Source organism: Coptis chinensis, chromosome 4, assembly GCF_015680905.1.
Source record: "Coptis chinensis isolate HL-2020 chromosome 4, ASM1568090v1, whole genome shotgun sequence".
NCBI classification, from domain to species: domain Eukaryota; kingdom Viridiplantae; phylum Streptophyta; class Magnoliopsida; order Ranunculales; family Ranunculaceae; genus Coptis; species Coptis chinensis.
In genome coordinates, this window is record NC_141459.1 from 37,934,534 (window position 1) to 38,006,622 (window position 72,089).

General features: G+C 37.2%; 1 protein-coding gene, 1 long non-coding RNA gene and 1 other non-coding gene across 3 annotated transcripts; 1 reads left to right on the forward strand and 2 right to left on the reverse strand.

The window, feature by feature from the left end:
* The first annotated feature begins 2,010 nt into the window (after positions 1-2,010).
* On the forward strand, positions 2,011-2,415 carry LOC147503421 (uncharacterized). Its single transcript, XM_086604830.1, has one exon. It carries the CDS (start codon positions 2,011-2,013, stop codon positions 2,413-2,415), a length of 405 nt encoding a protein of 134 aa, XP_086460956.1.
* A 10,277-nt stretch (positions 2,416-12,692) lies between these two features.
* On the reverse strand, positions 12,693-12,796 carry LOC147503422 (small nucleolar RNA R71). Its single transcript, XR_015194068.1, has one exon. It is a non-coding gene; the product is annotated as a small nucleolar RNA R71 (small nucleolar RNA).
* An 11,054-nt stretch (positions 12,797-23,850) lies between these two features.
* LOC147503423 (uncharacterized) lies at positions 23,851-25,409 on the reverse strand. The gene is made up of 3 exons (XR_015220188.1): positions 24,925-25,409; positions 24,436-24,559; positions 23,851-23,935 (listed from the first exon to the last, which is right to left on the reverse strand). It is a non-coding gene; the product is annotated as an uncharacterized LOC147503423 (long non-coding RNA).
* Between the last annotated feature and the right edge of the window lie 46,680 nt (positions 25,410-72,089).

Here is a 72,089-nt window from a genome sequence, read left to right on the forward strand (position 1 = left end):
TCGGAGAAGGAAGTCAGAGGATTCTTAGGGCGACTTCAGTATATCAGCAGATTCATTGCACAGCTCACGCCCATCTGTGAGCCTATCTTCAAGTTGTTAAGGAAAGATCAACCTAAGGAATGGGACGAGGAGTGTTAACGGGCCTTCGACAAGATTAAATAATATTTGTTGAAGCTGCTGGTACTTGTTCCCCCTACCCCTGGCAAAACCATTGTTACTTTACATCTCTGTCACAGAAACTTCTATGGGAGCAGTGCTTGGACAACATGACGGGACAGGTAGAGTTGAAATTTAGCTATTTATTATTTGAGCAAGTGTCTTCACAAGTCTGAAAAAACTACACTCCTATTGAGAAGACATGTCCGCACTAGTCCGGGCAACACAACGCGTCTTAGACACTACATGCTTGCATATTCGGTGTTGTTATTATCAAGGATAGATCCGCTTCAAGTACGATGGATGGAGAAGCTTTATGATCACCGGGCGAACCTCATGTTGGCGGTTGCTTTTGGCAGAGTTCGAGATTACTTATGTCACACGAAATCTATCAAGGAAAGGCATTGGCAGATCACCTAGCAAAGACACCCTTTGCCGATTATCACCGCTCAGACCGAAGTTCCCAGATGAGTATATTCTTCCAGTCGAGCCAGACACGGAGTTGGTAGAATCACAGTGGACTCTATATTTTGATGGTGCTATGAATCAATCTAGAAATGGAGTAGGGGCAGTTCTTATTTCCCCCGAAAGAGTACGCACGCCTGTTTCTATCAGACTCGAGTTTGAGTGCACCAATAATATGGTAGAGTATGAGGCTTGTATTGCTGGACTCCGAGCTACACTACAACTCCAGATAAAGGAGATTGATGTTTTTGGAGACTCCTTGCTAATTATCAGCCAAATCACTGAAGAATGGAAAGTTAAGCATGCCAACCTCCTTCCTTATCACAAGTGCTTGAGAGAACTGGTTAGCGAGTTCGACCGTATTACTTTCACTCACCTTCGGCAGAAAGGCAATAGCTTTGCCAATGCTTTGGCTACTTTAGCCTCTATGCTCAAGATTTCGAAAGGTGAAACGTTTAGGCCAATCGAGATTGTATCACAAAGTGAGCCAGCTTATTGCTTCGCTATTGATATAGTGGCTAAGTCCTCTGATGGAGAGCCATGGTACCACGACATTCGCGAGTATCTTCAGCATCAACGACTCCCTAATGGTCTGACTAAAAGAGAACGATGATCACTTCGGCTTTTAGCTTGCCAGTTTATCATATGTGGGGATGTTCTATACAAGAGGTCGTACGATGGGATATTTTACTCAGATGCTTGAATGAGAATGAAGCTCGGACAGTTATGACTGAAATACATGAAGAAATTTGTGGCCCTCACATGAGTGGGCACATGTTAGCTAAGAAGATAATGAGACTAGGATACTATTGGACAACTATGAAGACAGACTGTTGCAGGTACGTTAGAAAGTGTCATAAGTGTCAGATTCACGGGAATTTGATACGCGCACCGCTTGCCAAGTTAAACCCATTTTCTGTGCCTTGGCCCTTCTCTGTTTGGGGGCTTGATGTCATTGGCAAGTTAAATCCTTCAGCATCCAACGGACACGACATTGTCCTTGTTACCATTGATTACTTCACTAAATGGGTCGAAGCTATATCTTTGAATAGTGTTACGACATTGAATGTGGCGAAGTTCTTGCGCACCAACATTATTTTCCGATATGGGGTACCACATGAGGTTATCACTGATAATGGTACATGCTTCAAGGGGAAGGAGTTTAATGCTATACTGCAGCAGTTTAAAATTCGACGACATCTGTCTTCACCCTACAGACCTCAGACTAATGGGGCAGTTGAAGCGACAAACAAGACACTTGTCAGGATTGTAGAGAAGATGACTGAGACATACAAAGACTAGCACGAGAAGTAACCATATGCACTATGGGCTTATCGAACTTCGGTTCATACAGCCACAAGGTCTACTCCCTATGCACTAGTCTATGGAATGGAGGCCATTTTGCTAGCAGAAGTAGAAATGCCTACTCTACGCATTTTGCAGGAGGATGCCAGTTCAGAAGAGGAATGGATCCAAGCCAGAGTGGAATCTTTGAACCTAATCATAGAAAAACGACTTAAGGCTATAGCTCATGCACGAGCTTATCAGCAGAGAATCGCCCGAGCATTTAATAAGAAAGTTCGTTCGAAAGATTTGAAGGAAGGGTATTTGGTTCTGAAAGAAATTAGGCCTAAACATTTGCCAGACCCACGAGGGAAGTTCAGACCTAATTGGGAGGGCCCCTTCATTATTAAGAAGATTCTACCTGGGAAAGTTGTGATCCTCATTGATCTTGATGGTGAGGAGTTCTCAAATCCTACCAATGCTGACCAGTTAAAGAGGTACTTTTCGTGACCCAACCTTGTTTATTTTAAGACAAAGAGTATAATGGAAATTTTAGAGAGATGATATGACAGGCCATTTTTACCCGATATATTAGCCTAACAAGCCCACCTAATGTCGTATGTTTCCTCTAGAAGCCATTTTGAGCCTTAGCCTATTCTTTCATCCCCACAATTTGACCTATGTCCTTTAGAAAACAAGATTTACCTTAAGCCTACCCATAGATACCCCAATCCCATTTTATAGAATTTGTCATGATTAGGAAAATCATCTTCATCATCAATTATTGATCGTTAAGTATCTACTATGGTCCCAATCTACAATATACTATCATTATATGGTGTTACCCCCAAGATAAGTTGCAAAAAAAAAAAAAAAAAAATCCATGCAAGGAGCAGAAAAAAAATCCATGCAAGGGGCAGAACAAATCAATTCAAGGGGCAGTTCATATGAAGTTTAGGATGTTGTATCATTTATTTTTTCGTGACAAGTTCTACCCTAACCTTCCTCTCTTAACCCACTACCCAAGCCTACATTACAGTCCCATGAAAGTCCACTCTTGATCTTTAGATCCACTATGTCTCCTAGTTGAGAAATGTTCAAGGTAAAAAGGGTTGGCATTGGAGGATACACCGATACAGTATGTGTTCCATTCAGAGGTTATCGAGGCTAGAAGGAATGTTTTCAGAAGTGTCTCTAAGAAGTTGTCATATGCTTACTTTATGATCATTTTGAGTGGTGGAAGGGATTTATGTTTGGTTTTCAGCATATAATGGAGGTCATGCAATCAGATAGGGAAAAGGGTGGTGTCTACTTACTACTTCTTGATGACCTGATGTATCGTGGTTAGCCCAGTGTAGTCAAGGCATTAAAGCGCACCTAAGGCGCAATACCCTCTCTGTGCCTTAGGCGTAAGGCGCGAGGTGTGGCACGCGCCTGATTGAAGTGAGGCGCGTAGTAATAATAATAAAAATATATCAAATAAAATATAAAATAAATAATAAATATGACATAAATTATCATTGATTTGCTTAGCTAAACTTTAAAATTAATTTTATGTGATTGTAAACATGAAACCATTGTAGTCATTTAAAAGGAAAATCTTAAGCAATAAGTAAAGAGCAAAATAAAATTCGTATCACTCAATACAATCTAGCTCAACTTCAATAAACTAAAATAATGAATCAATCGAATTGAGCCAAATGAGTTTTTCATGAAATATAACACGTGATTCAAATTTTAGAATCCTGTAAAACTTCATTTAATTCATCTTTGAGTTTTCTCTCAATCCATACAACTTAACAAAAACTAGTCAAAATTAAGTTTAGAGTGTACTCCAAAATGAAACTTACTAAATTTGTAAAATTTCTTGTACAATACAACAATTGGATTGAGTGTAAATGTGTCACGATTAGCAAAAATTGTAAAAAAAAAAAATGAAAAAACTGTAAAAGTTAATAAGGTGCACGCCTTGTGTGCCTTGCGCCTCAACTAAAAGCGCACAAAAGCGTGAAAAGGGCACGCCTCATATTAGTATCTACGCCTGGGCTAAGGCGAGGCACAAAAAAATGCCTCTCCGCGCCTTGCACCTTAGGCGCGCGCTTCCTTGCGCCTTGACTACACTAGTTAGCACCTTCTCTCTTCTTGGACGTCGGCTAAGGTACGCCTCTCTATCTTCATTCGTCTGTTTATATAGAGTTTGTGTGCTTGATCAATTGGAAAGTACATGGGTCGGTGGTTTTGTTTACAAAAAGGGAACTGTGTACAAAAAAAAAAAATTTGGTTTATTTTGAGAAAAGGACAAAATAGTTTGACTGTTCAAAGATTCCTTCCTTTTAAACGAAAAACTGTTTTGAAAAACTGATTCAGTGCAAGCACAAACAAAATGAAAGTTCAGTACCCCTTACCTGTTTGTGAAAAAACTCACCGGGGAGAGAAAAAAGATCCACTGGGGATAGGAGATTCTAAAAAAGATGGACAAAGACACAGACAAACACTGCTGGGGAAGATAAGAGATGTGCTGGAGATGAAAGATGGATATTGGGGATGATGATATTCAAGTTCAATCAATCAATCAATCAATTACATTCAAGTACTCGGATTGGAAAAGACTGTCACTATGAGTTTAGGCTGATCCATCCGTGAGGCTGTCAGTTTGCTCCAAGTTTGCCCGGTTGGTTGAGTCTGATTCGGTTTTCACCAGTTTGACTGTTGACCAAGTGAAAAAATTCCAAAAAAAAAAAAAAAAAAAAAAAAAATAAAAGAAAAAAAAAAAACTTTTCAAAAATAAAAAAAATGAATATTAGTACCATGGGGTTCTTACCCTCCCGTATGAGAAACTATTCATCAAGTTTTCGTTTTCTACCGTACTATTGGCAACCTTTTGATTATTAATATCATTTCGGTAATCAAATTGTGCATCATTAAAATTGTTCGTGAGAATAATGTCAGTTTTACTGACAGCCTCACGGATGGATCAGCCTGAACTCATAGTGGCAGTCTTTTCCAATTCGAGTACTTGAATGTAATTGATTGATTGATTGATTGAACTTGAATATCATCATCCCCGGTATCCATCTTTCATCTCCAGCACATCTCTTATCTTCCCCAGCAGTGTTTGTTTGTGTCTTCATCCATCTTCTTTAGAATCTCCTATCCCCAGTGGATCTTCTTTCTCTCCCCGGTGAGTTTTTCCTTCCGTCAGTGTTTGATTATCACCATTATATGAGAATCTTTAATCTAAGTCAAAATCATGAATGAATTGATCTATCCAGTTGATTTCACTAGTTTTCTAAAATGAATTTGAAAAATATCAGATTTCAAAAAAATTATCCTTATCCATCACCATTTTTTGGCCTGAGTGTCATTATCCTAGTACACACTGATGTAATGTAAGACGTAAAATACACGCATTAGAAGGTGTGATACTTTGGTTGAGTATTGAAAAAGTGTAAGACGTAAAACACACATTTGTAAGGTATGATACCATCCTATCTTGAGTAACAACCATTTTCAACTGTGATTTCACAAACAACATGAAAAAAAATTGAGGATTTCAAATATTCAGGGAAATACCCTCTTTCAAAAATATTTTTCAAATGAATTTTCAAAAATTGCATGAGATCTTTTGGCTGGATATTGCCAAAAATGGTGTGTCTCCATGGCTTTGCCGTTCCGTTGTAAGCAACCTCCGCTAAAGAGGGGCAACTGTAGACACCCCATTTTGCATCCTAGGCATAATTCATTCACAATTTTGCCTTGAATTAAATTTGATCATATAAGGTGATTTGCTTTCTAGAGTCTTCATTTCTACATAAAACTTCTTTCTTTTCATCTTCTTTTTGTGTCTTTAGACTCTCCTCATCATGTTCTAGCTATGGCTGAAGTTTCGTTGCTTTATGAGTTTTGAGCTGAAAATGACCAAAATGCCCCTGTAACCCCTTGGAGCCCAAATCTCATTTTTTCCACTTTTTCTTTGGATGAGATTATTTAATATTTGAATTCCCCTTAAAAAATCCTACGAAATGAGTACAAGCTTGCCTAGATTCCTTTTAGATTTCAGAAACCCTAATCTTACCCTATTTCGTTCCAGCTCGTTGTGTGCGTTGTTCAGTGCAATATATTATTGGAGTAAGATTTCGACCCAAGGGTATTTTTAACAGTTCATGGACTTTTCTAATGGATTCATGAACAACTTTTGTGAAGAAGAGTTTGCCTAATTTTGACCCGGTCAAAGGGAATTTGCAGTATTGAAAATATGGTCAAAATATGCCTTTTTGTGGATTTTGGACCCATGCTCGTGGGCTGTGGATCCATCTCGTGTCAAACCTTTTCATTAGGGTTTCTAGACCAATCTCAAGCCTCCAAAAACCTAGAGAAATTTCCTTATTTGTTTGATTTGATCCCAAAAATCAAGAATATTCTAGAGAATATGCCATTTTGGAGTCATGTTTGGAAACCCTGGATTATGGGCTCATTGAGGACATGTTAGGGTTTGATTTTTTGCCCTAATCCATCTAAAAGATCCAAAAACCAAAGGCCAAGATCACACCCCTTATCCTACTTCTTGAATTAAGGGCCAGATTTAGGAGGTACAACCAAAAAGATATCAAGCCATTGGATTTTTCTTAATCAATACTCAGCCATTGGATCAAACTCAATACCATATTTGAAATCCATCCCAAAAAGCTATAAATATGGGTCTCATTCACCCACAAAAAGACATCTGGCGCTAGTGTTTCGGAGTTAATAATTTGGAACTAGTTATTCAGAGCTAATAGCCTAGTAGTCTTCTTTTCTTGAGTGTTTTTCTCTTTTCTTTTCTAGTTCATCATTTTAGGGTATAATTTCTTTAGTTTAATCTTGAGTTGAAGGTAAAATTTCGACTTTGAGGTTTTTCTAGTGAAGTTCTTGCACTAACACCTCAACACCCATGGCACAGTCATCAAATGATGATCTGAGTTCAATTAAGAACACAGAATTAATAGACGATGATCTCGACACACAGGACAAGATGAATAAATGGACGATTCCTAATATGGATCCCAAGACCATATATAGATATGGTAGATGGATTGAAAAATTGACCAGTAAAATTGCTGTAAAGACTAAGGAACAAACTATTAGTTTACATTCCATGAGTAATAATTTGCATCTTCTAAGTCCTCGTGATTTATATCCTTATGTGAAAAATTATAAATTTATTCATGTAGGATTAATATAGGTTGCTTTTAGACCTTTGACCCTTTTGGGAATGAATACTTGTATTCAAGCAACTCTTAGAGATGCTAGGTGTCTCGACTATTTAATTACCATCCCTTATAGGAGCAGTAGAGACTAGTCTTTGTCATGGACCAGTCTATTTTAATGTCTATCATAATTTAAGTTTATCTTTATCGGATAGAAATCTTTATGATTCTTTATGATTACAAATTTAGGCTAACGGTTATAACTTTCTACTTGGATATGAGGTGATTTGAATTACCTACAGAATTCACTATAAAGTGTTACAAACTTTAACTTATAATGCAAGGAATAAATCTATACTAGGTAAAACTGTGTTAATTGTATATATATATACAGCCTGGCTCCTAAAAGGACCTTAAATAAGTACCAAATCTAAAACATCCCATAACTTTACCTACAAAATGATTTAAAACCTAATCGTTTGTGCATATGATCTACTAACCATAAAGAACATCTCTACAAAAATTCAACTTGTTTTATATCCTCTAACTTAGATAAAAATTATTATCCACTTTTGAAAAAATATCTAATGGTCCAGAAATGTTGAGTTTTTGCAATCATTTTTTGCCAATGTTAAAAATTGTCAAACAAGTTGAATTTTTGTAGAGATGATCTTTATGGTTAGTAGATCATATCTACAAAAAATTAGGTTTTAAATAATTTTGTAGGTGGAGTTGTGGGTTGTTTTAGATTTGGTACGTAGTTTGGTACTTATTTAAGGTCATATAGGTATGCCACAACCTGTTTTGTGGTAGGCACCCCAATTCTCTCTCCCGCTCTCTCTAATATAAATCATGCAATCACTTCCAACACCAATTTACAAAAGAAATCATCTCTAATACTAAATGTGAGGGACTAATATACACAACCAATGTATATCATACTGGTGTCCAGCACGAACTAACACCATAAAGAGAACACTCCCCCCTCATAACAACTCGCTTCATAGCGAACCAAACTGTCTCTCCATCACAAACTGACACCATCAGAAGACACCTCCCCCGACGAACTCCTGACAAATCGTTTCACAGGGAACCAACTAACTCACTTCACCTAACGACCTCATACACTCACCCTACGACCTCACTCCAAAGTGACTCGAGTCGAATGGACGACCTTGTCCTGAAGCGACCTCCATAGTGCTCGCTCACCCCGTTCCATAATGGCTAGTAACGTACACTTTCACTAATGCATTCAAGGCCGCAGCTTTAGTCGCTCACCTCATCAATCGCCATAACTCGCCATCATGACCTAAGACCAGGATCTGACTCAACGCTAAAGAAGAGGAAAGACCGCCAAGGTTTTCTATATAAAGGGGACAGGAACTACATCTGACCTGATTCAAGTCTCCCCCCCAGAGAGAGAAAGCTTGATACGTAGGCAGTTCGTCCACACGAACTCTGTCAAATCCAATCAATCAACCCTTTCTCCCCTAAATTGCCTACGTCTGTAAGGTTAAACGAATCCGACCTAACCTTTAAATTGGCACCGTCTGTGGGTCGATTTCCTAGAGAAAACAACACGATCAACTCGTTATTCTCAAGCCCAAAAAGCATGGAAATCCTCATGGATTCAGTCAAGCAACTTGTCTCTGTCTTGAGTACAATGCAACAAGCAATATCAAATTTAGAAGAAGACAACCGAAACCTGAGGAGAACTTCACTCCTAACCGGACGCCTTGCATCTGGCATCAACGCCCTCAACACCAATGAACATATCGACGAACCACTCTAGCTAGAAGATTACTCAGAAGACCAAACAAGCGCAACCACAAGGAATACGTCATACGTTCTAGTTCCATACGAACCAGAGAATCATCGCATCCATGACAACAGGTATAACATGAGGAAAGCAATACCTAAGCCTGAAGCAACTTTAAACCACCAGAAGAAAAGAAAACAACGAGGGAGAAGACAGTTCTCCTCGCCATCCAAACCAATGGAAGAAATCCTTGAGGAAATCAAATGCACTCCATTTTTTCAACCCCCCCCCTGATATCGGACAAGCTCCCCAAGATACCAGGCAATCGCTTCTGCCATTATCACCAACTCTGCAACCACCACATCAATGAATGTCAGCACTTGAAACGCCACATTCAAGACCTTCTCGATAAAGATTACCTATATGAGTACCTAGCGAATCTAGAAATCGAACTAGTTACCCCCCATGTCACAACTCAATCTGCGAAACTCTCCAGATCGTTAAGCCACATTTTCAACAGCATTAGAAACACTCCATTTTTCAACCGGACATCAAACCAATACCAAACGTTACTGGTTGGTCGTTCTGTCAATCCCACCAAGTTCATTCCCATCACACCAACAAGTGTAAGTGCTTGAGAAATTACATACAATACCTGATCAACAAAGGACTCTTGAAGGAATTTGTTGACAACGAACTACAACAATCTAGCAGAGGTCCCGAACAAAGGGACTACGTCCATCAGTACGCCAACAGTGGCAAACCACAAAAACAAAAGAAAGGTCGAACTACTGGGACTTTTACTCAAACACACGTCCCAACAATCAAGACCATATCAGAACATGACTCCCCCCATTCCGCACTCCCAATTCGCAAATGGATCCACCCATATCGTCTAGATTAACAGACCTACAGCTAGGTCGCTTACCACAATGACGATGTATGGCAGCGCACATCAGCCAATCCAGCACGGTACATACAGTTCGCAAAGAACCGTCATCATCTGAGCAAAGGAGTATCTATGCTTTCACAAAGGTTAATTCAACATGTTGTCTTTATTTTGTCAATGTCTTACCTCTCTGTTCATCAATAAAGTTATCCCTCTTTCATGGGACATGTTTTTCTTCGTACTTGCAATTAAGTGTAGAAAAATACCTAGTTCACAATGTCAAACTAGTTCACTTCCACACACATGTTAGAACGACTAACGAACTGTGATAACCACAAAGTCACACTTCGACTCCCCCATAACAAGGGAGACGAATATTACACTAGGACGATGCACCCAAGAAACTTCGTCCATACGAAAAACATAGTGACCAACTCAAAACTCACCCTTACTCAAGAGAGACATCTGATAAGAGCCCAAAACTATAGTTTTAACCCTGTAACAGTCATACTTTTAGACCAATTATGTGAGTAATAATTAAGAGTTAATACTAATTACGTGTTTTTATGCGTTTCAGGCTTCAAAGTCAATTATGTGCAGAAATGTGCCACTTTGATGAGATAAAAGAGCAATGGTTGGTTGCTAAGGAGTTCTGTGATTAAAGGCCAAGATTCAAGAAGACAAAGCCTTTCTAAAGCCCGGTCAAAGCTGAAAAGTCAAAATCAACGCGGGCAGAAACATCACACAAAGTCATCAGAACTTCCGAAGGACGTATCTTTGGACTCAGACCTCTGAATTGGGTCTACCTTATGTCAAAACGACCGGCTCGGAAAGAGATTTCAATGGTCCAAGCCTTGGCCCAATCAGAGGAGAAAAAGTGGACGAAAATTCTGTCGAAGCCAACTGCAGCTGAAGAGGCCTTTTTGGACTGAAAGAATTGGGTTTTGGGCCTGATTCTCTGGCCCAAAACATGGCTCCAAGCCTATGCACGATTTTTGGATCTGAAACATATAAAAATAAAAGCTTAGCTCTTTATTAATGGTAGCTAGTTAGACCTAAAACTATAGATAATTCTAGATCTAGTTTTCATTAAATAAAATTAAGTTTAGTTCATTTCAATTCTTGTTTTAGATTAATCTTTAGAATCATTGTTCTTCATTAGTTTGATAAATAAAATAGCTAGGTTGTCAATTTCGATTTTGTCATTTCAATTTATAGATCTAATTTTAATTCTTGTTGAGTATCATTTCTGAGTTGTTAAATTAGATTGAAGTATTGTTAGTTAAATTAGCCAAGTTAGAATTTTGGTATGATGTTTAGTTATAATTCAATGAGAAATAATGATTTGATGAATCAAGGCTAAAACCTCCTTTAGAGGGGTTGATGAAGCCTTGATGAAAACTTAGTTGTATAGTGTAGAGTCGTTGTAGAGTCTATTCCATTCTAGAAGGTCGTGTTTCGCCATGAGAATGGGTGGACGACCTCATATGCTAGTTACAATTGGTAGAAATGCCATGCTAATTAGGGATTAGAACGAGCAATTCTTAACATAAGAACGTAAGAATTAGATTACAACAGTCTATGCTAGGTGATTAAGTTGGATTCGAGGTGGATTCACTTTCCCTCTAATTTTTTATCTAGATTCACATTTCCGTATTCCGTAGCATTCCATTATTCGTAACTTGTCAATTGAATCCACCCCGTAGTATAGAATTCCCCTCGTAAATCTCTCACTAGACTTAAGACCGATTAGTTAACTATGAAATCATTCCATGCTAAAGAACTAGGAGTAGAACGAATTTGTTACTCCACTCTATTTCGACAGAATTGAGAGTAGAAAACTTGATAAATTAGGCTCGTAATAAGTTTTAGTTTATTTACGTTTTGAGTTTTATCGTTCATTTCGTAGGTAAACTATCATTTTTATGTTTATCAAATGGTGCCGCTGCCATCTTAGTTACCTTTAACATTGTTTTCATAGTATAATTAGTCATTTTTAAGTCCCATTAAACCCACCCACCTTTGTTTGATTCATACTGTGGTTGTCCATTTCAGCATTGAAAAGTTCTTCGAAAAATTACACGGAGCGCACCTACACCCAAACGCTGAACCCCGAAATGACGACTGCGCTTCAAACCGAAGCGACCGGCTCTCAAACATCTGAAACTTGAAGTTACACGGAGCGACTCTAGCGCTTCAAAGTGGCGACCCGCCTCTAAGCTGAATTTTGTCGGATTTCCACAGGTTTGTTTCGAACTTCGATTTTTTAAGTTTTTCAGTGTTCTAACTTGTTATATACACTGAACACGCCAAAACAAGACGCTATTCATAAGCCGAAGCAAGGACGCTTGTCAGGTATTCCTTTCTTCCATACCTCGTGATCTCCGGTTAGAGGTTTATACTAATATATCAAGATTGTTTGGAGTGTTGTCGTGTTCAGACTTAGACTTGCATGAGATTAAGGTCTGGTCGGAGAAAAACACCAAACGTAATTAACCATCAACGTCAACAAACAAGCCTATCGAGTATACCAATCACTACGCCTCTAGCTATTATCCCACCCACCATACCTGACATAATGGCTGAAGAAAGAGAGACTCCTCTCTCCGACTTTTACAAAGCCTTGAGCGATAGCCCTAAATCTTGCATCGTTCTAGCGGACCGGTAGGGGGATTTTTCGAATCCCCTAAACATATTTAATTTGTTACCCGTTTTTCATGGTTTAGACCATGAAAACCTTATCGGCATTACGCGTAGGATTGAACAAGTCCTTACAACATTTCATTATCCTACGGTTGGTGCGGAACAAATTAAACCGAGGGTATTTCCTTCACCTTAGCCGATACTGGCGTCTTGGTTAAGGTTAACTCGCCCAAAATTAATTCTGGACTCGTGGGCTAAACTTATTCAGCTGTTTATGGAACATTTTTACCCACCCCTAAAGATGGATGAGATGCTTTCTAAGATTCATTTCTTTCGACAAAATCCTCATGAATCATTTTCAGAGGCTTGGAATCGTTTCACCGATCTCCTTATAGAATGTCCACATCATAACCTAGCGAAAGACACATTAGTTCGTGCCTTTTTCAAAGGACTTCTACACCACCATAAAGAAGTCTTTGACATAATGAATGGGGGTAGTTTCCTAAGTAAAGGAGCCTCAGAGGCTTACAAATTTTAGAAGATCAAACTAAGCGCCAATAATAATTGGGGTAGTGATGATATCCCCGCTCGCTAGTTCTTCTTCAACGATTAAGGCGCCCGGTATGTTTGAGATGAAACCCGATCCGGAACTTAAAAATTTAATCAATTCTTTAACAAAAAGGTAGAGGCTATTTCTGTTCAACAAAAGCCTATCCCCGTCATGAATGTCAACTCCAACCCATGTAATTTCTGTTTGAGTCCTGAGCACCCTGACTCCTATTGTCCTCTCGCCTATGAACAACAACAATTAGAGCAAGATAATGTTTGCTCCATTAATAGCTATCCTATTCCTAATGCCCCATGGAGACAACATCCCAACTTTAGTTGGCGAAACAATCAACAAGTTACACCTCCAGGGTATAATAACCAAAATGTTAGGCAAGCAAACAACTATAACCAAGCTCCACCTAGACAATGACAAGGTGATAAGAGCCCAAAACTGTAGTTTTAACCCTGTAATAGGCATACTTTTAGACCAATTATGTGAGTAATAATTAAGAGTTAACACCGACACGTTTTTATGCATTTCGTGTTTCAAAGTCCATTATGTGCAGAAATGTGCTACTTTAGCGAGATAAAGGAGCTAAGGTCGGTTACTAAGGAGTTCCGTGATTAAAGGCCAAGATTCAAGAAGACAAAGCCTTTCTAAAGCCCGGTCAAAAGCTGAAAAGTCGACGCGGGCTAAAACAAAGACACAAGTTAAGCGAAACTTCAAGGGCCGTATCTTTGGACTCAGACCTCGGAATGGGGCCTACCTTATGTCAAAACGACCGGCTCGGGAAGAGCTTTCCAATGGTCTAAGCTTTGATCCAATCAGAGGAGCAAAAGTGGACGAAAGGTCTGTTGAAGCCAACTGCAGCTGAAGAGGCCTTTTTGGACTGAAAGAATTGGGTTTTGGGCCTGATTCTCTGGCCCAAAACATGGCTCCAAGCCCATGCACGATTTTTGGATATGGAGATATAAAAACAAAAGCTTAGCTCTTTGTTAATGGTAGCTAGTTAGACCTAAAACCATATAGATAATTCTAGATCTAGTTTTCAGTAGATTAATTAAGTTTTAGTTCCATTTTCAATTCTTGTTTTAGATTAAGTCTTTTAATTATTGTTCTTGATTGATTAGATAAATAAAATAGTTATTTTGTCAATTTCGATTTTTGTCATCTCAATTTATAGATCTAGTTTTAATTCTTGTTGATTATCATTTCGTAGTTTAAGTAGATTGAAACATTGTTAGTTAATTTAGTCAAGTTAGAATTTTAATATGATGAGTAGTTATAATTCAATGGGAAATGATGGTTTGATGACTCAAGGCTAAAACCTCCATTAGAGGGGTTGATGAAGCTTTGATGAAAACTTAGCGGTATAGTGTAGAAACATTGTAGAATCTATTTCACTCTAGAAGGTCGTGATTCGCCTTGAGAATGGGTGGACGATCTCACATGCTAGTTAGTATTTGGTAGAAATGCCATGAACACTAGGGATTAGAACTCGAAATTCTTGCCGTAAGAACGTAAGAATCGAGATACAAGAATCTATGCTAGGTTATTAAGTTGGATTCGAGGTGGATTCAATTCCCCTCTAATCCTTTATCTAGATTAAAAAACAATTATATTTCCATAGCATTCGTAGTTTAAATTCACCATAATCAATTTCATATTGTATCGTAGTATAACACCCTTCGTAAATCTGTCATTAGACTTAAGACCGACAAATTAGACTATAAAACTAGAGAACTAGGAGTGGAACGAACTTGTTACTTCACTTTATTTCGATAGAATTGAGAGTAGAAACTTTGATAAATATAGGCTTATAACCTAGTTTAGTTTACTTACGTTTTGAGTTCATCGTTCATTTCGTAGGTAAACTATTCATTTTATGTTTTATCAAATGACACCGCTGCCATCTTAGTTGCACTTTAGCATTGTTTTCATAGTAGAATAAGTCATTTTTAAGTCCCATTAAACCCACCCACCCTTGTTTGATTCATACTGTGGTTATCCATTTCGTTGAAAAATTCGACAAAAAATTACACCGAAGCGCGATCGCTTATAAGGAGCGCACTCGCGCCTCTATAGCTGAACACGAGCGACCCGCCCCCATCTTGAGCGCGACCCGCCCTAAAACACTGGAATTTCAAGTTACACGGAGCGCGACCACTTCTATGCGAAGCATAACTAAGCCAAATTTTCCGGATTTCTACAGTTTGTTTCAACTTCGATTTTTAAGTTCTCGTTTCTAACTTGTTATTTACATCAACACACGTAAACAAGACGCTATTCATAAAAGCGAAGCAAGGACGCTATCGTATTATTCCTTTCTTCTATACCTCGTGATCTCCGTTAGAGGTTTATACTAAAATATCAAGATTGTTTGGAGTGTTGTCGTGTTTAGACTTAGACTTGCATGAGATTAAGGTCTGGTCGGAGAAAAACCCCGAACGTAATTAACCGTCAGCATCAACAAACAAATCTATCGAGTATACCAATCACTACACCTCTAGCTACTATTCCACCAACTACACCTGACATAATGGCTGAAGAAAGAGAGACTCCTCTCTCCGACTTCTACAAAGCTTTGAGTGATAGCCTTAAATCTTGCATCGTTCTAGCAGACCCAGTGGGGGATTTTCGAATTCCCCCAAACATATTTAATTTGTTACCCGTTTTCCATGGTTTAGACCATGAAAAACCTTACCAACACATGCGTAGGATTGAACAAGTCCTTACAACATTCCATCATCCTACGGTTCGAACGGAACAAATTAAACTGAGGGTATTTCCCTTCACCTTAGCCGATAAGGCAAATCTTTGGTTAACTGCCCAAACTTAACTCTGTGGACTCGTGGGCTAAACTTGTTCAGCTATTTATGGAACATTTTTACCCACCCCTAAAGACGGATGAGATGCTTTCCAAGATTCATTTTTTCCGACAAAATCCTCATGAATCATTTTCGGAGGCTTGGAATCGTTTCACCGATCTGCTTATAGAGTGTCCACACCATAACCTAGCAAAAGACACATTAGTACGTGCCTTTTTCAAAGGACTTCAACATCACCATAAAGAAGTCCTTGACATAATGAATGGGGGTAGTTTCCTAAGTAAAGGAGCCTCGGAGGCTTACAAATTTTTAGAAGATCAAACTAAACGTAATAACAATTGGGGGTAGTGATGATATCCCCCGCGCGGTTAGTTCTTCTTCAACAGTTAAGGCCGCCGGTATGTTTGAGATGAAACCCGATCTAGAACTAAAAATTTAATCGAATCTCTAACTAAAAAGGTTAAGGCTATTTCGGTGCAACAAAAGCCTATCCCCGTCATGAATGTTAACTCCAACCCATGTAATGTCTGTTTGAGTCATGAGCACCCTGAATCCTATTGTCCTCTCGCCTATGAACAACAACAATTAGAGCAAAACAATGTTTGCTCCATTAATAGCTATCCTATTCCTAATGCCCCATGGAGACAACATCCCAACTTTAGTTGGCAAAACAACCAACAAGTTTCACCTCCAAGGGTTAATAACCAAAATGTTAGGCAAGCGAACAACTATAATCAAGCTCCACCTAGGCAAGGACAGGGACAAAGTCAGGGAAATTATAATAATTAGAACAACCAAGCGCAACCACGACAAGGATTAGCACAAGGTCAGGGTAATTATAATAGTTATAATACCAATAGAGGTATCGTTCCGGTTAACAATAGTAACTATCACAACCCACCCATAAATAATCAACGCGTGAGATAGTTCCAAATGCACCACTGCGACTACTACACAATCACATCCGGATTGTATAGACGCCTTTATACAGGTTACCCAACAACTTTTCCAATCAATGACTCAATCAAACCAACAGATCTTACAATCCATAAATCAGGGCATACAACAGTTAGCCCAAGAGAAAGCCCAACTAAAAGGCGTGTTTCCAGGACAAGCTATACCAAACCCTAAAACAGCAAACACAGCCTTTGAGGTAAACGGAAATACTAGCACGGAAACTACAATCGTAGGTGATCTAAATGCCATCACCACCCTCCGTTCTGGAAGAGTGGTTGATAACAAAGTAACCATGCCTATAGTTACCCCATCAAGATTCTCCACCCGGATATCGAACTAGATATCGAAATAGAAACCCGAAGAGCCTACCAATCGTAGAGGTACCCGGTTAAACCACAACCTAAGAAACAGAAAGCCAAGGTTACACATCAAGTCGAGCCATACGCTAAATATAGAGCGAAACCACCGTTCCTTAAAAAATTAGCCATGATAACCAGGGATACCCACTTTGAGGAGATTAGGAACGTTTTCAAAAATCTAACGATAAACCTTCATTTTCTCGAAGCTATTAAAAAGCTACCTAATCACGCTAAGTTTCACTACTAGGCGTAAGACCAACATACCTAAAGACGCCTTTCTAACTGAATAATTCCCAACTTTATCTGAAAATAATGGAATTGTTAAATACAAGGACCCTGGTCGTCCTACTGTAAAATGCATCTTAGAAGATTCCCACACGACGACCAATTAGTATTAGACACGGGGCGTGTTAACTTACTCCCATATTATTTGTATAAACAAATAGGTCTCACGAAAATGCAACCTACAAAAAAACGCGTTGCAATTAGCGGACGAGCCAATTAAGTATCTTAAGGGTGTAGTGGAAAACGTGCTTGTTAAGGTTCGTGGATTTCTACTATCCCCGCTGATTTTGTTATCCTCGATACGTAAGTCGCTAACGACTCTGTACCAATCATCTTAGGGCCTTCTTAGCAACCGCCAACGACTTATAAATTGCCGCGATGGTAAGATGTCCTTATCTTTTGGCCATCTTACAGTTGAGGTAAATGTTTTTAAAATGATGAAACAATTACCAGATTCGTCTATAGATGAGGAGGTTAGCATGATCGAGAGCTTAGCTCAAGATTATTTTAACAACACGTTTCCCTAAAACAATATGTACAAATTCCTTTCTTTTGGAACTTCAGATTTTGTAAATGACTCCTACTTAGAGGAAGTCAACACCATCCTTGAGTCCACACCAATTGTAGATCCTTCGGTTGCTCCACATATTGAGTATGAAGACTTGCTACCTAAACAAGTATTCATTATGCAAAATGAAGACCCCGACGAAACATCTATTAATTTTCCTTCCACCCCAGTGCTTAAACCTCTTCCCCCAGAATTAAAATATATTCAACTTGATCCGGATGGTAGTCATCCAGTAATTATATCTTCTCTGTTATCTAAGAATGAAGAGACACGTTTAATCCGGGTGATTAGGGAACATCGGTCTGCAATTGGTTGGTCCCTAGCCGACATTAAGGGAATTGACCCTAATGTTTGCACTCATCGTATCCATTTGGAGGATAAGAAGACTCGCGAACCTCGTCGCTTGAACCCTGCCATGAAAGAGGTGGTTAGGGAAGAAGTCTTACGCTTACTCGATGCGGGTATCATATACCCAATCTCTGATAGCGAATGGGTAAGCCCCATTCATGTAGTTCCTAAGAAATCGGGAGTTACCATGGTTCGTAACGGAAAGGGTGACTATGTTGTCACACAAGGTCTTATGAAATGGAGGATCTGTATTGATTACAGACGATTAAATGCTATGACACGAAAGGATCACTTTCCTTTACCTCTTATAGATCAAATGCTCGAACGCCTAGCTGGTCATGCTTTTTATTATTTTCTGGATGGCTACTCAGGCTATTTTCAGATTATTATTGATATTGATGACCAAGAAAAGACTACCTTCACATGTCCCTTTGGAACATATGCCTATAAACGAATGCCTTTTGGCCTTTGTAATGCTCCTGGTACCTTCCAGCGGTGTATGCTTCATATATTTAGTGACATGGTAGAGCGCTTTATGGAAGTTTTCATGGATGATTTTTCTATCTATGGAGACTCCTTCACGCATCGCTTGTCTAACCCTTCTAAGGTTTTGACACGGTGTGAAGAAAAGAGCCTCGCTTTAAACCGGGAAAAGTGTCATTTCATGGTGAAAAGGGCATAGTACTAGGTCACATCAAGATCTAGCGATGGCATCGAAGTAGATAAAGCCAAACTAGATAAGATAGCGACCCTACCTAAACGACGGACTGTCCGTGATATTAGAGCCTTTCTAGGCCATGCAAGTTTTTATAGGCGGTTTATTAAAGACTTCTCGAAAATAGCTAGGCCCTTAACTAATCTGCTTTTGAAAGATGCAATCTTTGATTTTAATTTTAACTGTACGCAGGCTTTTGAAACTTTAAAAGCCGCCCTAACCTCTGCACCAATTATACAGCCTCCCGATTGGTCTAAACCTTTCGAACTCATGTGTGATGCTAGTGACTATGCAGTTGGTGCAGTCTTGGGACAAAAACTAGATAATAAGTCCACTGTCATTTATTATGCTAGTAAAACCTTAAACGATGCTCAACGGAATTATTCAACTATCGAAAAAGAATTCTTAGCTGTCATTTATGCTTTAGATAAGTTTCGTCCTTATTTGGTTGGTTCTAAAACTTTAGTTTACATGGACCATGCACCGCTAAAGTACCTTCTTGCAAAGAAGGATGCTAAGCGAGATTAATCCGATGGATCCTTCTCCGCAAGAGTTCACATTAGAAATAAAGGACAAAAAGAGGGTCGAAAACGAAGTTGCCGACCACTTATCTAGACTCACAAACGACGATCAAAGTGATTACGAGTCCATACCTGACTCTTTTCCGATGAGCATCTATATGCGATTTTTTCAAAGACCATGGTATCTTCGACATTGTAAATTATTTAGCGGCCGATGTTATGCCTTATAATTGGTCAAGAAATGAACGTAAGAAGTTCTTGGCCGAGTTAAGTTATACCTTTGGGATGAGCCATACCTTTTAAGTATTGTGCGGATCGATTATTCGTCGTTGTATTCCCGGTGGGAATATAATGAAGTCCTATCATTCTGCCATGACAAAGAGTGTGGTGGCCATTTTAGTGGGATGAAAACAGCCGCTAAAGTTCTTCAATGTGGATTTTATTGGCCTACCCTTTTTAAGGATGCCCAAGTGCATTGCAAGACGTGTATTCGCTTGCCAAAAACTTGGGCTTAATCACGAAACGTAATATGATGCCATTAAATCCAATCTTGATAGTAGAAATTTTTGACGTTTGGGGCATTGATTTCATGGGTCCTTTCCCTGTTTCCCACGGTTTCATTTATATTCTAGTTGCCGTGGACTACGTGTCTAAATGGATAGAGGCCCTAGCTTGCCGTAGCAATGACCATAAGACCGTTGTATTTTTTATTAAAGAGTATATTTTCTGTCGGTTTGGCATTCCTAAAGCCATCATTAGTGATGGTAGAACACATTTTGCAAATTGAGTTGTTGCATCCCTAGTGAAAAAGTATGGAGTTACACACAAAGTAGCAACTCCTTATCATCCACAAACTAGCGGACAAGTAGAAGTTTCTAATAGGGAAATCAAAAAGATTTTAGAAACAACTACAAACCCTGATAGGAAAGATTGGTCGAAGCGTCTATCGGTTGCCTTATGGGCATATAGAACTGCTTTCAAAACTCCTATAGGTATGTCTCCCTTTAGACTTGTATTTGGGAAACCATGTCATTTGCCCGAATTAGAGCACCGTGCTCGTGGGCTATAAAAGCCTTAACTTCAATATTGATGAGGCGGGTGTCAAACGCAAGTTGCAATTGAATGAGCTTGAAGAAATCCGTGGCGATTCTTACGATCTCGCGAAGGATTATAAAGCTAACATGAAACGCGTGTTCATGATAAGCAAATCTTGCGCAAAAGAGTTTGTGGTCGGTCAAAAGGTCTTGCTTTACAACTCCCCGCCTCACATATTTTCCTGTGGAAACTAAAACCCGTTGGTCCGGTCCTTTTCTCGTTCTCAAGTCACCCCTTACGGGGCAATCACCTTGGTAAATCCCAATGAACAACATTACCTTTCAAGTTAATGGTCAACGGTTAAAACATTTTCACGAACTTCTGTCCCCTGATGTAGAGGAAGTCCTTTTACAGGACCCTGTCTATGAGGATTGACCTTTGTCATTGGTGTACTTCCTTTCACTTCCATATAGTGGTAAGTGCACCATTTAGGTAACCGGGCCCTCCCTATGGAGTGTGTGGCTGTAAGTACCGGATCCTAAGTCCACAGTTAACATAATTCATGTTTTCCACTTTTGCATGTTTTCTCGGTTTTTGAGTCATGTTCCCCTATAGGGTGAATTATGTATTTATTGTTTTTCGTTTTTCTTATAATAAACTAATAATAATAAAAAAAAAATAATAATAAATTCTTAATCATAGAAATAGCAATCCAACAAGTCTTGGGAATCGACTTTTAAACCACTACAAGTAGAACAAATTTTGTGTTTAAAAATTTGTTTGGGGGTGGGCAATCGGTCTTTCCATCTGGATTGCTCGAACTTTCCATTTGTGTTCCTTAGACCCATTACTTGTAGTTCAGTTGGGTTGACATAATCTAAACTTTTATTTCCTTTGTTCGCATAACTTACGTCACACACGCACTTCGAGGCGTTTTTCCACCTTCTTATACGTCACCCATGGCTGAAATTGAGTGTTTTATGGATCATTGGATTGGAAATTCTCTACTGATCATTTCCATAACTCATTCACCAAAATCGGGCCAGTAACGAAGCGGCAAAATCAATTTGAAATTGCGTGGAAACTCGGAAAATTTCGGAATTCAAGTTGGGCTTGGGCCCAAACCGGACGCACGTCTGTGCATCTCCTTCCTTCCCAAAACGCACTCTTCTTTCCTTTTCAACCCGCCGGTTACTAAGGTTTAAAACAAACCTTAAACACCAAAATAAAAAAAAAAAAAAAAAAGAGAGAGAAAAGAAAACCTAACTACACCAACGCCAAGAAATTCAAATTCAACTAAATCTTCTCCAAACCATTACCACCACCAACCTAACTCCGAAAAACAGCCACCAATTCAAGTAACCACCGCCACCACCGTTGTTTTTAGTAGTTTTTCTTCAAACTCGCCTCCCCCACAGTCTACAAAACCATTAGTTGTCTCAGAAACTTCAATGGCGCTATGACGAAGAATTTTGCCGGAGCACGCGTTTGCTTCCAACAGCTTCGCGCCATTTTACGACGCGGAGATGATTAGGAGGCATTGAACGGATTTGTGGTACTTTCGGTGAGGAGTTCTATCACTATGATTTGGTAGAACAGTTTTATAAGAAGCGAGAATTGGAGGGGATAGGATTTTCATAAAGGTAGCGAAACGAGGAGGGAAGTAACGACGGTTGTTGGTCGAATCGTTAGGAATTACGCTTGAAAGCAACCTCGTAATCACAATTCGTGAATCCCAAGATACCGGAGTTCCCGCTTTGATAAAGGATACCGCCGTGGAGGGTGAATACAATCCGACATCTCATTCCGCCACCAACTCCTCGAATCAATCAACCGGCAGTAGCTCGGTGGATTGGTAGGAACGCCCCTGAAAAGACAAAGTCGGTGATATCGGCATGCAATGTCTGCACGTTCTCTGGATTTTGCAAACAAATAAGTATAATTTCTGCATCCTCGATTTAATGTTTAATGTGATTCGAGGAGTGGGGAAGAGCTTGGCGCCTCTTCCCGTATTGATCACTAAGATCATGCTCTCCTTTAGAGCTGTTGCAAGATCTGCTCCTATTAAGATCAAATTGCATTCTAATGCAAGTATCTATACGGATTACATCCAAGAGACTTGGCCGTTGTCTGAAGAAAACATGGTTGAGTCGGAGGATGAAAGGGAGGATATGACATGTCTGGATGACGATGCATTAGAGAAATGTAGTTCTAATTTAGAACGCATGCAAGTGTTGCGAACTGCCTTGCGTTGCGTCTATGGTATTTGTGAAGATATCCGAGATAGGACAGATTGTAGTTCGAAAGAAGCAAACGAACCTTCAGACGAGATTTGAAATGCTCGAAGGGGTTCAGGACGATATCTTGTCTAACATGGAGACTATCCACCAGCATCAACAAGCCCAGTATGCAGTAATCAGGACTGAGATGGAAGCACAGCGCTTGTTCCGAATAGAGATGCTACGACACATGCCACCCGTGGAGGACTCTGTTTCAGCCGACACTATACCAAAACAGGATATCCTTAACAGTGCAGGACCGTTACTAAAAATATTTGTAACACTTTTTATCCGTAACTGTTTGGGCGTTATTAATGTGTTAATTTATTTACTTACAGTTTTTAACCGTTACAAAATTATTTATAGTAACAGTTAGTTAGCGTAACTGAAATTAATTACTAACGGTTTTTCAGAATCAAATGTGTTAATTATTTCCAACAATAGTAACAGTTTTTTGAAGTTAGTAACAGTTTTTTTGTGTAGAATATGCGTTACTAATTGAAGCATTTACTAATGGTTTTTGCACCCATTGCTAACGTTTCTGCTTCCACGTAAATGTTACTCAATGAAGAGATTAGTAACGGTATGTTGCCGTTACAAAAAATTTTGTATTTAAAAAAAATAATTTTTACCCTGCCACCTATTTACCACCTTTGCCTGCATAACATGTCTCCCTTTTGTTTTTTAAAGAATTCCACAAAAGCCCAATAAAAAGAAAACCTCACAAGTACATCTCATCAAATACTAATTTTTATTATTACAAATCACAACCAAAAAGTCATACATAATGAGTATGCGAATTCTGAAATTTGTTGCACCAAAACGAAATAAACATTTCTTCAAAATCAATTGATAGTAAAACTTATCCTCGTCTCCTTCGACTATCTAGGCCTTGACACTTCATGAATCTTGTATCCTAAGAATAACATAAAAGTAAAATACGTAAGATAGGCAAAATAAAAAAAAAAAAAAAAAACATTCAATCCTGAATTGAGTCAATATAATGCTAATTAATTTCAATTACCTCAAAAAATTTCCAACCAAGTGCCTAAAGTTAAAGTAGCCACCGCGATTGTATGCATTCTCCTCATATATTGCCTACACGTGGCTGCACCCAGGAGAAAAGTCGAAGATAATGGGACGCCATGTGATTTAATCAAACTTAACTAAGTAAGCAATTATAAGATTCGTAATAAAGTTAGTAAACTGTATACATCGATCCTTATTTGATTCTAAAATATTATCAAGAAACTCTTGGAAAATTGTCGTAAACTATTAAAATCGTTACCTACCTGTACATATATATTCTATTATTTGACTATAAGCTTTGTTTGTTCAACGATAAATGAGATATGATAACTAAATGAATAATATTGCTATTACAATTAAATTGCTTTAATAACAAAGATGGCAAGTATGAGGACATGCACGAGTTAACAAAGATATATCGTGAGCAAATTGGTAATGAAATCAAACAAAGGTCTCTAGTATGACATAAATATAGACATTTGGCACAGTTTCATTATAATATTAAGCTTTTAATCAAATGCAATACTAACTACAATATTCTAGATATGTCCAGGCACCTAAGAAGGGAAAAGTGTATACCTGGTACTGAGGCATAGAACCCAATTTGGTAACTATTGTCTAATCGGTGATGCTTCGACAAATAAGCAGCCTGGCCCATATATGCTAACATAAGTGTTGGGTACAGCAAGAAAGTGAAGGTAATCTGTAGTTGGACAGAGAGTAAGCATTTGCCAAAATTACAACATAAAACAATAGAAGTGTAATTGTTGGTGGAAAGACCTGAATTACAGTGTAGGAAAAGTAATGGTAACACAATCTATATACCAGTGAAACAAGAAGAGCACAATATATACTAGTGAAACAAGAAGAGCATATGTGACAATCGTCTTCACTAACATGCTAAAAGATGCACTTGCAAATCCAATATGGACAAATGTTAAGAAACTGGCAGACCAAGATAAATATCTCATCATGCAAATGCAAACTAATTCTAGACAATAGACCCTCGAAGTGTCACTAAAAGTTCATTCCCTTAGAGATCTTGTGAAGCTAACAACGAAATATTACCCCATGTTGTATAAGAAGCAATCCCCATTTGTAGCTAGCCAAATGTAGCTTTTATGCATGCGACAGGCTGCAGAGACACCAACAAGAGACTTTCCTGCCTGCAAAATGCAAAAGAATAACCTATAAATCATAACCATATTCGACCGGAGGATTATCCTTGCATACTGCCAACCCAGACAAAACCTTCTACTTGAAAAGTGATTCACCACAAAGTATCTCATTAATTAAACTAAAGCAAAAACAAGATGAACAGGAAAAACAGACAAATCTGAAAGTCATACAAACTTTAGAAAGAAAGGGTCTTAATGTGTCTCTTCACTCTCACCATAATAAAATTTACTCTCACGAAAGAATACCCAAAAATATAAGACAAAGCCCAACCAGTGCCAAACATTTTACTCAAGCTCTTTCCCTGGTACGGTCGTGGTTGCGCTTGAGGCTTAAGCTCTTAAAATATGTTTGCAATGGCCTGTGTGTGGCCTGCAGTGGCCTGTGTTTGGCTTGCAGTGGCCACTTGATGCTCCGGGACCTTAGGCATGATAATGATTTAATACCAACAGCAATGACAATAAATTCTTCAGTTCAAGTCTAGAGATTCTATCCCTGAAACATGGAGTAAGAACTAAGAAGTCCCTTAAACCATTTATACACAAAAGAGATAAGGGCATGAATATACAAATGAAACTACAAAACCATAGCCAAAAAACTGAACAGAAAAAAAATTCAGACTTCTGCACCATAGACTTTAGTAGCGTAACAGCTTAAGTTCCAAAAACATAGCAGCTATCGCTATTCCTAAAGTGCAAAGAGAGACAACAACAATTTCATCTACTCACAATTGGATCTCTATACAACCTATCTAAACTTAACACTCACAAATACAAGTTCTCTCAGGCACTCTAATTACTTGTTACCTCCACAGTCCACGCTTTTCAATAATAGTTCCAAATCACCATAATGAACAAGGAGGTAACTCATTGTAACTAGATTAAAAATTCAGAAAAATAATAATTACTTGAGATTTACAATATTAGATTTAAAAACTTGATACACAAAATAAATTGCAAAACTAAGCACCAAAAACATGAAAATTTTAAACTTGTCGCAATTCAAAGCTAAAATTGCGTCCAATCAAGAGCTTATTACTAATATATATGGAATGTACGTGGTTCTTAAAGCAAGAAGTACTTACAGCAGACCTAGAGTTTAGTGGAAAAGAAATACACCAGACCTAGTATTCATATTATTAGTTGGAAGCACATACCGTCTGATCACCAGAATTTCATAATCAAAAAATAAAATTAGGATAATTATAAAATAATCGAGTGAAGACTGAAGAAGAATATATAAGCGAGGAACAATCCACAAACCAGGAAACTAAAATCACGAACTCCAACACCCACATATAAAACAGGCGACATATGAAAATCAAAATCAAAATTTTCCATTGAAGAATACAAGATATCAAAATAAAAATCATACCTTTGGCTATAAATGAAGCAACTATAGCACCGAAACTAATTTTATATGTGGATTAAACACCTATCAGTGTGAAAAAAAGCTAAAGAGTAGAAATTAGATGGTAATAATTATGAAACCATAGAAGAATAAGGCGAAGGAAGGAAAAACTACCGGATGGAGGCGGCGCGGCAGTGGCAGAATTGTTGATTAGGTTGTGCGAGAGAGAGGCGATGGAAAAATAAGAAGAGATGAAAAATATAATTTTGGTTTTAAGTTTTAGAGAGGAGAAGAAAAGAGAAGAGCACGGCCTTTTCATTTTTTCCCTCTCGCTCAAAATTCTTATTTTGGTTTTTACTTTTTTTATTTCTATTAACCTTTAATTATAGTCCCTTACGGTTCTTAGTCAAAACAAAAATTTTAAAATAAGTTACAAATTAATTCTCAAATCCGAAAAAATTAAAGTAACACTTTAGTTGCAATTTTAACGTCCAAAAAACGTTAGGAATGTAGTTACACCTCAAAAACATTAGAAACAAAAAAAAGTGTGCGTTACTAATATCCTCTTTTGGTGTAGTGCGAGTCCGACAGGCATGAGCGTCGTCGCCAAAGGACAGATGGTTCAAGCCATTCTCCATGCAAGGACCAATCTCCATCTCAGGGTCCATCTTCATCACATAACTAGGTGTTCACCATCAGTTGTGTTCGCTGTTATTTCATGGTTTTGATTGTTTTATTAGTTGGATTTTAATTAAGTAGTTAAATTTAAATATTAATGTGTTTGTTTTATGTTGTTTGGATTTAAATTTTATTTTTAATATAATTGGTTAATTTCGAGTACTGCTTGTTTTTATCATTAATCCCACCTTCCCGACTTGTTTGGGGGTGATAATATTTATACCGAGCATAATTCGTTATATGATCATCTGCGGTAAAGTTGTCTTGGAGGAAAGGTTGAGAATTTGGCCGATATCGGCATATATATGATTTGTGTGGTGGTAGCATGAAATCTAGGAGAGTTTAGAAGTTACTATTCTAAATCCAATATAAAAGATACCAGGATTTTTAGAAAATCAAGAAGATGGGTTGTTTCCGTTTTCGGGTTTGGAATTTTTCTATTTTCGGAAATTGCCTTAAAATAATTTGGGAACTTGCCGATTCGTTTTGGAAGCTCAGAACTTATTTAAACTCCCTTCATTCTACACTAACAAACCACACTACACCCCACCATCATCCCGCACCTTTCACTCCAAGCTTTTCCTTCTTTTTCCTCTAAACTCCCGTTTCAAAGACTTACGAAGCGCCTGCTGCGCCTGCATACAATTTCACTCGGTTTAGTCGAGGCGACCAGCCCCATCCTCCTGACACACACTGGCCCAAACACTGTAATTTTAAAAACCCCTAAGCGCGACCAGCGCCCTGCCATCTGTGAACACGGAAGTTCCAATTTTTTGTGGGTCTTTCCGGGATTTTTGAACTGCTCAAGGAGTCGCTGAGATGACATCTCCTATAGTCATACCGAACAGTCTTTTCGAAGACGTATTGGGAACCGAGACCTATGGACATTGGTTCCGGCCACGATCCTCGCAGTTAGGATGGCGCCATCTACCGGTAAGTGATGACGATTCATATTCACCAAAAGCTTATCGCTTATTTCTACGACCACGCGTTAAATTCTATTGTAATCGGGATGGAGAACAAGAATTCTCTCAATCAGAGTCGATGACACGACACATAATTTCAATAAACATGTGGTCGCTTTAGTTTCGTGGATTACCAATACCGATCCTGCTCACACATGGGCATATATGACCCGATAATGCATATCTTTATGATTATACATATTTCCATGAGTATTATGGGGGGGAGGGGTATTTCGAGTAATGGACCGAGGGCGATATAAACATTGCCCTCGGTAGCCTTTCCCTAAACGTAGGCACCACCATGTTATTGATCCCGATGAATATTTTGGGGAATGGCGGTTCATTTTCGCAAAACATGATCGGCTGGTGACATTTTCCTCGCTTTAGGCGAGGGACATTGCCCGATATGACATTCCCCGAAGTTTTAGTCGCTAGTCTTAAGAGAGCCCAAACCATGAGGCGTAAGTATCTTCTTATGTCCGTGTTGGTAAAAGCCGCGATCATGCGTAGTTGTTTACCTGTATTCGTGCACAATTCACAGATTGGAAAAGGGTTGAAGTCATGAGACCCACCATCAGGGTGGTTCGCTCATTCGCGAATAATGACTTGGCCAGGATGGCAAAATTTCATTTGGTGCGCCCGCACATCCCATCGGACATAATAACACTTAACAAAGTTAGCGGTAGTAGATGATAAATGGCGGAAAGCTTGGCAAGTTATAATGGACCGGCGGGATCTTGAAGGAACCTCATCTCTTTGATGAGGAGGAGGATGCTTAAAAGCGGAGATAAGGTAAGTTTTAGTTTTGTTATTGTCTGCTTATGTCCTAAGCAAATTTAATTGCTTAACCCCATAATGGGTGGAACTCTTATAGAGTTGCGTCGAGTATTTTTTATTTCCTATATTAGTATGTTCTAACCTTGTTTTGCGATGTCCCGAATTTCACGCCGTTTCCATGGTATTTTTCTACCCTCTTTATTTAAATGCTTTGAGGACAAAGCATGTTTCTTGTTTTAGGGCATAGAAACACGTGTAATTAAGGCATATGTTAGGATATAGAAATGTATAATATGCATTTGTTTTCAAGTTAAAAATTTTCAAAACATAAATAAATAAGTTTATGCTATACACTTAGGAATATTGGTATTGTGTTCTTTCTCTATGCTCTTAACAATCTAGAAGTCTCAATGAAGCTTTTGCATCGGAATAATTGTTAGAAACTTAGGTTAATATGTAGGTAATAATCTTTGCATCTATCTATAAATATATTACATGAGTATCTATGATTGTTAGCAATGAAGTTTAAAGCTATGCTAGAGTACTTATTCTACAAATCCTGTGAGAATATAGCCTAAAGCCTTATATGAGCGAAAACATTTGAGAAATGACACAAGGGAGAAGTAAAATCCGGATAGAGAAATCACACGCCCACTTGCTTGATCACTATGCCATATCCTAAGCGAGAATTTAGGCCCTCTTTGGATCGATATAGCCAGAAATTCAAACCTATGAATTATTTTCCGCTAGTCGCCTAAGCCCCTCGAGCCTTTCTTTAGCCTTTCATAACCCACAAATCCTTTACCCTGTTACAAAAAACAAAAAAAAAAAAAAAAAAATAAAATAAAATCAACCTACCCAATCTAGAATAAGTCCGAGAATAGAATGAGGAAGAAAGAAGAAGAGAAAAAAAAGTGTAAAAACAAAAGTTAGTTAATTGCTTCCGAAAATAAAAGAAAGAAGTTTCCATCCAAAGAAAAGAAAAATAAAAATAGAAATAAAATAAAAACTCCTAAAAAAATAGAATAAAAGGAGTTAAAAGCCAAAGAAAAAAAAAAAAAAAAAAAATGCTAAGGATGGAAACAAAGTGTAGAAGCAAAAAAAAGTAAATAACAAGGTTTTCTCTAAGTTACATAATATGAAGACTCTACTATCTCGGACTTGTCCTTTTGAATATCCATTTCTTTTCTTCTTAAACCATCTCCTAATCCCCAACACCTAATAAAGACCTCTAGCTCAATTAGGAATAGGTTAGTGTGATAGTAAGTGGCGATGTGTTTGATCGACTCCGGCTTCCTTGTTGTCATTGAGATTGTAAGGTAAAAGTGTGCCCACCGCATTAATGAGTAAATAAACTTGAGCTAAAAAAAATCGAGTGGTTTTCGCCTTGACATTTATGTGAGGACCTACATAAGGACGCTCTTCCGAGTTTTCAGAAACGAACCTGCTAGGCATTTCATAGTATTACTCATAGTATTTATATTTGTATCATAAATGATTGATTATTATGCATACATTAGCTTAGGTTTTTGACTTGGTTATTCTTATTCATTTGCTAGTGAGATATATAGATAGTTGGGACATAAATGAGGAAACAATAGTTTTATTTCTTAGTCGTTGTAGTATAGTTGAAGTTTGTGAGTACCTTCACTGGAAAACTCTCACGAGGTTATAACTCGTCCACTAGGGAATTCCTAGTGGTTTAAGCGCCTTGTCAGCATATAGTCAATGCAATCGCATTTCAAATAAACGAGTAGTTAGAACTCCATTTTTGGTCACTTATTCTAATTTCTCATCTTTGCTTGAGGACAAGCAAAATGCTGTTTGGGGGTGGTTGGATAAGAGCCCAAAACTGTAGTTTTAACCCTGTAACAGGCATACTTTTAGACCAATTATGTGAGTAATAATTAAGAGTTAACACTGATTACGTGTTTCTATGCATTTCAGGTTTCAAAGTTTATTATGTGCAGAAATGTGCCACTTTAGCGAGATAAAGGAGCTAAGGTCGGTTACTAAGGAGTTCCGTGATTAAAGGCCAAGATTCAAGAAGACAAAGCCTTTCTAAAGCCCGGTCAAAAGCTGAAAAGTCGACGCGGGCTAAAACAGCACACAAGTCAGCAGAACTTCTGAAGGCCGTATCTTTGGACTCAGACCTCGGAATGGGGCCTACCTTATGTCAAAACGACCGGCTCGGGAAGAGCTTTCCAATGGTCTAAGCTTTGATCCAATCAGAGGAGCAAAAGTGGACGAAAGGTCTGTTGAAGCCAACTGCAGCTGAAGAGGCCTTTTTGGACTGAAAGAATTGGGTTTTGGGCCTGATTCTCTGGCCCAAAACATGGCTCCAAGCCCATGCACGATTTTTGGATCTGGTGATATGAAAACAAAAGCTTAGATCTTTGTTAATGGTAGCTAGTTAGACCTAAAACCATATAGATAATTCTAGATCTAGTTTTCAGTAGATTAATTAAGTTTTAGTTCCATTTTCAATTCTTGTTTTAGATTAAGTCTTTGAATCATTGTTCTTGATTGATTAGATAAATAAAATAGTTATTTTGTCAATTTCGATTTTTGTCATCTCAATTTATAGATCTAGTTTTAATTCTTGTTGATTATCATTTCGTAGTTTAAGTAGATTGAAACATTGTTAGTTAATTTAGTCAAGTTAGAATTTTAATATGATGAGTAGTTATAATTCAATGGGAAATGATGGTTTGATGACTCAAGGCTAAAACCTCCATTAGAGGGGTTGATGAAGCTTTGATGAAAACTTAGTGGTATAGTGTAGAAACATTGTAGAATCTATTCCACTCTAGAAGGTCGTGATTCGCCATGAGAATGGGTGGACGATCTCACATGCTAGTTAGTATTTGGTAGAAATGCCATGAACACTAGGGATTAGAACTCAAAATTCTTGCCGTAAGAACGTAAGAATCGAGATACAAGAATCTATGCTAGGTTATTAAGTTGGATTTGAGGTGGATTCAATTCCCCTCTAATCCTTTATCTAGATTAAAAAACAATCATATTTCCATAGCATTCGTAGTTTAAATTCAACATAATCAATTTCATATTGTATCGTAGTATAACACCCTTCGTAAATCTGTCATTAGACTTAAGACCGACAAATTAGACTATAAAACATTCCATGCTAGAGAACTAGGAGTGGAACGAACTTGTTACTTCACTTTATTTCGATAGAATTGAGAGTAGAAACTTTGATAAATATAGGCTCATAACCTAGTTTAGTTTACTTACGTTTTGAGTTCATCGTTCATTTCGTAGGTAAACTATTCATTTTATGTTTTATCACAAGGTCAGGGGAATTATAATAATTATAACAACCAAGCGCAACCACGGCAAAGTCAAGCACAAGGTCAGGGTAATTATAATAGTTATAATACCAATAGAGGTATCGTTTCGATTAACAATAATAACTATCACACCCCGCCCATAAATAATCAACGTGAGATAGTTCCAGTCGCACCACCTGTGACTACTACACCTACACAACCGGATCGTTTCGACACCTTTATACAGGTTACCCAACAACTTTTCCAATCAATGACTCAATCGAACCAACAGATCTTACAATCCATAAATCAGGGAATACAACAGTTAGCCCAAGAGAAAGCCGAACCAAAAGGCGTGTTTCCAGGACAAGCGATACCAAACCCTAAAATAGCAAACACAGCCTTTGAGGTAAACGGTAATACTAGTACGGAAACTACAATCGTAGGTGACCTAAATGCCATCACCACTCTCCGCTCTGGAAGAGTGGTTGATAACAAAGTAACTATGCCTATAGTTACCCCATCAGGACTCCCTACACCGGATATCGAACTAGATACCAAAATAGAAACCAAGAGCCTACCACCGTAGAGGGTACCCGTTAAACCACAAACTAAGAAACGAAAGCCAAGGTTACACATCAAGTCGAGCCATACGCTAAATATAGAGCTTAAACTACCGCTCCCTCGTAAATTAGCCATGCTCACCGTGAATACAAACTTTGAGGAGATTAGGAACGCGTTTTCAAAAATCTAACGATAAACCTTCCTTTTCTCGAAGCTATTAAAAAGCTACCTAACCACGTTAAGTTTCTTAAGGAGTTGTGCACTACTAGGCGTAAGACTAACATACCTAAAGACGCCTTTCTAACTGAACAGTTCCCAACTTTATCCAAAAATAATGGAATTGTTAAGTACAAGGACCCCGGGTCGCCCCATCAGAAAATGCACCTTAGGAGAATCCCACACGACGACCGCTTTATTAGACTTGGGGGGCGAGTGTTAACTTACTCCTGTTTTATTTGTATAAACAAATAGGTCTACAAGAAATGTAACCTACAAAAATGACGTTGCAGTTAGCAGACAGGTCTATAAAGTATCCTAAGGGTGTAGTGGAAAACGTGCTTGTTAAGGTTCAGGATTTTTACTATCCTGCAGATTTTGTTATCCTCGATACAGAAGTCGCTAATGACTCTGTACCGATCATCTTAGGGCGCCCCTTCTTGGCAACTGCCAATGCGCTTATAATTGCCGCGATGGTAAGATGTCCTTATCTTTTGGCCATCTTTCTGTTGAGGTAAATGTTTTTAAAATGATGAAACAGCTACTTAATCGTCTATAGATGGGGAGGTTAGCATGATTGAGAGCTTAGCTCAAGATTATTTTAATAACACGTTTCCCGAAAACCATATGTATAAATTCCTTTCTTTTGGAACTTCATATTTTGTAAATGACTCCTACTTAGAGGAAGTCAACACCATCCTTGAGTCCACTCCAATTGTAGACCCTTCGGTTGCTCCATATACTGAGTATGAAGACTTGCTACTTAAGCAAGTATTCATTACGCAAGATGAGGACCCTGACGAAACATCTATTGACTTTCGTTCCACCCCGGTGCTTAAACCTCTTCCCCCGGAGTTAAAATATATTCAACTTGATCCGGATGGTAGTCATCCGGTAATTATATCTTCTCTGTTATCTAAGGATGAAGAGACACGTTTAATCAGGGTGATTAGGGAACATCGGTCTGCGATTGGTTGGTCCCTAGCCGACATTAAGGGAATTGACCCTAATGTTTGCACTCATCGCATCCATTTGGAGGATAACGCGAAGACTTCTCGCGAACCTTAGCGTCGTTTGAACCCTGCCATGAAAGAGGTGGTTAGGGAAGAAGTCTTACGATTACTCGATGTGGGTATCATATATCCAATCTCTGATAGCGAATGAGTAAGCCCCATTCATGTAGTTCCTCAGAAATTGGGAGTTACCATGGTACGTAACAGAAAGGGTGACTATGTTGTCACACAAGGTCCTATGAAATGGAGAATTTGTATATGATAATAATAATAATAATAATAAATAATAATAAAAAAAATTTCTAAAATCATAGAAATAGCAATCCAACAAGTCTTGGGAATCTGACTTTAAACGACCCACATTTAAAACAAATTTTGTGTTTAAAAATTTGTTTGGGGGTGGGCAGTTGATCTTTCCATCCGGATTGTTCGAACTTTCCATTGTGTTGCTTAGGCCCGTTAGTCGTAGTTCATTCGGGTTGACGTTATCTATAACGTAGATTCCCTTCGTTCGCATAACTTACATCACTCACGCACTTCGAGGCATTTTCCATCTTCTTATACGTCACCCATGGTTGGAATTTAGTGTTTTACAGATCATTGGATTGGAAATTCTCTGCTGATCATTTCCATAACTCATTCGCCAAAATAGGACCAGTAACGAAGCCACAAATTGAATTTGAAATTGCGCGAAATATCGAAAAAGTTCAGAATTCGAATTGGGCTTGGGCCCAAACCGCACGCACATCTGTGCGTCTCTTTCCTTCCCAAAAATGCACAGTTTGTTTCCTTTTCCAATCCCGCCGGTTACCAAATTTTAAAACAAAACTTAAACACCAAAATAAAAAAAAAACAAAAACACACCTATCTACACCACGCCCATTGTAACCAACAGCCCGAGTCCTCTCAAACAAAATTTCCACACCACCGAAAATAGCCACCAATTCAAGCTCCCAACCTGCCACCGTACCCACCATCGCCACCACCAGTGTTTTAGGTTGTTTTACATCAAACTCGCCTCCTCCACCGTCTACAAAACCATTGGTTGTTTCAAAAACTTCAATGGCGCTACGACGAAGAATTTTGTCGGAACAGGCATTTAGGCCCGACCATTTCGTGCCATTCTATGCAGCGGAGATGATTAGGAGGGATTGGAATGGACTCTGGTACTCGACTGAGGAGTTCTACCACTTTGATTTGGTAGAACAGTTTTATAAGAAGCGAGAATTGGAAGGGGATAGGATTTTCATTAAGGTAGCAGGAACGAGGAGGGAAGTAACGAGACAGTTGTTGGCTGAGCTATTAGGAATTACGCTTGAAAGCAACCTAGAAACGACCATTCAAGAATCCCAATATACTGGAGTTCCTGCTTTGATGAAAGATACTGTCGTGGAGGGTGAATACAATACGAGTTCTCATTGCGTTAAGCCAGGGCAACCACGAGAACCAATCAACCGGGGCAGAGCTTCGGTGGATTGGTAGGAACGCCCCTCGGGGAAAGAAAAAAAGTCGGCGACATCGGTCCGCAATGTCCCGCGCGTCTCTCGGATTTTGCAAAACGAATAAGTATAATTTCTGCATCCTCGATTTAATTTTTAAGGTGATTAGAGGAGGGGAAAGAGCATTAAGCCTCTTCCCGTATTGATCACTAAGATCATGCTCTCATTTAGAGTTGTCACAAAATCTGCCCCTATTATGATCAAGTTGCATTCAAATGCAACTATTTATGCTGAGTGCATCCAAAAGACTTGGCAGTTGTCGGAAGATGATGTGGTTGAGTCGGGGGATGAAAGGGAGGATATGACATGTCTGGATGACGATGCATTAGATAGTTGTAGTTCTAATTTAGAACGCATGCAAGTACTACAAACTGGCTTGCGTTGCGTTTATGGTATTTGTGAAGATATCCGAGATAGACAGATTGTACTTCGAAATAAACAAACGAACCTTCAAACGAGAGTTGAAATGCTCGAAAGGGGTTAGGAAGATATCTTGTCTAATATGGAGACTATGCACCAGCACCAAGAGGACCACTATATAGTACTAAAAGCTGAGATGGAAGCACAGTGCTTGCTTCAAATAGAGATGCTACGTCGCATGCCAACCTTGGAGGATTCCGCCTCGGACAAGTCCGGAGGGCATGGCGTCGTCTCCGGCGACGATGGCTCAAGCCATTCTTCATCCCAGGACCAATCTCCATCTCAGGGTATGTCTTCATCACGCGGCTAGGTGTTTCAAAGAATGTTGTGTTCTGATATTACTTTGTCGTTATTTATTTTATGGTTTTGTTAGTTGGATTTTATTTCAGTAGTTAAATTTAAATATTAATTTGGTTGTTTTAGATTGGTTGGATTTAATATTATTTTAATAAAATTGGTTACTTTCGAATTGTGCGTGTTTTATCATTAATTCCACCTTCCCGAATTGTTTGGGGGTGGTAATATTTATACCGAGCATAATTCGTTATATGATCATCTTCTGTAAAGTTGTCTTGGAGTAGAGGTTGAGAATCTGGCTGATATCGGCATATCTATGAATATGTGTGGTGGTAGCATGAAACCTAGGAGAGTTTAGAAGTTACTATCTAAATCCAGTATAAAAGATACCAGGGTTGTTAGAAAATCAAGAATATGGTTTGTTTCCATTTTCGGGTTTGGAATTTTTCTATTTCCGGAAATTGCCTTAAACAATTTGGCAACTTGCCGATTCGTTTTGGAAGCTCAGAACCTATTTAAACTACCTTCATACTACACTCACAAACCACACTACACCCCACCATCATCCCTCACCTTTGACTCCAAGCATTTCCTTCTTTTTCCTCTTAAACTTCTACTTCACGAAACGGCTGCGCCTCGATGAAGCGCCGCTTCTATACACCTGTCGAAAAGTTTACTTTCGGAGCCTGGCGCTGCCCTCGACCTCTGTAAACAAAGAAATTTCCAATTTTCTGAGGGTTTTTCCAGGATTTTCGGAGCTGTTCCAGAGAGTAGTTTTGAGATGACATCTCCTACAGTCATTCCCGAACGATGCTCAAGAGTTGATGGGAACCGATACCTATGGAGCATCATTCATGGCCGGATCGCGGCAGATTAGGATGACGCCATCTACCGTAAGTGATGACGATTCATATTCAAAGATGACTTCTTCGCTTATTTCTACGACCACGTTAGCTTCTATTGTAATCAGGATGGAGAACAAGAATTCTCCGTCGTAGTCGATGACACAACATTAGAATTCAATAAATATGTGGTAGCTTCAGTTTCGGGATTACCAATACCTGATCCTGTTCACATATGGGGATATATGATCGATAATGCATACCTTTATGATTATACATATTTCCATGAGTATTATGGGGGAGGGGTATTTCGAGTAATGGACCAGGGGCGATATAGCATTGCCCTCGGTAGCTTGTCCCTAAACATAGGCACCACCATGTTATTCATCCTGATGAATATTTTGGGGGAATGGCAGTTCACTTCTGCAAATAGTACTGCTGGTGACATTTTCCTCGCTTTAGCTGAGGGACGTCGCCGATATGACATTCCCCGAGTTTTAGTCGCTAGTCTTAAGAGAGCCCAAAGCATGAGGCATAAGTATCTTCTTATGCCTGTTTTGGTAAGCCGTATCATGCGTAGTTGTTTACCTGTATTCTGTGCCAAATTCACAGATTGGAAAAGGGTTGAAGTCATGAGACCCACCAATTGGGTGGTTCGCTCATTGCGAATAATGACTTGGCCGGGATGGCAGGTGCAGCCTCATTTGGTTAGCCCGTACATCCCATCAGACATAATAACACTTAAAAGGTTAGCATTAGTAGATGATAAATGGCGGCAAGCTTGGCAAGTTATTTATAATGGCCTGGTAGGATGCGAAGGAACCTCATCTCTTTGATGAGGAGGAGGATGCTTAAGCGGGAGATAAGATAAGTTTTTAGTTTTGTTATTGTCTGCTTATGTCCCAAGCAATTTAATTCTGTTAACCCCATAACGGGTGGAACTCTTATAGAGTTGCGTCAGTTTTCCTTCCTATATTAGTATGTTCTACCCTTGTTTTGCAGATATTCCATAATTTCACACGTTTCTATGGTATTTTTCTACACTCTTTATTTAAATGCTTTGAGGACAAAGCATGCTTCTTGTTTGGGGGGGGGCATAGAAACACGTGTAATTAAGGCATCTGTTAGGATATAGATATGTATAATATGTATTGGTTTTCAAGTTAAAAATTTCAAAAATATAAATAAATAAGTTTATGCTATACACTTAGGAATATTGGTATTGTTTTCTTTCTCTATGCTCTTAACAATCTAGAAGTCTCAATGAGCTTTTGCATCGTATAATTGTTAAAAACTTAGGTTAATATGTAGGTAATAATCTTTGCATCTATCTATAAATATATTACATGAGTATCTATGATTGTTAGCAGTAAGTTTTTGAAATCTAGGCTAGAGTACTTATTCTACAAATCCTGTGAGAATATAGCCTAAAGTCTTATATGAGCGAAACATTTGAGAAATGACACAAGGGAGAAGTAAAATCCAGATAGAGAAATCACACGTCCACTTACTTGATCACTATGCCATATCCTATGCGAGAATTTAGGCCCTCTTTGGATCGATATATCTAGAAATTCAAACCTATGAATTATTTTCCGCTAGTCGCCCCTCTGAGCCTTTCTTTAGCCTTCCATAAACCACAATTCCTTTACCCCGTTACAAAAACAAAACAAAATAAAAAAATTCAACTTACCCAATCTAGAATAAGTCTGAGAATAGAATGAGTGAAGAAAGAAGAAGAGAAAAACCTGTGTAAACAAAAATTAGTTAGTTGCTTCAGAAAAGAAAAGAAAAAGAAAAATAGAAATAAATAAAAACTCCAAAAATAGAATAAAAGGGAGTCAAAAGCCAAAAAAAAGAAAAAGAAAAATATGGCTAAGGATGGAAGAAAAGTATAAAAGCAAAAGAAAATAACAAGGTTTTCTCTAAGTTACATAATATGAAGACTCTATTATCTCAGACTTGTCCTTTTGAATATCCATTTCCTTCCTTCTTAAACCATCTTCTAATCCCCGCAACACCTAATAAAGACCTTTAGCTCAATTAGGAATAGGTTAGTGTGATAGTAAGTGGAAGATGTGTTTGATCGACTCCGGCTTCCTTATTTGTCATTGAGATTGTAAGGTAAAGTGTGCCCACCGCATTTACCGGAGAGTAATAAAACTTGAGCGGAAAAATCAGAGTGGTTTTTGTCTTGATATTTATGTGAGGACCTACTTAAGGACGCTATTCCGAGTTTTCAGAAACGAACCTGCTAGGCATTTCATAGTATTACTCATAGTATATATATTTGTATCATGGATGATTGATTATTATGCATATATTAGTTTAGGTTTTTGACTTGGTTATTCTTATTCATTTGCTAGTGAGATGTATAGATAGTTGAGACATGAATGAGGAAACAATAGTTTTATTTCTTAGTCGTTGTAATATAGATGAAGTTTGTGAGTACCTTCACTGGAAAACTCTCACGAGGCTATAACTCGTCCACTAGGGAATTCCTAGTGGTTTAAGGCCTTGTTGCATATGGTCAATGCAATCGCACTCAGCGAAACGAGAGTAGTTAAAACTCCATTTTTGGTCACTTATTCTAATTTCTCATATTTGCTTGAGGACAAGCAAAATGCTGTTTGGGGGTGGTTTAATAAGAGCCCAAAACAGTAGTTTTAACCCTGTAACAGTCATACTTTTAGACCAATTATGTGAGTAATAATTAAGAGTTAATACTGATTATGTGTTTTTATGCGTTTCAAGCTTCAAAGTCAATTATGTGCATAAATGTGCCACTTTGATGAGATAATGGAGCAATGGTTGGTTGCTAAGGAGTTCTGTGATTAAAGGCCAAGATTCAAGAAGACAAAGCCTTTCTAAAGCCCGGTCAAAGCTGAAAAGTCAAAGTCAACGCGGGCAGAAACAGCACAAAAGTCAGCAGAACTTTCGAAGGCCGTATCTTTGGACTCAGACCTCAGAATTGGGTCTACCTTATGTCAAAACGACCGGATCGGAAAGAGCTTCCCAATGGTTCAAGCCTTGGCCCAATCAGAGGAGCAAAAGTGGACGAAAAGTCTGTCGAAGCCAACTGCAGCTGAAGAGGCCTTTTTGGACTGAAAGAATTGGGTTTTGGGCCTGATTCTCTGGCCCAAAACATGGCTCCAAGCCCATGCACGATTTTTGGATCTGAAACATATAAAAACAAAAGCTTAGCTCTTTATTAATGGTAGCTAGTTAGACCTAAAACTATAGATAATTCTAGATCTAGTTTTCATTAAATAAAATTAAGTTTAGTTCATTTCAATTCTTGTTTTAGATTAATCTTTAGTATCATTGTTCTTCATTAGTTTGATAAATAAAATAGCTAGGTTGTCAATTTTGATTTTGTTATTTCAATTTATAGATCTAATTTTAATTCTTGTTGAGTATCATTTTTGAGTTGTTAAATTAGATTGAAGTATTGTTAGTTAAATTATCCAAGTTAGAATTTTGGTATGATGTTTAGTTATAATTCAATGAGAAATAATGGTTTGATGAATCAAGGCTAAAACCTCCTTTAGAGGGGTTGATGAAGCCTTGATGAAAACTTAGTTGTATAGTGTAGAGTCGTTGTAGAGTCTATTCCATTCTAGAAGGTCGTGTTTAAGCCATGAGAATGGGTGGGCGACCTCACATGCTAGTTATAATTGGCGAAATGCCATGCTAATTAGGGATTAGAGCGAGCAATTCTTACAAGAAGAACGTAAGAATTGGATTACAACGATCTATGCTAGGTGATTAAGTTGGATTCAAGGTGGATTCACTTCCCTCTAATTCTTTATCTAGATTCACATTTCAAGATTCCGTAGCATTCCGTTATTAAGTAACTTGTCAATTGAATCCACCCGTGTAGTATAGAATTCCCCTCGTAAATCTCTCACTAGACTTAAGACCGATTAGTTAACTACGAAATCATTTCATGCTAAAGAACTAGGAGTGGAATGAATTTGTTACTCCACTCTATTTCGATAGAATTGAGAGTAGAAAACTTGATAAATTAGGCTCGTAATAAGTTTTAGTTTACTTACGTTTTGAGTTTTATCGTTCATTTCGTAGGTAAACTATCATTTTTATGTTTATCAACATCACCAAACCACATAGGACGAAGCGTACTGATCAACCAGCAGTACGTTCCAATACGTTCTGGCCACAAACAGCCCCTGATCTCACATACTTAGAGCAGATCAATACCAGTCATATGACCACACCAAGATTAACTCACAATCATAGTCGCACAGCGCAAACCATACACTGGCGGCTTCGCCAATAAACAAATGCACTAATAGAAGCACCTCACTAATCCGGACGTATCTTCTACCATTAGTCTATATTAACAACCACGTGCAAGGTCGCATTTCTTTTTGAGGCCAACTAAAATGCCATGCTGACGACTTACAGAATATCTAATCAAATTCAACAGTCATCACATCAACTATGGAATGTCCACTCAGTCTAATGAAGCACCAAACCCATCATGTACTCACCTCAGGAGCTCACTCCAAAGTGACTCCATCCGGGTAAATAGTCTCTCCAGTTGGGGACCTATATTTCTAGGACCAGTTCAGGATCGAGCTATCATGATATCATACCAATAGACAACCTCGTCCAAGAGCAACTCAACATGTAATGGCCTCATGAGCTCACTCTAAAGTGACTCCAGCCGGGTAAATAGTCTCGCTAGTTGGGGACCTATATTTCTAGGACCAGTTCAAGATTGAGCTATCATGGTATCATACCAATGGAGAGCGGAAGCTAGGAGCAACTCAACATGAACTCGCCTCACGAGCTCACTCCAAAGTGATTCAAGCCGGGTAGACGACCTCGTCCAGGAGCAGCTAAACAGGTACTCGCCTCACTAGCTCACTCCAAAGTGACTCCAGTCGGGTCAATAGTCTCGCCAACTGGGGACCTATACTTCTAGGACCAGTTCAGGATTAAGCTATCATGGTATCATACCAATGGACGACCTCGTCCAGGAGCAAATCAACATGAACTCGCCTCATGAGCTCACTCCAAAGTGACTCAAGCCGGGTAGATGACCTAGTCCAGGAGCAGCTAAACAGGTACTCGCCTCATGAGCTCACTCAAAAGTGACTCCAACCGGGTAAATAGTCTCGCCAGCTGGGGACCTATATTTCTAGGACCAGTTCAGGATCGAGCTATCATGGTATCATACCAATGGACGACCTCGTCCAGGAGCAACTCAACATGTACTCGCCTCACGAGCTCACTCCAAAGTGACTCCAGCCGGGTAGACGACCTTGTCTAGGAGCAACTTAATGGAATGGCAATTCAGTCTATTGAAGCGTCACCAAACCTAAAGATCGCTGACTCATACACAGGACGATCTAAAGCTAGGTGCATTCCAGCACAAAACTACAAGCTACGAAACTATACTTCTAAGATCATAGCTCCCACAGCAACATCAATAGAGTTTTACTACGCTAAAAACAAAGGAACATTCTAGCAAAAGAGATCATTAAAGCTACTCAAAAGAATTGCCCGAGCTACCTCAGGAAACTAGTTCACAAATATTCATAGTATCAAAAGAACTGCCCGAGTCACCTTAGGAAACCAGTTCGCAAAGGCACGATTGCACCAGGCAACGACCTGATCAAACCAGTCCAAAAAGTAAACAACCAACCGTCATTCCAACATAACAGGAAAATTTTAGCATTACATTACCCAGACTAAGAGGACATGCCCCCAACATCCATAACTCTATCAACATAGTCGGATAAGAAAGCATGACTATCTCCGAAAAGCGCAGTCGGAACATCCTCCGTTAGATCGACACCACTTGCACCTCCAGGTACGAGTTTATCTCTAGCTCCAGAAGCATCATGCACACATTGCAACTTCAAGTCTTCGTACTTTTCCTTCAATTCTAAAAAGTCCTTAGGAAGTATATAATTACCATTTTCCACCTCACTAAACAAAGTCTCATAATGATTCTTAGTCAACTTTGCTGCCGACTTGCATCTATTTGCAAAATCTTCAACTTTTACCAACTTAGCTCGCTCCATCTCGAGTTGATGTACCAGATTGTTATTTTCTGAAGCCAATCTGACCTTCTCCCCAGCTAAATTGTCAGATTTCTTCTTCAAAACATCATAGTCATCCTTCTCCAGCTTCAGAACAGAACGAACATTCACCAGCTCCTCATTAGCTTTCTCCAGCTCCGCATAAGCCACATCCAGATTCCTTTTATAGGTATCACTAACCAAAGCTAATCATTTCAGATGTTGGTAACCATCAAGCAGCTACAAAACAAATCAAAGTCCTCATGACAGAAAAAATCAAAACACCACAAAGACGACACAAAATAGAGTACTTACATAATGATAAGCACCTAAAAATGTAGTTTAAACCCCTTAATAGTACTCTACTTAGGCCAATTATGTTTATAATAACTAAGAGTTAGTACTGTTTACGTGTTTTTGTGCATTTCAAAACTTAAAGTTGATTAGGTGACTAAAAGCACCACTTTTGCATGGAAAATGAGTGTCACAGCCAGAATTTCTAAACAATTACAAAGTGAATATTTGAAATATAAATATCTCAAACATCACTCGGTTCAATTGTCTAAAAAAACCCAGGCTATGACGGGGTGGATACAACACATGTCAAAACCTAAAACCCACATCATAAAAGAAACAACTTGAAAACAATAATCTCCAAAATTTCTCAACCATCACTTTATTAAAAGACTATATTCCGTTAAAAAAAATCATCAATATAAAACTCTAAGAATAATAGGTCTTCAACATCGTATTCTCATGTCATGATGGATATGAAACTACGTTATTACATGTTTTCAAAAAGATCAGACCTAATAAAATTAAACTCCCGGACTGCTCCAGAAACAAAACCAAATCAAACGCCGCGGTTCCACTGCCTTCCACCTATGTTCCCAAGAACACACCCACGTTACCAAAACAAAGCAAACATGGGTCAGCAAAAATGGAATTTGCTGGTATGAGTAGACTAACCACATATAAACATTTCCAGTCTTTACTTATCAAACTATCACTTTAAATATATCTTAACTTAATCATTCTCAGCTTGGAAGATAGGTAGTTCCGTCATTTCAACCGGCATAGTTTCTTCCCAAGCAAGACTTCCATTTTATTAACTCATTATAATAACTTGTTTTAATAACTAAGTCATTGAATTAAAACTTACCGATATCCACTGCTGTATAAGGGTAGGACCGCATCCCTGCACAAAAGGTTATTAAGTCCTACCCTCCTGCAAAAGAAAGTTAGAACTTCTACATAACATATGTAGATATCCTATAGGTATTCGAAAGTAAGCACAAACACACTCACAAAATCAAATCAATTTCTCTTCTCAATTAATCAATTTCTTTTCTTATACACCCACCATTTAGTACCTATGTACCTTAGGTCATTCCCGCCACATTCAAGGAATATCCAACCCAACATTCCCGTACACTCAAGGAATACAACTAACCCGCAAGGCGAATACCTTAGTTCCTCTCTAGGGCAATCTAAACAGTCTAGTCATTCATGGTAGATTCAATGAATACCTGGGTCATTCATGGCACATTCAATGAATACCCAATTATAACGCTAACGGGCCATTTATGACACATTCAATAAATGCCCACCTATCACATGACATCTTCAGTCATAAGTCTCATTTCCAAAACTTGATGCATGGAGAGATCTAAAAGGTTGCGGTAAATTGTTTACACATTATTGGATTTTATTGCATATATTATCTCCGAGAATGAAGGAGTATCTTGTTTCATGTATTTTTGGTTACGAGTTATTAATATACCGATGTCTAAGTGTCATAACGTCGTATATCATAAAAGCTGAAATATCACATAGTAGTTAATAAACGTACACCCGTATATAGAAGGGTTTTAGCCTAAAGACAAACATGCTAATAGCCCTAGACCTATCCTAATAGACTGAATCATAATCCGAGTTAAAAGTCAACTCTGGTCAACAGTCAAAGGGTTGATTGGTCAACAACAGTCAACTGGTCAAGGGTCAATCTAACCAAAAACCCAAAGACTAAGGCCCAAAGGGTTTAATCTTTCCCGGGCCCAATCTAAAATAATCTTAATCCCACAAAAATTAGAAACCGGCCCAACAAACAAACTAATGTTTAGGCCCAAGCCCAACCAAAATAGAATTAGAATTGGTGAGACTGGGAGCACCGGATCCAAATCTCGGTCATCCTCTCCACCACCAACTCACATTTTCCAGCCACCTCTCCTCCCTCCTCATCATATCGGTTTTGCTCCTGAGGAAAAACCATACAACTTTAACAAAAGGTAAACTAAAACCCTTAACTCCATCCACTCCCTCTAAACTAGATATGGGAATTTCGACCTCCATTAAAGCTTGTTCAAAGCTTCAACCACACACTCTCCAGCACCCAAACAACCATCAACAACCCATAAACCACCAACAATTCACAATCAAAACAAAAAAAGAGTTCAAACTAAAACAATTTCGACAATTTCCTTCTTTTGGCTTGACGACGCCATTACTGACTTCTACAAGCTTCGCCAGCGCCTTCCCCTCACTCTACAACACTCACACACCCCCTGCAATCAAACCTCATTCAAGTATACCACAACAAAACAACAAGATTATCAAGGTTCAATCCAAAAATACTATATAGGGTGATTTCTGTAAGCTTGCCCACCATTAACAGCCTCGTCTGAGCTCTAACAGATTAAATTTCCTAGTTTCACTAATCAATTTATAACAGTTCACTTTAAAATCTCAGAGTTCAATAGGGTTTAACAAATCACTTCAGAGTTAACAAACACTTCACTTTCAGAGTTTCACGGTTTAATTTCAAATCTTAGAATTTCAACCGAGCAATATCCTAGCATTTAACAAGTTTTAACGATACAACAACAGTACCAAGGATAATAACAGAAGGGCAGTAAAATGCGCGGAAACTATAGATAGAAAAATTATTTCTTTATACATGTCAAACTCTAGATTTAGTGAAATAGAAAAAAACTACTCACCCATGATTAGCTTCGACCGTCAGCTAGCTATTCGTAGATTTTCAGAAAAGCTTCTCTTTTCTGTAAAACTCTTTGTTTTTTACCAACCCTATTTTGTTTATTTTCTGTTTAAAAAAAACCCCAGAAATAGGGAAGAAGGTTTATCCCATAAACCCACGTCTCCTATTTCCACTAACACTTATCCTATTTTATTTTATCTATTATCCATTATTATTATTATTAGAAAAAATAAAAGAATAAAACACGGGGTGTTATAATGAGTCAAGATGATTGTGAGAAAGTTCTATGTTTAGAGCCCAAGAATCATGGAGAAAATCCTTTTTCATGACCAGTCAAAGCTAGGAAGTCAAAGTCAATCCGGGTAGAAAAAGGATAGAAAAGTTAACAGAACTTCAACAGGCTGTATCTTTGGACTCGGGCCTCAGAATTGGGCCTACTTTATGTCAAAACGACCAGCTCGAAATCAGTTTCCAATGGACTCGGCCTTGCCCCAATCAGATTTGTAAAAGTGGACGAAAAGGGAACAGAAGTAATTTTCAGCAGTTATGGCCTCTTTAGATTTAACCTAATAGACTTTGGGCTCACATAAGAGGCCCAATGTCCCCCTTTTTGGCCCATGCATGAAAATATAGCCCTAACTCTCTCCTATATAAAGAGGGTTAAGGCTAACCTTAACACTCATCTTCTAGCAAACCCTTAGTTTAATTAGGTTTACTTTTCTTTTAGTTTATAATTAGGTTTAACAATTGTAGCCACCATTAGAACCAATTCAAATAAAAGCTTGTTTCATTCTCCATTCAATTTCTATAATATTATGTCTTTATTTTACTGTTTTGATATTGTTTATCCAATGAATCACGGCTAAACCTCCATTAGAGGAGGTTTATGAAGCCATGTGAGGATGAGTAGCTAGTAGTTTGTATTGTGTTGCATAAAAGAACGTCAAGTTCTTCATTATGAGTAACTAGAGATAGAGCTCATAACGGAGAATTAGAATATAGAGCCACCACCAAAGAGATTTGTAGTAGAGCTACACTCTCATGCTAGTGGAACCTTGATCCGAGAGGACTTGGTCTGCACTAGGGATTAACAAAGCGATTCGATACTAACTAATAGTTAATCGAATCGCGTGGCGGATTAAACCCCTTCTAATAACTTTATTCATTCTCTAAATTCACTGTTTTCACCTCATCTCTACTGTTTTTACTTTCATTAGTGAAACATACTTCTAATTTAAACTCGCATCCAAGTAGTGTACAACTAGAGTTTGGCGAACACGACTACTCTCCTCTTTATCACATGATTTTGATGAGTTTTATCTATTGTTTTCCTCATATATCTACTGTTCCTCTCTTCTTATTAATGTTTTCATAAGATAAGAAAATTTAATTCTTATCAATGGCGCCGGTTGCCATCTAGTTCGTTTGCATTATGTGTATTTAGTTTAGAAAACACTGTTTTCACTATTCACAAAACAAACTAAAACATGAACACTGTTTGTAATTTTTTCGAATTTTTCTGCTATTGTTCCAGAGCATACGAGTTGCTCAGCCAACTCCCTACCCTCCCGTGAGCATACAATTTTTTTTGCTATTGTTCACTCACGAGCGCGCGCGCACCTTATATTTGCCTTCACTGAGCGCGACCCGCCTTCAACATATTAAGCATGACCCGCGCCCAAATGATCTTGATGCTAAGCGCGCACATGCCCTAGGTTAAATACAGTAACTCAATTATTTAATATTATTTCCAAAATTATCTTAAGAGTACAGTACAATACTCATATGCTAAAAATTACAAAATTTTAAAAATTATTTTTCTTCATTCTAAACAGTGTCTAGAAAACTAACATAATTTGGGGTTCTCTAATTAAGGAACGTGCACCCACGGACAACTTCTCTCAAATTCCTAAATGACCTGGCCGTTGGTTTGATAGAAAAATACCAAAAAAATTAATTAATTAATCATAGTTAAATTAGTAAACCCACCCACTACCAAGCCCGTTTCACAAGCTTAACATCCAAGCCCATAGTAAAAAGCCTTTTCCTAATTCTTAAAAATTTAAAAACTAATAAGGTTAATCTTTTTACAAGACTTCACAATCCACACCGTGTACTAGGACCATTACTCATATAATTGTTCAAGTAACATAGACGTGTTTCAAGGCTGTTGAAGTCGCTATTTATACACGTAGCAAGAACGCTCCAGGTAACACCTCTGTACATCCTCGAAATTACTGTCAGAGGATTACATTTCCAGTAATAGATATTTTTGCATGCTCGTTAGGAATTGCATATTAGACTTAAAACTTCCATGAGATTAAGATCTGGTATGCATAAACCTGCCATATTAGTTTATCGTAGACACAGAAATAATCGCCTATCTAGATATTCACCAATCACTACACACACACCACCTACACCCACCAACACTACATTTGTAGCAATGGGTGAAAAAAATAGCAGAGAGACCTCTCTATGAATTCTATAAGGCTTTAAATGATGGACCTGAGTCCTGCATAATTCTTGCAGATACTACGGGAGATTTTAGAATCCCCTCCAATATATTTAATCTGCTACTTATTTTCCATGGCTTAGACCATGAGAAGCTTTATCAACACTTATGTAGGATACAACAAGTTCTTACTACATTTCATCATCCTAACGTAAGACCTGAACAAATAAAGCATAGGGTGTTTCCTTTCAACCTAGCTGACAAAGCGGCTGCTTAGCTAACAACACAAAAGGCGAACTCTGTCGATACATGGGAAAAACTAGTAGAATTATTTATGAAACAATTTTACCTACCATAGAAGACTGATGAGATGCTACAAAATATTCATTTCTTTCTTTAAAAGCATCAAGAATCCTTTTCTTAGGCTTGGAATTGTTTCGCTGATCTTCTAGTAGAATGCCCACATTATAATCTGGGTAAATACACACTAGTTCGTGCCTTCTTCAAAGGCCTATCCCAACATCATAAAGAGACTTTAGATATCATGAATGGAGGTAATTTCCTAGGAAAAGGAGCCACATATGCTTATAACTTTCTAGATAATCAATCTACAAAAAGTAACAATTGGGGAGATAACGATTACTCCCGCTCCATTCCTTCTTCTACAGCTAAGGCAGCCAGTATGTTTGAGATTAAACAAGATCCTGAACTTAAAACTTTAATAGAATCCCTCACTCGTAACGTAGATGCCCTTTCTGTTAAAAAACAAGAAGAGAAACCAACTCCCGTCATGAATATAAACTCTCTTTTCTGTAATTTCTGTTATAGCCTTGATCATTCCAATCATTATTGTTCTCTTGCTTATGAACAACCACAATCATAGCCAGAAGATGTATGTGTTTTTAATTATATACCTAATGCACCTTGAAAACAAAATTCTAATTTTAGTTGGTATAATAATCACCAACAAGCAGCACCTCTAGGTTTTAATAATTAAAATGTTAGGTCCACCAACAACTATATTCAATATCAATCAAGGCAAGGACAAGGGCAAGGTAATAATAATAATAATAATAATAGAAGTTTAGTCCCAGTTAATAACAATTATCAAAATCCACCAATTAATAATCAACATGAGATAGTTCTTGTTATACAACCCGTGGCAACTCAACCTTCCCAAACTGATAGATTCGATGTATACATGCAAGCTCAACAACAGATATTACTAGCAATCTAACAATCCATCCAACAGTTAGCCCAAGAAAAACCACAACAAAAAGGCGTGCTTCCAGGTCACCCTGTACCTAATCCAAAATTAACAAACACAGCCTTCAAATTAAATGGTAGTTATAGTAATAACAATATAATACAAGGAGAACTAAAGGCCGTAACTACTCTCCATTCAGGGAAAGTGGTTAACAACAAAGTCATAATGCGTGTGGATTCCCCACAACAAAATAAAGAAAACTTACTAGATACCATAGTTGAAACTAAAGATCCTACCAAGGTAGATGTACTAGTTAAACCTCAACCTAAGGGAAAACCAAAAACAGTTAAAGAAAAGGGCAATACTCCTATTGATCCTTACGCTAAATATAGAGAAAAACCACCGTTTCTCCAGAGACTAGCTATGCAAAAGAGGGACGATAATTTTGACGAGATTAGGGAAGTTTTTAAAAATTTAACTATAAACCTACATTTCCTCAAAGCTATAAAATGTCTTCCAACACACGCTAAGTTTCTTAAAGATTTGTACACCACAAAGAGGAAAACAAACATACCTAAAGAAGCCTTCTTAACAGAACAATTTCCCTATTTATCTGAGCACAATAGAATCATAAAGTACAAAGATTTGAACTTACATGTGATGCTAGTGATTATGCTATTGGTGCTGTGCTAGGACAAAAGTTAGATAATAATTATACTATAATTTTTTTACGCTAGTAAAACCTTAAATGATGCTCAATGTAATTACACTACTACTAAAGAGGAATTTCTAACTGTTATCTATGCCTTAGATAAGTTCCGTCCTTACTTAGTTGGTTCCACGACCATCGTCTATACAGACCAATGCTGCATTTAGGTACCTTCTCGCGAAGAAGGATGCTTAGCAGAGATTGATCTGTTGGATTCTTCTCCTAACTAAATTTACCCTAGAAATTAAGGATAAAAAAAGAGCTGAAAATGTAGTTGCAGATCACTTATCTAGGTTAACTAATGATGATGACAGTGATTTCGAATCGATATCTAACTATTTTCTGGATGAGCATCTTTATTCAATTTTTTCTGCACCTTGGTATGTAGACATTGTTAAATTTTTTGTGTCTGAGATCATTCCTGATATACGGACCAGGAATGAACGCAAGAGATATTTGGCCAAAGTTAAGTTTTACTACTGGGATGAACCTTACCTTTTAAAATATTGTGCGGATCAGATAATTCGTCGTTGCATTCCATAGTGGGAGCACAATGAAGTATTATCCTTCTGCCATGAATAATTATGTGGGGGTCATTTTAGTAGAAAGAAAACTGCCGCCAAAGTTATTCAATGCGGTTTTTATTGGCCGACCCTGTTTCAAGATGCCCATGCACACTACAAAACGTGTATTAGATGTCAACAACTTGGGCATATTACTCAACATAATATGATGCCCTTAAATTCGATTCTTATAGTGAAGATTTTTTATGTCTGGGGTATAGATTTTATGGGTCTGTTTCCTATTTCGCATGGCTTCATTTATATTATTTTAGCTGTAGACTACGTTTCTAAATGGATTGAAGCCATGACTTGTTGTAATAATGATCATAAAATTGTAGTATTGTTTATGAAGGAGTATATCTTCTCATGTTTCGACGTATCTAAGGCCATCAATAGCGATGGAGGAAAACATTTTTGTAATAGAGCTATTGAAGCTTTAGTCAAGAAATATGGAGTTACCCATAAGGTGGCGACTCCGTATCATCCTCAAACTAGTGGTCAAGTAAAGGTGTCCAATAGAGAAATTAAAAAGATTTTAGAAATGACAGTTAATCTTGATAGGAAAGACTGGTCTAGACGCCTAACAGATACTTTATGGGTATATAGAACAGCTTTTAAAACACCTATTGGTATGTCCCCTTATCGTTTAGTTTTTGGTAAACCTTATCACTTGCCTGCTGAGTTGGAATACCGTGCCCTATGGGCTATTAAAAGTCTTAATTTCAACATTAACGCCACTGGTGTCAAGCGCAAGTTACAATTAAATGAGCTTGAAGAAATCCCTAGCGATTCTTACGATTTAGCGAAGGATTATAAAGCTAACATGAAACGTATTTATGATAAACATATTTTGCATAAAGAGTTTGACCTTGGTCAAAAAGTTTTGCTATATAACTCACGTTTGCATATTTTTCCTCGAAAATTAAAAACACGTTGGTCAGGATCTTTTTTGGTTATTGATGTCACTCATCAAGGGGTAATTACTTTGGTAAATCCTAAAGATAACAGTACCTTTCAAGTAAATGGCCAACGATTAAAACATTTCTATGAATTACGTTCGCCCACTGTAGAAGAAACCCTTCTACAAGACCTTGTTTATGAGGAATGACCTCTATACTTGGTGTACTTCCTATCCATATTCCATATTTTGGGAGTACTCCATTAAGGTAACCGGACCCTCATTTCGGAGTGTGTGGTTGCAAGTGCCGGATCCTTAGTCCACATTCTTGTAATTCATGTATTCCTTTCTTGCATTTTTTCTCGGTTCTTTTGAGTAGTGTTTCTCTATAGAGTGATTTACATTTTTACTTGCTTTATTCTTGTATTTTTCAAAAATCCTTTTCATAAAAATTAGAAAATATAAAACCCATAAATATTAGATAGATTAGTCTAAGGTATCTAACTTTAAAATACCTTCTTTTTCACAACAAATTTTTTTCATCCTATTCTAAAATTTTGTTTGGGGGTGGGTAATTGAAGCTTTAGCTAGTGGTGAGTATACTTCAAAAAGTTTGTTTAAGAGTGAGGTTCATCTAAAATTGTTTAGAGTTTGAGTGAGGGAGATGTGAAGAAGAAAGGTAGACACTTGTATGGATTAGAATGGTTCTAAGCTAATGAAAACATTGAAAGCATTTGTTGTTGTATTGAAATGGCTTGAAACCATGGAAGTAAAGATTGATTAAAACTTGAAACAAGAACAAGTAAACAAGATTTAAGATTGAAAACAAGAACAAGTAAATCACAATTTTGATTAAAATAAGAACAAGTAAATAACAAGTGATAGAAAGGAAATAAAACAACAAGAAATTAAAAACATGAATTGAAAAACTAGACAAGAAATTAAACAAACTAAATGGTTTGGATCCTAAGACAAAGGATGGTTTCTCTCTCCCTTGCTTTTAGCTTATATACCCCTACTTTTGCCTTTTACAAATTTGCCCTTCTCCATTAGAAATTAGAAACCTCACACTTCACTTTTGCTTTTGCTTTTTGGTTTCTTCTTGACCAAGGTAGGTTTAGGGAGAAAGTCATCATATTTTGAGATAAGGGCCTCCATCTCTGGTCTTCTGATTTGAGGGCTTTGACTTTTAACTTTGACCGTTGACTTTGACTTTTTTAGCATTTTTCTATAGCAGCTACTGGTCTTCATAGTAAGTGTGATTAAGGCTCTTTTTGGTGCTAAGACGCAACTTTTATGATAAGTGGTCTGAAATACTCCTTAACCTGAAAAAGGCAATAAAAACTATGAGTTATCTTTTCGTTAAGCGTAAGAGAGACTATAACGTAGCAATATACGGATAATAAAATACACATTTGGGAGCTGATCACCACCCCCAAATAGCATCTTGTTTGTCCTCAAGCAAGGATGAGAGAAAAAAACTAAGATCACAAATGAGTGATTTATTATCAGTTATACTAATCTCATTTCGCAGAGTGTGATTGCATTGACCATATACAACAAGGCCTTAAACCACTAGGAATTCCCTCATGGACGAGCTTTAAGCCCTATGAGAGTTTTCCAGTGAAGGTACTCACAAACTTCTTTTATTTAGTACAATGGGTCTTGTTTTCTTATTTATTCTCAGATGTTCATACATCTCATTAGCGGTGAATAAGCACAAGCTCATTTGAACTTAGATTAACATATACACAATAATTTAATCATCTAAAGATAAATGCATAAAACATGAGCAATGAAATGCAAAAGTAGAGTTGTTTCTGAGGCTTTTGGAGAGCTTCCTTAAGGTGGGTTCGCACAGGGGTGTGTTGCAATCACAACTCTTTGATAGCTTCACTCAAGGTTCATTCTCTCAAGTGCAGTGGGCATTTATATTCCTCGCATACTTAAATGACGTCCAAAGAAACCAGGGTCGATTGATCACGCTTGCCACTTACTATCACACCATCCTATTCCTAATCGAGCTAGATATCTTTTATTAGGAGTTACGGGGCTAGGGTGATGGTTTAGAAAGAAAAAGTAAGGGAAAACAAAATTTGATAAGTCGAGAAACTGGGTCTTCAAGATACTTTTAACCAGAGAAGAACCTCGTTTGGTTCTTTTGCTTCCGAATTGTATACATTCTTTTATCCCTTTGGCTTTATGACTCCATATAATTTTGAATTTTGGGAGTTCTAACTTTGTTTTTATTTATGATATCGTCTCCTTTTGATTTTGAACTTTTGAAAGATTCGATTTTTTTTGACTCCTTTGATTTTTTGGAGTTTTGTTTTTTGATGGGTCTTTCTTTTCTTTTCTTTTTCTTTTTAAAGCAAATAACTGTTCTGGTTTTGTACAAGGTCTTCTCTTCTCTTTTTCTGATATCCATCCAGTTCTCAACTCATCAACTGGGTAAACATTTGATTGTGTGTTGTAACGGGTTAGGAATTTTTGGTGAAGAATAAAAATGCTTTTAGAAAGGGTGAAGGCTCAAGAGGGGTAACTAGAGGAAAACTATATTTTTGGGATTTTAACGTTTATTTGGCTACATCGATCCAAAAAGGGCCTAAATTCTCTCATAGGATATGACGTGGTGATCAAGCAAATGGACGTGTGGTCTTTCTATCCGAACATCCTTTGTGTTATTAGTCAATAATCATTCAGATGAGGCTTTTGGCTAGATTCTCACAGGATATGGAACTTAATTGTTCTAAGGGTGTTTTGCATTTTGGTCCAACTATTAATAGCGAATTTAGGGTTTGGTCCACAATTAATCCTTTATCGCACTTTGGTCCCAAATTGACAGAGGTATGTCTATACTTTCTTAATACCCAAATTACCCTAACACGTGTACTGCAAGTGAAACTAATCAACGGCCATCAGTTAACTGGTATTTTGCAGTTTGATCATAGTGATAATAGTGATATTAATCGTTTATTACATTTTGGCATTGTCAATCCATCTAAACTTTCATAATACCATATTTACCATTAAAATCATTAGCCATCATTTAATCATTTGATTTTAATCAATGACTCGTCTTACACCATGTGTATCTCAACTAACCGAGTCCCAAACTTACATTTTATATTCTTCATATCTTACCACCACAACCACCATCACTTTCTCTTCCACCACTTAATTATCACCTCATTCATCACCATTCCAAAATTATCGTCGTCTAGCTTTCTCAACTTTATACAAATATTAAAATCATTTATCCTATTGAACTTAAAACACTATAGGACTACAAAAATTAATTTTGAATTTAAAAAAAAAAAGATTGGGTATTTGAAATTTCAACTTAAACTCCCTAATAAATGAGACAAAAATCTTAACAGCCCTTATCTTAACCCGAAATCCAAAAAAAATTGAGTATCAAAGATTAGCTACAAACTTAAATGTTCAAAGATTGCCGACAAACTTGAAAATATGATCGTAAAGTGAAAATGTAAGAAATGGATTTTTGATTGGTAGTTGATTGTGTTAATGGCGGCCATTGCTTTTAGATAGTGGTGGTGGTGGCGATTCAGATTGTTATGGATAGTGAAGGTGGTAGTGGAGCGGTGATCAAGAAAAAAAATATTAATTGTCTAAAACCGTTGGATTGAATGAATGAGATGATGTCATGTGTAGTTTTTAGTAATTGGTTCCACTTTTAATAACAATATTTGCAGTTTGGTCCTCAAATAAGTCACGCGTACGACATGTGCAGGGTATTATGGGCCTTTTAGAAAATATATGGATGGAATAGACGTGGGTTGTTCGGTTAACTCACAGTCAACACACTTTAATGACAATTTTGGACCAAAGTGCAATAAACGATTAATTATAGACCAAACCCTAAATTTGCTATTAATAGTAGGACCAAAATGCAAAACACCCTTGTTCTAACCTTGGCTTCGGAAACTCACTGCTATATACAAACAAATGTTGATGCATGCGATTCAAGAAAAGATGTAGAAACTATTGTACGTATATTAGTCTAAGTACGAAGAACAAGTCCTTACTCTATTGCTATAATGAGACTTCTAAACTTTTTAATCATCATGGAAAAAGGAAACAAGATTTTTTAATACTAAACGGGAAAATATTATTGGACTTTTTCGAAATTTTTTTAGAAAGGAAGAAATATACTATTATATATAATATATAGAAAATGAATAGTTTTTGCAAAATGTTACTATACCACCCCCAAATAGAACTATGCTTTGTCCTCAAAGTATGAAGATATAAGGAAAGAGATTACCATAGGAACATGAGCAAAAACGGCGATACACCTGTATTCTATTCTTCATGATGAAAATACGCCACCCCCAAACAAGTTTGAGGCGTGGGTTGTTTGATATAGAACGAGAAATACATATTTTATTATACTAGGGATATTTATTCTACTATAAATTTTTTTTGGGTTTTTGTATTTTTGAAAACATATATGAAATGCAGAAAATCTAACATGCATGCATGATTATTGATACATTAAAAAGTTAGAAATATAAAATATGTAAATAACTATCTATACAGACACATATGGAATGTGTGTGTGTGTGTGTGTTTTAGAGTAAATATTTTTCTAAAGGTTTTGACAAGAAGATAAAATCATACGTTTGTCTAGTATCATTTTGGTTACTATAGGACGTAAGATTTTCATTTTTATATTCTCAGGTTTTGAAAACTATGTAGAGATGTTATAAAAGGACTCGTACTCAAAAGCAGTGATTGAAAACAAACTGTAACAGGTATCTCAGGTAACTTTCGTGTCGGCTCTTTATTGAACCCAATCCTGTCAGACTATGGCTTCAGTTATGTGTGTTGGGGGGTTTGCTGTGCAAGACATAATGGAAGGGTTTAGCGTATTGGACACTAGTGGGTGGTGGAACTAGGTCTCTTTGGTGGATTTTGGTAGTTCTGGTTAAAATGGGATGAGAACCAATGCTCTATTCTGATTGTTGTAGGTACCTTGTCCTTGTCTGAATGTATTTGATGGTTGACGTGATGATATATTGGTGAGCAAGGGACAATTGGTATTTATATGGTGTAAGCTGAGACAGAAAGTGCATGGTGCTATGGTCGACCCTTAGTAACACATATTTGATCATCAAACCGCCCTTAGAAGAATGGAGATTGCGTACTTCTAAGGGTTGGTCTATGTGGAATCCATTGCCTGTTTTGTTTTGTTTTTTTGTTTTTTTGTTTTTTTTTGAAAAATCACATAACTATTGATGTATCGAGAACCTTGCATAATGAGAACGGAGAAAAACAACTATTTTGACAAAAAAATGTAAAATAAAGAAAATGGTTAGTTATACTTACCCCCCATTAATAGTTGCAATTAGTGTTACCCCCCCATTTTCAAAAATATTAGTGATACCCTGATTGCAAGATCTAACGGCTACAAGATGAATTTATTTTTTCAGATGAAGAAATCTGACCGTTGGATCTTACAAATGGGGGGCGGGGTATCACTAATATTTTTGAAAATCAAAGGGGGTGGGGTGGTAACACTAATTGCAACTAGTAATAGGGGGGGGGGGTAAGTCTAACTAACCCTAAAGAAAAAGAAAATTGTATATTCGCTCCATAGGAATACATTTACTCAAACGACGAGTAAAAAATATTTTACAAAGAAAATACAAGATATACATAGACTAAGGTTTCGACACTTACAACCACACACTCCAAGTGGAGTGGTCCAGTTACCTTAAGGATGCACTCCTACGGAATGCATCGAGGAAACATAACATGAATATTTTATAGTCAGATATTCAAGACTATATGTGGGGTCGTTTTAAGTCAAATTCCCCAAGACTATGCATATGAGATGGATGATATGTTGTTAACTATATACTAATAATCTAAACAGTTGAGGATCTTTATAGAAAAACATATGAAAGCATACACCCCCAAATAGAATAAAATGATCTATTTGGAGTGTAAGATGTAGAATGATAAGAGAATGTTTGTGTAATCCATCATGGAACTTAAGCAATAACCCGTCATGTTTGAATTGTCCAAAAGAATGAGAGGTTGGTAGTATCTATCCTTCATGAGGTTCAAATGATGGGAAATATGACATACTAGGCTTCTCAACTACTGAAATGATGGACTCTTGTGTTTGTGTATTGGGCAAAGTCTCTGATAAGAGCCCAAAACTATAGTTTTAACCGATTAACAATATTACTTTTTGACCAATTATGTGATTAATAAGTAAGAGTTAGTACTGTTATCGTGTTCTTATGTATTTCAGGCATTGGAGTTGAATATGTGAAGAAATGCACCCTTTTTGCGAGATAATGGAGCAAGGGTTGGTTGTTAAGAAGTTCATTGATTAAAGGCCAAGATCCAAGGAGAAAAAGCCCATTTAAAGCCCAGTCAAAGCTAAAAAATCAAAGTTAACGCGGGCAGACATAGCGCACAAAAGTCAGTAGAACTTTCGGAAGCCGTATCTTTGGACTCAAACCTCAAAATTGGGCCTACCTTATGTCAAAACGACCGACTCGGAACGTTCTTTCTAATGGTCTAAGCCTTGACCCAATCAGAGGAGAAGAAGTGGACGAAAAGGCTGTTGAAGTCAAAGCTAGCTGAAAACCCCTCTATGGACAGAAGAAATTGGGTTTTGGGCTCGAATTTTTGGCCCAAAACATGGCTCCTCAGCCCATGCACGAAAAAGTGGATCTTGTCTCCTCCATTTGAAGATACAAGACTTAGCTTTTAAGCATCTAGTTTTTTTTTACTTAGGATTATCCAAGAACTTGATTTTTAGATCTAGTTTTTACTTCGTAGAATTAGTTTTCCATTCCAATAGATTAGTTAGAACAAAGAATGAATATTATTTAGAATCATATTTAGTTTTATAATAAATTATTGGTTTTTCATTTCAATTTAGTTTATTGATTCAGTCCTTATTTAGTTTTAGTTGTCTTAAATTAATAATTAGGTTGTCTTAATTTAATAATTAGTTAATCATCATCTTAGTTCTAGATTAGGTTTAAATCTTGTTTTAATTCATTTGGAATCATTATTATTATTGTTCAATTAGATTTATGAGTTTAATCATTTATTCAATAATGGGTTGTTATATGTGTTCTTGTGTTAGAAATGATAGTGTAATGATTCAAGGATGAAACCTCCATTAAAGGGGTTTGAGAAAGCCTTGATTAAACTTGATTTCGATTAGCGTAGAATAGATCGTAATATTCTATTCCATTCTAGAAAGTAATTAGTTCACCATGAGAATGAATTTGATTGCTTCACATGCTAGTTGTTAGTTGGTAGAGATTACCATGAACAATTATGGATTAGAAAGACCTAATTATTATGTGAAAGCATTGCAATTCGGATTACGACAATTCTTCGTTAGTAAATTAAGTCGAGTTAAGGTGGAATCAAATTCCCCTAATTCTTTATCTAGATTCGAACCTTAGCATTTTAATTGCCATCTTATTATTTAGAACATCTCGATTACGTTATTTTCCATCGTTACTCTCATCGACTTTGATAGAACTGATAATCTTAGTTAACGTGAATTCTAAAGAACTAGGAGTGAAACGAACTTTATATTCCAACTATATTGCAATAACATCAAGAGTAGAAAACTTTGATAATATAAGCACGAAAATAGTTTTAGTTTTACTTACGTTTGAGTTTCATCGCTTATTCGTAGGTAAAACTATCGTTTTTACTTTCATTAGTCTTTTTACTGGGAAGATTTAGAAAATTATGAATGATCTCAAAGGTAATTGGCTTATGTGCAAATTTGAGGTTTCTTCGAAATGGTTTCGTGGTGGTATTGTCCTCAGACATTTGTGGATTTTTGATGAAAGGAGGTTGGATTTCAAGAGGTGTTAAATTGGGATAGTGATGATGGTTAGGTGGTGGTTCTTCACATGATCTCGAGGACTCGGAGAATTCTTCATCTAGTTTTGGCGTTTCCACAAGATTGTGGCTCATATCTGTAATAGTAATGATGTCACAAATTTGTTCCATCGATATAAGTCTTTAATGGCCAAACTAAATTGAAATCCACTTTCCACGTAGATTTTACCCCCTCTTTTCCAAGCACTTCATTTTCTTTGTCTTCTCTGCCTAGATCTTCATAAATTTTCTCAATGCCATTTTTCAAGTTTGTTCAGTTAATTTCTAGCATAGGCTCTTGGGTTTCTTATGCCGGAGTTTTCTCAATTATGGGTGATGATGTATTAAGGCATATGAGAGAAATTGTGATTTCAGGCAAATAGTCATCGTCATAAGATCTTGAATTCACACGATAGTCAGGTGGATGGTGATGGAATTTTAATTGGTCATTAATATCAAGATAGGCTTTGGCATTAGGCTTTGTTATAGTAACACATTGTTTCTCTTGTTGGTTAGGTTCTGGACTGGTGGGAAGAATATTAGTATCAGATGTGACATGTTTTAAATCGGATTGGAGAAAACATAAGGTAGTTGCTATTTGCTGAGTTAGTATTGTTTGCTTGGCCATTTCATGGTAGAGTTGGTTTGTGATAGATGGCGGAGTGGGATATGAATTTGATATGGATGGTGATGTGAATGGTAATGGACTTTGAGTGAAACTGTACTCGAAGTTTGTAATCGTAAGGATTTCCCATAGTAGACTCAAATTTGATATATGATGGACAATAAGATAACCAGTGATAAGGACTACCGCAAAAAGAACAAGGTTCTGGGGTTGCATTGTAATTCCATGATGGTTGTGATGCATATTGATAAGACATGAATGCTCAATCAATGATGATGCACAAGCGGTAGAAATTTATTTTTTTAGATTTTTGAAAATATTTGCTTTTGGTCTATATTTTACTATTCCCTTTTCAGAGGAACAATTGGGTGCGAGACTAGGATGCCTCAACTACACGTCTCAGAAGAGTAGGCAGTTACTTCACCAAGTAGTGTGCTACCAAGAATCTCACTCATGATGAATCTGGGGGAGGGGCATCTCAGAAGAGTAGGCAGTTACTTCACCAAGTGGTGTGCTACCAAGAATCTGACTCATGATGAATCTGGGGGAAGGGAGTGAGGAAGGTAGTTGGTCCACCAGAATCTGGTAACTGATTACTCTAAATCCTCGTGGCTATATTTTTGCCATTTTCTAGAGGAGCGTGACTACTTTGGGCTATAGTTGATTGATTTTAATTGATTTTTTTGGTCTAGGGCTTTCAAGAATCAAGCAACGTCCAATTTACCTACATTGGGTAATGACTTCCCAATGGTTGTTATGTGGCTTGGGTTCAGCCTTATGCATGAATGTAAATTGCAGTGCGGAAATTAAATTTTAAACAATCACGTAAGCGTGCTTGAACACACAAGTATCCTCTTACTTGGGCTTTGAGGAGGTTTAGAATTTATCTCTCAAGCCGTGCTTACATGCTACTTGAGGAGAAGGCGACGTCAGTTGGTGCGTGATCTGAGAATCAGGACCAACCTTTCGAGTTTTACCCTGTTAAGTTACAATAAAGGCCCACTTAAAAAGCTCACAAGTTGGTTTTTTTGACAATTTATACAACTTTGCTTTCAAGGGCCCAAACTTAAAACTAAACTAATATTATACTAATCTAATTAACTAGTTTTAGAAGAATAACCTAGATCAACTAGAGTCAAATGGACTTAGAGTGTTGATTACAAAGTTGATCCATAGTGTGTGAGCTATGATCCACAACTTCCTTCACACACTTGAACTTCTCAAGGGAATTAAATCTCTAATCCCTTGCTACATATATAACTTAAACCAAGTTTAACTCATGTTCATCATAAGAAATCAATCATAAACCAATTTTTCCTAATTTTTTTCGTTTTTCTTTTTATCACTAACTATTACAATCAAGTTCTACTGACTTCTCCTACTCTATTACAAAATTTGGGCTCGGAGTACGACTATTCCTCACAAATCAACTGGGCTGCAGAAAAACTAGACACCCTTCTCTGGAGGTGAGCTCGCGGTCGCCCTCTACCAAGCCTGCGGTCGCTGAAGCTTTAGATTGTGGTGATCATACTTCAAAAAGTTATTTTAAGAGTGAGGCTCATCCTAAATTGTTTAAAGTTTGAGTGAGGGAGATGTGAAGAAGAAAGGTAGACTCTTGTAGGATTATAATAGTTCTAAGCTAATGAAAATTTGAAAGTTTTGATTGTTGTATTGAAATGACTTGAAAACATGAAAGAGAAGATTGATTAAAACATTGAAATAAAAGTAAGAAAACAAGATTGAAGATTGAAACAAAGAACAAGTAAACAAGATTAATTGAAATAAGAACAAAAAAATAACAAGTTGATTGAAATAAAATAAAATAACAAGAAATTAAAAACATGAATTGAAAAACAAGACAACAAATTAAACAAACCAAATGGTTTGGATCCTAAGATAATGGATGAGTTCTCTCTCCTTTGCTTTTTCATTATATACCCCTACTTTTACCATTTACAGATTTGCCCTCATCCCTTCTAGACTAGACACCTCACCCCTTTCACTTTTGCTTTATGGGTGCCTTCTTGACCAAGGTAGGTTTAGGGATAAGTCTTCATAATTGGAAATAAGGGCCTCCATCTTTAGTCTTCTGATTTGGGTCCTTTGACTGTTGACTGTTGGTCGGTTGATTTTGACTTTTTCAGCACTTTTCCACAATAGCTACTGGTCTTCATAATAAGCATGATTAAGGCTCCTTTTGGTGATAAGACGCAGCTTTTATGATAAGTGGTCTAAAATACTCTTTGACCTGAAAAAGACAGTAAAAGCTATGAGTTGTATTTTCATTAAACATAAGAGGGACTGTAATATGGCAATATACGGGTAATAAAACTCACATTTGGGAGCTGATCACCACCCCCAAATAGCATCTTGCATGTCCTCAAGTAAGGATGAGAGAAAAAAAACTAATATCACAAATGAGTGATTTATTATCAGTTATACTAATCTCGTTTCGCAGTGTGCGATTGCATTGACCATATGCAATAAGGCCTTAAACCACTAGGAATTCCCTAGTGGACGAGGTTTAAGCCTCGTGAGAGTTTTCCAGTGAAGGTACTCACAAACTTCTTCTATTTAGTAAAAAAGGTCTTGTTTCCTTATTTATTCTCAGAAGTTCATACATCTCATTAGCGGTGAATAAGGACAAGCTCCTTTGAACTCAGAATAACATATGTACAGTAATTTAAGCATATAAAGATAATTGTACAAAACATGAGCAATGAAATGCAAAAGCAGAGTTGTTTCTGATGCTTTTGGAGAGCTTCCTTAAGTTAGGGTTCTCACAGGGGTGTGTTGCAATCACAACTCTCTGATAGATTCACTCAAGGTTTGTTCTCTCAAGTGCAGTGGGCACTTATATTCCTTACATACTCAAATGACTTCCAAAGAAACTGGGGTCGATTGATCATGCTTGCCACTTACTATCACACCATCTTATTCCTAATCGAGCTAGAGGTCTTTTATTAGGAGTTATGGGGCTAGGGTGATGGTTTAGAAAGAAAAAGGAAGGGAAAAACAGAATTTGATGAGTCAAGAAACTGGGTTTTCAAGATACTTGTAACCAAAGAAGAACCTCATTTTGTTATTTTCCTTCCTAATTGCGATACATTCTTTTTGCCCTTTAGCTTTGTGACTCCATATTATTTTGAATTTTGGGAGTTCTAACTTTCCTTTTGATTATTTTTGTTTTTGATATCATCTCCTTTTGATTTTTGAACTTTTGGGGAGATTTGATTTTTGACTCCTTTGAATTATTTGGAGTTTTGGTTTTGGATGGGTCTTTCTTTTCTTTTCTTTTTGAAGAAAATAACTATTTTGTTTTTGTACAAGGTCTTTTATTCTCTTTTTCTGATAACCATCCAGTTCTTAACTCATTAGCTGGGTAAGATTTTTATTGTGTGTTGTAACGGGTTAAGAATTTTTGGTGAAGAATAAAAAGGCTTTTAGAAAGGGAGGCTCAAGAGGGGTAACTAGAGGAAAACTATTTTTTTGGGGTTTTAACATTTATTTGGCTATATCGATAAAAAAATGGCCTAAATTCCCTCATAGGATATCGTATGGTGATTAAGCAAGTGGATGTGTGGTGTTTCTATCCGGACATCATTTGTGTCATCACTCAATAATCATTCAGATGAGGCTTTTGCCTAGATTCTCACAGGATATGGAACTTAATTGTTCTAACCTTGGTTTCGGAAACTCACTGCTATATACAAATAAATGCTGATGCATGCCATTCATGAAAAGATGTAGAAACTACTGTACGTATATTAGTTTAAGTACGAAAAACAAGTCCTTACTCTATTGCTATAATGAAACTTCTAAACTTTTTACTCATCATAGAAAAAGGAAACAAGACTTTTTCATACTAAATGGAAAAATATTTGTTTTCTTTTTCGAATTTTTTTTTAGAAGGGAATAAATTAATATACTACTTTATAGAAAATGCATAGTTTTTGCAAAATGTTACTATACCACCCCCAAATAGAAATATACTTTGTCCTCAAAATATGAAGAGATAAGGAAAGAGATTACCATAGAAACATGAGCAAAAACGGCGATACACCTGTATTATGTTCTTCATGATGAAAATACACCACCCCCAAACAAGTTTGGGGCGTGGATTGTTTGATATAGAACGAGTAATACATGGTTTATTATACTAGGGATATTTATTCTATTATAAAAATCTTTTTGGGTTTTTGTATTTTTGAAAACATATGTAATGCAAAAAATCTAACATGCATGTATGAATATTATTACACTAACATAAAAAGTACTATCTATACATACGCATATGAAATGTGTGTGTGTGTGTGTGTGTGTGTTTTTTTTTTTTTTTTTTTTTTTTTTTTTTTTTTTTTCAGTTAGGAATAATTGTTTTTCTCAATCTAAAGGTATCTCTAACCATATAGAGGTTTTGATAAGAATATAAAATTATATGTTGACCCGGTATCATTTTGGTTACTATGGGGCGTATAATTTTCATTTTTATATTCTCAGGTTTTGAAAACTATATAAATATGTTATAAAGAGACTCGTACTCAAAAGTCATGATTCATAATGCTAGTTTTTGAAAACAAACTATAACTGGTGATCTCAAGCAACTTTCGTATAAGCTTTTATTGAACCCAATCCAGTCAGATTGTGGCTTCAGTTATGTGTGTGTTGGTGGATTTACTGCACAAGATGTAATGGGAAGGTTTATCTAATTGGACACTAGTGGATGGTGGAACTAGGTCTCTTTGGTGGATTTTGGTAGTTCTGGCTAAAATGGCAAGGAACCAATGCTCTATTATGATAGTTGTAGGTACATTGTCCTTGTCTGAATGTATTTGATGGTTGACGAACCCTGGAGGTGGTTGGGGTTGTGGCTTTAGGTGTTGCCTCCATGGTATATTTGGTATATTGAAAGCACAGACTTCTTGATGGTATGTTGGTGTGGGTTAAGCTGAGACAGAAAGTGCATGGTGATATGGGCGATCCTTAGTAACACATAATCCTCAAACCGCCCTTAGAAGAATGGAGATTACTTACTTCTAAGGGTTGTTCTATATGGAATCCATTGCCAATTTTGTTTTTTGGAAAAATCACATGACTATTGATGTATCGAGAACCTTCTATTATGAGAATGGAGAAAAATAACTATTTTGAAAAAGAAGTGTAAAATAAAGAAATGAAAATTGTATACTCGCTCCATAGGATCACACTTGCTCAAACAACAAGTGAAAAGTGTTTTATAAAGAATATGCGAGATATACGTGGACTAAGGTTCCGACACTTACAACCACACACTCTAAGTGGTGTGGTTCGGTTACCTTAAGGATGGAGTGCATCGAGAAAACACGATGCATCTTTTATAGTCAAGACTATATGTGGGGTCGTTTTAAATCAGATTCCCCAAAACTATATGCATATGATGGATGATATGTTATTAGCTATATACTAATAATCTAAACAGTTGCAGATATTTATAGAAAAACAAGCAAAAGCATACACCCCCAAATAGAATTAAATGATGCACTTGGAGTGTAAGATGCAAAATGATAAGAGAATGTTTGCGTAACCCATCATGGAATTTATGCAATAACCCGTCATAGTTGAATTGTCTAAAAGAGTGAGAGGTTAGTAGTAGATGTCCTTCATAAGGCTCAATTGATGTGGAATAGGACATACTAGGTTTCTCGACTACTGAATTGATGGACTCTTGAGTTTGTATCTTGGGTAGAGTCTCTTCACTAGGAAGGTTTAAAATATTATGAATGATCTCAAAGGCAATTGGTTGAAGTGTGAATTTGAGTTTTCTTTGAAATGATTTCGTGGTGCTGTCCTCAGAAATTGGTGGATTTTTTATGAATAGAGGATGGATTTTAAGAGGTGTTGAATTGGGATGGTGATGGTTGGGTGGTGGTTTTTCACCTGATCTCGAGGATTCTGAGAATACTTCATCTAGTTTTGGCGTTTCCACAAGATTGTGGTTCATATATGCCATAATAAGGATGTCACAAATTTATTCCATTGATAAGTCTTGAACGACCAAACTAAATTGAAATCTACTTTCCACCATATATTTAATTCCCCCTTTTCCAAGCACTTTATTTTCTTTGTCCTCTTTGCCTAGATCTTCATAAATTTTCTCAATGCCATTTTCCAAATTTGTCGAGTCCAATACATGCTCTTGAGATTCTTCTGCCGGAGTTTTCTCATTTATAGGTGATGATGCGTTAAGGCATGTGAGGGAAACTGTGACTTTAGGCAAATAGTCATCATCATAAGATTTGGAATTCTCATGATAGTCAGATGGATGATGATGGGATTTTAATTGGTCATTAATATCAGGATGGGGTTTAGCAATGGGCGTTGTTATAGTAACACCTTGTTTCTCTTCTTGGTTAGGTTCTGGACTGGGTGGAAGGATATTAGTCTCAGATGTGGACTCTTTTGAATTGGATTGGAGAAAACATAAGGTAGTTGCTATTTGCTAAGTTAGTATTATTTGCTTGGCCATTTCCTGGTAGAGTTGGTCTGTGATGGATGGTGTAGTGGGATATGAGTTTGATATGGATGGTGATGTGAATGGTAATGGGCTTTGGGTGAAACCGTACTCTGACTGACCATATGGATACATGAATGGTGGTTGACTATTCGTAGTGGAACTCCATGAATTGTTGGCATGACTGGAAAACTCTTGAGTGTATGGGGTACTAGGGAAGTTTGAAAATTGAGGTTCGTAATCATAAGGATTTCCCATAGTAGACTCGAATTCGGTATATGATGGATAATAGGATAACTAGTGATAAGGACTACCACGAAAAGAATAAGGTTATGGGTTTGCATTGTAATTCCATGACGGTTGCGATGCATATTGATAAGACATGAATGCTCTATCAATGATGATGCACAAACAATAGAAATTCATTTTTTTAGATTTTTGAAAATATTTGCTTTGATCTATAATTTACTATGCCCTGTTCAAGGGAACAATTGGGCACGAGACTAGGATGGCTCTACTACACGTCTCAGAAGAGTAGGCAGTTACTTCACCAAGTGGTGTGCTACCAAGAATCTCACACACGATAAATCTGGGGGAGGGGAGTGAGGAAGGTAGTTGGTCTACCGGAATCTGGTAACTGATTACTCTAAATCCTCGTGACTATATTTTTGCCCTTTTCTAGGAGCGTGACTACTTGGGCTCTAGTTGATTGATTTTAATTAATTTTTTTGGTCTAGGGCTTTCAAGAATCAAGCAACATCCAATTTACCTACATTGGGTAATGACTTCCCAATGGTTGTTATAGCTCGGGTTCAGCATTATGTGCAAATGTAAATTGCAGTGCCGAAAGTAAATTTCAAATAATCACGTAAGCATGCTTGAACAGACAAGTATCCTCTTACTTGGGCTTCGAGGAGGTTTAAAAGTTACCTCTCAAGACGTGCTTACACGCTGCTTGAGGAGAAGACGACGTCGGTCGGTGCTTGATATGAGAATTAGGCCCAACCTTTCAAGCTTTACCCTATTATAAGTAACATATAAAGGCCCACTTAAAAAGCCCACAATCTGGGTTTTTGACAATTTATACAACTATGCCTTCAAGGGCTCAAACTTAAAACTAAACTAAGATTATACTAATCTAATTAACTAGTTTTAGATTAATCTCCTAGATTAACTATAGTCAATTGGACTTAGAGTATTGATTACTAAGTTGATTCAAAGTGTGTGAGCTATGATCCACAACTTGCCTCACACACTTGAACTTTCCAAGGCAATTAAAACTCTAATCCCTTGGTAAGTATTAAACTTAAACCATGTTTAACTCAAGTTCAACATAAGAAATCAATAAAAAACCAAGTTTTTTTTTTTTTTTTTTTTTTTTTTTTTTTTTTCACTAACTATTACAAACAAGTTCCACTATTTTCGCCTACTCTATTACAAAATTCGGGATCGGAGTACAACTATGTGTCACAAATGAACTGGATCTCGAAAAAATCTCACACACTTCTGTGGAGGTGACCTAGCAGTTGCACTTGCGCCGCCCGCTGGCGCCGGTGGATGGCGGTCATCTTTCGCCGTTGGATCGGCTCCCCTCCACCTTTGTTGTCTCGCAACCTGTTTTGCAAAAAAGTATCTCAGTACAAAGAAACAATAAAATTAAAATGACAAAAAAATATATATATAGAAATGGAGAGGTGAGAATGATGCTCCCTTCTTGGATTCTCAACCAATCATTCTCACTCCTTCAATCCCCGGTAGTGGCGCCATTTTAAGTTTTAGATTATCGTGAGCATACTTCAAAAAGTTATTTTAAGAGTGAGGTTCATCCTAAATTGTTTAGATTTGAGTGAGGGAGATGTGAAGAAGAAAGGTAGGCTCTTGTAGGATTAGAATGGTTCTAAGCTAATGAAAACTTGAAAGCTTTGATTTTTGTATTGAAATGACTTGCAAAACATGAAAGGGAAGATTGATTAAAACATTGAAATAAAAGCAAGAAAACAAGATTGAAGATTGAAACAAAGAACAAGTAAATAAGATTGATTGAAATAAGAACAAGAAAATAACAAGTTGATTGAAATAAAATAAAACAAGAAATTAAAAACATGAATTGAAAAACAAGACAAGAAATTAAACAAACCAAATGGTTTGGATCCTAAGACAATGGATGAGTTCTCTCTCATTTGCTTTTTGATTATATACCCCTACTTTTGCCATTTACAGATTTGCCCTCATCCATTCTAAACTAGATACCTCACCCCTTTCACTTTTGCTTTATGGGTGTCTTCTTAACCAAGGTAGGTTTAGGGATAAGTCTTCATAATTTGAAATAAAGGCCTCCATCTTTAATCTTCTTATTGACTTTGACTGGTTGACTTTAACTTTTTCAGCAGTTTTCCACAACAACTATTGGTCTTCATAAGAAATGTAATTAAGGCTCCTTTTGGTGCTAAGATGTAGCTTTTATGATAAGTGGTCTAAAATACTCCTTAACTTGAAAAAGACAGTAAAAACTATGAGTTGTCTTTTCGTTAAGCGTAAGAGGGACTGTAATGCGGCAATATACGGGTAATAAAATGCACATTTGGGGTGATCCGATCGCCCATCGCGGTCGCTTTGCGGTCTTTGGTGACTTTCCGTCGGTTTTTGTCTGTGTCTTCAACTCCTCTCCAGCCTTCTTGTCCTGTAACCTAATTTGTAAAAAAGTAGATCAGTACTAAGAAACAACAAAATAAAATGACAAAAAATTGAAAAAAAAAAATAGAAATGGAGAGATGAGAATGATGCTCCCTTCTTAGATTCTCAACCAATCACTCTCACTCATTCAATCCATGACGGTAGCGCCATTTGAAGCTTTAGCTAGTGGTGAGTATACTTCAAAAAGTATTTTTAACAGTGAGGTTCATCCTAAATTATTTAGAGTTTGAGTGAGGGAGATGTGAAGAAGAAAGGTTGACTCTTGTATGGATTAGAATGGTTCTAAGCTAATGAAAACATTGAAAGCATTTGTTGTTTTATTGAAATGACTTGAAAACATGGAAGTAAAGATTGATTAAAGCTTGAAACAAGAACATGTAAACAAGATTGAAGATTGAAAACAAGATTGATGAGCTCTATCTCTAGTTACTCATAATGAAGAACTTAAAGTTTTTATTTGCAAAACAATAAATCCTAAAGATTAATCATCCTCACAAGGCTACATAAACCTCCTCTAATGAAGGTTTAGCCTAGTTTCATAGGAATCATTACATAAAGGCAATAATAAGAATACATAATGTAAGAAGAATTGAATTGAAAATTTAAAGAACTAAACTTTTTATTGATATGTTCTAATGGAGCCTACAATGCTAACCCTAATAAAAGTGAAACTAATTAAAACTTAACTAAACTAATTATTAACTAAGGAGGGGAAGAAGTAAAAATGTTTAGCCTTAACCCTCTTTATATAGGAGAGGGTTAGGGTTATATTTTCGTGCATGGGCCAAAAAGGGGGACTTTGGGCCTTTAAAGTGAGCCCAAAGTCCATTAGGTCAAGTCTAAAAGGGCTAATCCTATAGAAAATTACTTTAATGCCATTTTAGTCTATTTTTACAACTTTGATTGGGGCAACACCAGGTCCATTGGAAAGCTGATTCCGAGCCGGTCGTTTTCACATAAAGTAGGCCTAATTCCGAGGCCCAAGTCCAAAGATATGACCTTTTCTCCATGACTCTTGGACTTTAAATGTAGAAATTTCTTGGCAATCATCTTGACTCGTTTTCCATGCAAAAGTGGCGCTTTTAGTCACCTAATCAACTTCAAGTCCTGAAATGTACAAAAACACGTAAACAATACTAACTATTATTTATTATAAACATAATTGGCCTAAGTACAGTATTATTAAGGGAAAACTACACTTTGGATGCGTATCACACCACCTCCAAACAACATTTTGCTTGTCCTCAAGCAAAGATGAAAAATAAAAGCAGATAAGTGGCCAAAAATGTGGTCCTAACTAATCTCGTTTTACGGAGTGCGATTGCATTGATTGACCATATGCAATAAGGCCTTAAACCACTAGGAATTCCCTAGTAGACGAGTTATATCCTCCTGAGAGTTTTCCAGAGAAGGTACTCACTGATAGGGTTATATACTAAAAGCATTACTTTTGTATTAACTCTAATTCTTTATATTTTGAATGAGAATCATATGGGCAAATATTATGCATATTATATATGTTATTAGTTATATGCATGTGTCTAATACTTTATGTTGTAGATGATATGGTGTGTGGTGACACACAGAAGATCATATCATCAGTACCTTATAAAGTATAAGTAAACGTTCACAACCTAAATGAATTTGGACAAACCATTGGTACGGTTGTAGTATAATATGGTATTAGTCTATCTTGACTATATGATTACACCAGTACACTTTGTGTATATTGAACAGGACCAAGTGAGGTTGTTTATCCTTATACTGACTATATAAGAGAACAAACACCTCTGTTATTATGGATGCTTGTCCTCCTAATCCGGATATAATAACGGGCACTTACATGCATTGTACATTGCTTTAAATTATTAATGAGTGAGATTCATTTGTGAATCAACAAACTTGATGGATTGGGTAATGACATTGTATGTAAGGTGTGCTGTTGATTATAGAAGGAATACGTGACCCGCAAGAAGTCGGGTTGATGATGTCCCCTTGAGGAGCTCATAAGGATTGTCATGTAAACCCTGCAAGTGGATTTAATCCGACATGACAATGAGGTTGAGTAGTACTACTCAAGGATATAAGAAGTTGATTAATGTAATTGTCAGTAACTTGACTTAATCAACGAGCATTCGATATCTTAAACACAGGGAGATCAACAAACATATAATATGGAGCCCATAAACGTAACACATAATTTGGGATTAGGGCGGTAGTGCAATAATGGTCTTTAGTGGAATAAACCATTTGCTGACGGACTTGGGCCGTGTGTTCTGGGCGAACATGGGAAACCCAAGCCCGTCAGGAGGCCTAACCCTAATTTCTCCTCATGGTATCTATTGTAGCCTATAAATAGAAATCTTTTTCTCTGGCTGTTTTTTACCAAGTTTTTGCTCAAGAAAAGTAAATCTAAAATCGGTTCCAAATTTTGTGAGTGAGAGAGGCCAAGAGAGAAAGAAGAGGGTGGTAGATCGTTGCCCACACAACGTCCATTCCATTGATAGGAATACAACAGAAGATCAAGAGGTTGATTCGGATTCATAGATCTTGGATTCTCA

What these genes read in the sequence shown, in the direction of transcription:
- LOC147503421 (XM_086604830.1), top strand. Translation starts at nt 2,011, where the DNA reads ATGGAGGCCATTTTGCTAGCAGAAGTAGAAATGCCTACTCTACGCATT.